The 70,887-nt window shown below is 43.4% G+C and overlaps 3 protein-coding genes and 1 long non-coding RNA gene across 8 annotated transcripts in view; 3 read left to right on the top strand and 1 right to left on the bottom strand.

Annotated features, from left to right (window-relative positions):
• Positions 1-4,302, top strand: part of lemd3 (LEM domain containing 3) — a 9,439-nt gene extending 5,137 nt beyond the window's left edge. Inside the window, exons 7-13 of one of the 2 annotated variants that reach the window (XM_027002216.3) lie at positions 1-102; positions 186-288; positions 555-733; positions 854-935; positions 1,173-1,278; positions 1,469-1,547; positions 1,658-4,302. In XM_027002216.3, coding sequence (XP_026858017.2) covers positions 1-102; positions 186-288; positions 555-733; positions 854-935; positions 1,173-1,278; positions 1,469-1,547; positions 1,658-1,821 — 815 coding nt within the window. In that variant the 3' untranslated portion in view covers positions 1,822-4,302. Of the gene's footprint in view, positions 103-185; positions 395-554; positions 734-853; positions 936-1,172; positions 1,279-1,468; positions 1,548-1,657 lie in introns of those variants that run through there. The other variant, XR_014126066.1, reaches the window with a different exon arrangement.
• Positions 4,303-5,127: 825 nt separating this feature from the next.
• On the top strand, positions 5,128-17,656 carry msrb3 (methionine sulfoxide reductase B3). 3 transcript variants are annotated; one of them, XM_027002207.3, is made up of 7 exons: positions 5,128-5,279; positions 8,715-8,879; positions 11,159-11,267; positions 12,282-12,359; positions 13,229-13,257; positions 16,614-16,711; positions 16,869-17,656. In XM_027002207.3, exons 2-7 carry the CDS (start codon positions 8,804-8,806, stop codon positions 17,037-17,039), a joined length of 561 nt encoding a protein of 186 aa, XP_026858008.1. In that variant the 5' UTR covers positions 5,128-5,279; positions 8,715-8,803; the 3' UTR covers positions 17,040-17,656. The 3 variants fall into 3 exon arrangements, with proteins under 3 accessions (XP_026858008.1, XP_026858007.2, XP_026858005.2); XM_027002204.3 differs by lacking the exon at positions 8,715-8,879 and adding an exon at positions 7,498-7,665 and having other exon boundaries at positions 5,165-5,279; XM_027002206.3 differs by lacking the exon at positions 8,715-8,879 and having other exon boundaries at positions 5,141-5,279.
• A 17,690-nt stretch (positions 17,657-35,346) lies between these two features.
• Positions 35,347-66,725, top strand: hmga2 (high mobility group AT-hook 2). 2 transcript variants are annotated; one of them, XM_081723957.1, is made up of 6 exons: positions 35,347-35,455; positions 36,975-37,212; positions 38,947-39,033; positions 43,281-43,331; positions 58,172-58,204; positions 61,379-66,725. In XM_081723957.1, the coding sequence occupies exons 2-6, from the start codon at positions 37,105-37,107 to the stop codon at positions 61,415-61,417; spliced, it is 318 nt and encodes a 105-aa protein (XP_081580083.1). In that variant the 5' UTR covers positions 35,347-35,455; positions 36,975-37,104; the 3' UTR covers positions 61,418-66,725. The 2 variants fall into 2 exon arrangements, with proteins under 2 accessions (XP_081580083.1, XP_081580084.1); XM_081723958.1 differs by lacking the exons at positions 58,172-58,204; positions 61,379-66,725 and adding an exon at positions 44,838-45,277.
• On the bottom strand, positions 35,559-37,776 carry LOC145659998 (uncharacterized). Its single transcript, XR_014126214.1, has 4 exons — positions 37,631-37,776; positions 37,426-37,504; positions 36,977-37,057; positions 35,559-35,963 (listed from the first exon to the last, which is right to left on the bottom strand). It is a non-coding gene; the product is annotated as an uncharacterized LOC145659998 (long non-coding RNA).
• Positions 66,726-70,887: the final 4,162 nt, after the last annotated feature.

Here is a 70,887-nt window from a genome sequence, read left to right as displayed (position 1 = left end):
GCATAGGTGTTGTCTGGGGCTTGATGTGTTACATGAAGTACCGCTGGAGGAGAGAGGAGGAGGAGACCAGGCAGATGTATGACATGGTGGAAAGAATCATAGGTATGGCCACCATGTAACTCACCTGTCCTGCTACAGTGCCATCGTTCCCTAGTGTGCGATGAGCCTTGTTTGTGTATGCGCAGATGTGCTGAGGAGCCACAATGAGGCGTGTCAGGACAACAAGGAGCTGCAGCCCTACCTGCCTATCCCTCACGTGCGGGACTCGCTCGTGCAGCCCCAGGAGAGGTCTGACCCCCACCTCACCACCACATGTTCTTTGTCAGCTAAGCTTCTCCTCAAAGCCTCGAAAACTAGGCTGTCTATCAGAAGGCTGCAGTGTCTGCAGGTCTTGGTATGAAAATTGCAAACTGTAATGCTAGTCAGTTGTTACTGATAAGGGGAAACGTGTTTTTATTTCTTTATTAATTAAATATGCATTTTAAGCATTGAGTGACTCTGTTACTAGTTTTTATGAGCAAATATGAATATATGTGCATGTGTGTAAATATCAGGAAGAAGATGAAGAAAGTGTGGGACAGGGCCGTAACTTTTCTGTCTGCCAATGAGTCCCGTATCCGGACAGAAACTCAGAGGATCGGGGGAGCTGATTTCCTCGTGTGGCGGTGGCTTCAGCCCTCCATGTCCTGTGACAAGATGTGCAGCATACCCTCCAAAGTGTGGCAGGGCAAAGGTAAGCCTGTGTGTGCCATATTGTAACCCTGGTGCATCAGAATCCTGCAATGGCCAGTCTGTGGATGAACGGCATCCCACTTGTTGGGCATATCCAACACCCTGTACTTGCTCTTCACAGCATTCCCTTTGGATCGAAGAAATTCGCCACCCAACAGCTTGACGCCATGTCTGAAGATCCGCAACATGTTTGACCCTGTAATGTAAGTTCTCCAAGCATTGGCTCTGGTGAAACTATCCTGAAAACAGTTTCACCAACAGTTTCAGTTTCACCAAGAAGGTTGCTGGCCAATATAGGCACTGATGTGCACAGCAGTGAACATGACCCTTCATATGTGTTAGGGATGCTTGTATACATGGACTTCAATTTGCCTGATGACAAAGCAATGAGGTTAAAAGTCCAGATGTTTCCTCACCACCGGGTGTTCTGATTTGAACAGGGAGATTGGGGAAAACTGGCACCTTGCCATTCATGAAGCCATCCTGGAGAAATGCAGTGACAATGATGGGATTGTCCACATCGCTGTTGACAAGAACTCACGAGAGGTGGGTGAGAGGTCCTCCTGTTCAGTACACCACTCTTTGTTACTGTCTGCTGGTGTGCCAGAAAAGACGAAGCTACATCATTAGTATAAGTGCAGAATGACATGACCTGGTAAAGCTACAACGCTAAAGCTAGGGAATGCAGGGCCGCATATGGGTGTTATGAAAGTTCTCAACTCCTCTGTACCCCTAGGGCTGTGTTTATGTGAAGTGCCTTTCAGCAGAGCACGCAGGTAAAGCTTTCAAGGCTCTTCACGGCTCTTGGTTTGATGGTAAGTACTTTTTTAATTATAATGGAGGGGAGGTTATAATGACCATGGGTTTATTTATGACCTGCGGTTAGGAAGTACTGAGCACTTGACCCTCATGCCTTCTGCTCCAGGAAAGCTGGTGACTGTGAAGTACCTGCGCCTGGACCGCTACCACCAACGTTTCCCACAGGCCCTGGCCTGCAGCACGCCCCTGAAACCCTCCAACTCCAGCATGAACACCATGGTCCGTCTGCACCAGCGTTCCAGCCCATCCAGCTCCCTGGCCTTCTCCTGAGGGCCTTGCGGACCACTCCTCAGCCTCCAGCGCCTCCTCTTACGCCCCCCCCTCCCCTCCCCTCCCCTCCCTCCCTTCCTTCCACATGAGGCTCCCCTCTTTTGGGTCCTTTCCAGCACAGCGGGGACTGATCCCAGGACCTCTCCCGTCACTGCGGGCTGGAGGACACCGCTGTCTCCCTTCAGCAGTGCTCAAGGACGGTTTACTACAAACCAGTGAGCTTCCTCGTCCTTGAAATTGAGCTGTAGAGGGAGGATGTGTGCACTAGGACTGGTGGTGAACATGTGGGGAGCTGTCAGAGCTTTGGTTAGGAGAGCTGCTCTGTTTTCTATATCCCTCCTCCAAGACTCTGGTGCATTGGACACAATGTATATCTTCTTTTTCCTTTATTTTTTTGTTTACAAACTGTCTTTATAGATAAAACAAGGAAACAAAATGGCTTCCAATCTATTTTAATGTTCAGAATTGAGGAAATATATGAGAGAGCTGGACCTTCTGTGATTCTGCTCTCCACCCTCTGCATTTTGTCCAGCTGACTCCCCTCCTTAGTTAAAAGGAGTTCTTTGGGGCTGTACATAGCTGCATGTGCGGGTTAAAGTATCCCTATATTTAAGCTTTGAATTGTATCATATAACGTGGATGTTTATTTCTCTGAAAATGTTTTAGCTGATGTATTCCCACTTTTTGTAGTTTTTAATCCAAAAACAATGGCATGCACACACTCAAGAAGGAGTGCTGTAAATATTTTTTGTCAAATGGTGGTGGTTGAAATTGTGTAAAACTGCAAATTGTCATAAACTCTAATGCATTTCTTGCCAACAGAATAATTATACCAATTGCATTTGAGCTCAGAGAAGTGTCAGGGGAGGTTTTGACAATGGGTCATGTTATACAGGCCACATGGCTATGAAAGATGTGTGGAGAAATTAACTGGCTTTCTCTAGTTTAATGTTCCAGTCCTCCCCTTCATGCAGCTCTGAACACTGGCCTCATTTTTACCATCTTGATTGTATTCCAATATACTTTGGTTTTTTTCTTTGTTTTGAAAGTTATGCTTTTTCTTTTGATTGGTGCAGGCTGGTTTTGACTTTTCCATTGAAAACCTATCCCTGATTAACACATTTGAAGCTAGGCCACCTCTTCATCAGCATCTTGTCTGGCTAAGTGGCGCAGTTAATATTGTTTTCTTTGTTTATTGTTTTAATTTTTACCATCTTACCTCCCTTCTCTGCCCTTTTCTTCCAAAAATTGCTGTTTTTTAGGAGGTGCTATTCTTGTGCAGTTATGCTGGTGGCAGGATTAAATCTTATCTAAAGGTTAGATATATGAGACACTCATGAACAGAAAGTATGTTAATCCTATCTTTTTGAATAATGAAACACATGCCAGCCATTTAATTAAGGTTGGCATTGATTTTTTGAGGTAATCTGAAATTTTCCTACTTAATTTGTATGATAAATTGCAAGAAATAAACATTGTCCCCAAAGTAAACATCAAGCTCCAGATTGAGTAATTCCTGTAGCATTTGCAAAGAATGTAACATGAGTGTTGGCTGAGAGTGAAGTGACAAACTTCTGTGACCAATCAGTGCCTAGATGTTGCTAGTAGGTTTGGTAAATCTGTCCCTTAATTTTCAGTGATTGCTGGTCTGTGCTTTGTATGTACTGAAAATGCAGTGCCAGTGAATACTGGGCAGAGAATTTGGAGCGGGATTTATATACAATGCACACTTGGTCAAAAACCTGGCACACTCTGCAGCAAGTAACCTAATGGTGCCTTATTTTTGTGCTGTTTTATTGGCAGGCACTGCATTTGTTGGTAATGTATTTCCGTTTATAAATTGTCCAAATGATGTAATGTTTTAAAGAGCAGATATGGTTGATCTCGCCTCTCCCATTTTGTTGAATTTTAAGAAAAAAATAACATTTAAATCCAGATCCATGGGTTTAGTTCATACAAATCACTTATCACTTAGGTTGTCATGGTAACATATTCGAGTAGGCCTCTAGGTGGGGTTGGGGTCTGCTTCTCAGAGCTCATGCATGAAAAATAAATACACTAAACATTCAAAGCCAGGACTTGTTTTTGGTGTACTTCCACACATCATTGTAATCTTCCTTTGTGACTATAGCCTGGTGTTAACTATTGACCTATTTTCACTTTTTTTACCCTCTGTATTCTAAAGAGAATGTAAAGTTGGATTGGGCTGGCATGGCTCCAAAGCAGTGCCTGACTTGCATTTGCAATGTTCTTTTTCTCTCTCTGATGTATCTGATGTAAACACTGTACATTAATAACTGTAAAATGTAATATTATGCAGCAGCTTTCTCAGTCCATATGGTTTTGACAAGTATTCTGGACCTACAAACCTGAGAGGAAAATGTATAATAATCCAGGCTTTTTGAAGCTTCATGTTTTAATGTAATTTGTCACTTGTCTTGGTAAAAATGCTCTAATTAAAAGTTTATTAGGGGTTTGTAATTTGAAGAGTGTTGGGTCATGAATTGAAATACTTTTTAACTTCTGATGTTTTAGAGTACTGGGAGAGTTTAAATTAATGGAACAGTTTCAGTGATATAGCTTGATGTGCGTTAGCTATACAACCTTTGTGCATTTAATGTGTAAAATCTGTTACCTACATGAGATGAACAATTTACAAACAATAGGCCAGTTTTAGTTAATGTACTCCATTCACAAAAATGCCTTAACCAAGTCAGAAGTAAGTGAACTTGGAAAAGGGCATACAAGCAATTATTATATACAATAAAACTTTAAAGTTTTACTATATATAATAATACAATAAAACTTGCATACAATACAATTTATTTACAATAGGAAGATGTATAGTATGTAAGTGTGGACATTATTCCAAATTATGTAACTTTTTTTTTTTTTTCAGTGAAGGTCTTTAAGAACAAGGGGAAAAAATCCCTAAACATCTTTTTTTTTTCCCCAAACGAGAGCTTTTCAATTTGGGATGGACAGAATAAAGTTAACACGATTAAAGTTAGCAGAATATAGATGAGGAGAACGTGGGTTTGTACCTATAGCGATCATATTTGGAAGGCCCAATTAGTCAAAATTATAAAATTATTTCTAGAAATACTCCAGAACACTGGAGAGTAAAGTTCAATAATCTAACGTATGTGAACATAACTCTTAACCTCCCTAACCTATATCACCGTGTCGAGGTGAGCCCAGCGGGTTAGTTCTACGTGTGCCAGCAGCCTTTGCTGTTCATATTAGGAAATTGTGCGTCCGAAGAAGGAATTTCCCATGATGCACTTGTCATTACCTAAGATGTTCAGCGGACCAGCCGCTAAGGGACTGTCAACAAATGCGCCCAAGATGTACAGCGGACAAGCCACTTAGAGACCGTCAACAAATGCGCCTCTTACGGATTTGGCAAAGTGCAGTTTTGACTTTCTGCGTGGCTTTGACTGTGTTTCTTTGTACTGGTATGTTAATCTCAATTTATTGTGATTGTACAAACCTTCCTAGTCATACGTAACGTTACTTGTATGTATTTATTTGTGGGAAGTATATTTTCTAATTTAAACTTGATTGTATATTTAACGTTACACCGTTTTTTTCTTTTGCTTGTTGGTCCACTGTGCTTTAAGATAGCAACTTTGTTAGCTAGAGTTAGCTAACCTAGCTTATACTGTTTTGTTCGTTGTAGTTGACATTATGACACTTTATGTTACTACAGTCAACCTTTACCTCACTGAAATATGGCTCTAGTTAGCTAACCTAGCTAACCCGTTGGCACCCGTTACTGACAACCAGCAGCTCGCGCGGCAGACACGGGAAGCTAACATTAGCGTATTTCAAACTCCAATATCAGACTACATATCAAGAGTGCTAACTAGCTAGCTATGTTAGCGAACTGGCTAAATGAGGGCGCAATGACTGAGCTGCTTGGTTGGTTATAGTAATTGGCTAAAGGTATGCATTAGCATGACGAAGCAACCCTTTACAGTAATTTAAGGAAAGGCTTGGAGCCATTGTCGGCTATCTACCTAGCTGTTTAAGCATTAGTTTAGCTACTTAACACTACCTAGATAGCGAAGATCCACAGTCCAATGAGTAGCATGACGCATCAACCTGACTTTATGATATGGAATACATGTCCTTTCTTAATTCATTAAGTAATGAATTACCTAATTAATTACCTGTAATGTCATCACTATTTAATGCAAAACAGTCATATACCAAAACGGAGGGCTTAACTGTTGTATTAATAATAAATGTAGTTTACGAAGGCTTGTACCAGAATCCATCCGTGTTGTGCAATTAACCTAACCTACCCCCTTTAACATCAAAATTACAAGCAGAATAAGCTCATACCAAGAAACCTGCATGTCAAATCCACTTGTCTCAATAAAAACGTTTGCTTTGTGTTTACGTAACAGTGAGGCATCACAGCCATATAAGGTCATATAAACATGTGATGAGTAGGACAAAGTTAAAAGAAATACCTCAGACATTTCCTTAAGGACGTTTTTGATATTCTGCTTGAAATGAAGCTTCATTTTGAATGACATTGAACCATTTTCCAAATCTTTTAAAGCACAGTGACCCAGAATCTGTAAAGAAAATGTATAGTTAGTAAATTCTAAAGCCTCACTGATTTAGCAGAACCTAGGTAACTAGAGACAGACTGAGCTGGGTCATTAAAAACCTTGTAAAATGGCTACATTTTTAAAAGTCAGCCTAATAATGGCATAATCTCACCGGCTGCAGATGGTCATTAATCACTGAAAAAATTAAACACAATAAATGAATACATAGGCTGTCCGTTGAATTGATGTTTGTTTGAAGTTCTGTTAGTAGGATAAATTATATTTCTTTAAATTGATCAGATCAGGGTTAGTGATTTCAAAGGAATAGTGACCGGTGCTAAATTAAAAGGGGTTACAGTTGAATGCCAGTGGTATAGACCTTGAAACAATTGAGCAATACGGTCAGGAGCTCAAGAGCTACATATCCTTGCTATTTATATCTATCCTAATGGCTGGTGCTTGCGTATTTTTAAAATATGGCCTTGCTTACACCAATCATTTGCTAGAATATTTCAAGTTGGATCAACTGGCTATTATTTTATTTCATTTATCCCAGCTGTTCAAACTTAACTAAATGATGTACTTTACTCGCTCAATCATCTGTAAAATTATAGCCAGTGTTATTTTATTTTATTAGTATGTAGATGCTACTAAATATTTGTTAAAGCTTAATGACCGTTTTGTGATCCTTTGAGACATTATCAGTTCATGCTATAATAAGATTTTGAGGTACTCGGTGGAAAATCAGGCAGAAGGTTAATTTGACTAATATTATCTGCAATGCAAATGTCATGTACCTCCTTAACAGATGTAAACAGTAGATGAAAATCGTTCATCTCAGTCCCAGTATCATGTGTAAGACCACTAGATGGAGCTCCTTTCACATAAACTTTCAGCGTGTTGGGCCCTCATGTTCCTCATTTAACTCAGTTGCAGTCTTTTGTACAATCAGCTGTAGTTCAATCCTGACCCCTGTTTAAAAAGGTCATATACTCAATATTAAGATTGCCATAACAAATTCTCATCCAAAAACAATTAAACGTCTTTGATTCAATAGCCAGCTCTATTCTGAGTGACCCTGGCCCATTCATTCCAACTCTCTTCCTCATAGCTCCACCCTACTATCTCTGCTCAAGTTTGCTATAGGCCAGGATGGCCTTCCGTCTTCTTCAGTGTCTAGTCCCTGCAACCCCCTTTGTGTCCTTGGTGGTGCGCCAGTACAGAAGGTCCACTATGCGTGTTGGACAACTGCTAAATGTCACTTCACCAGCTTCACTAGGTACTGTAATCTAAATGTGACCACAGTGACAAAGCGAAAGTAGCAGCAATATTTTTTTACTTGCATTGTGTTGGGCTTATTTAAGACAAAATCAGACGTTCTGATAATGAGACACCACATTAGGGAAATGGTGTAACCATTTTTTTCTGCCTTACTTTACAAACACAGAAAAAGCTAGTCATACTCCAAAGCGAAATGAACGTGTGCTAGTTCCAAATAGCACAAAAAATATGCACAAATGTACTCCGCTCAGATACAGAATGTGAGATCCTAAAATAGCATACATCTTACCCTTATATGACCAGTTCTTATAAGTTTGGTCACTCCCAATAATACGAGCCAGTTGATGAGTCTGTTATCCTGAGCACACTGAGGGTTTATCATGTGCTATAGCCAAAGCTGGCCACTAATGTTTTGAGGATGGCAGGGACGTTTGCATTGCTAGTCTGTTTGCTTTAAGCATGCTCCCTTCTTCCCGATTGTGCTAATATTTCTTTACTACTTCCCTTGTGTTAGAATTATTCTACACAAACCCAAAGGCAGCATCAAAAGCTCTCACTGGTATGAAGATGTGTTCATTGTGTTTATTTTATAAAGTGTATTTTTCTTGTTCTCACTTTAAGTGAGGAAAATTACCTGTTTTTTTATGGGGGTGGGTGTGTGGTGGAAACACCTACACCTAGGTCTTGATAGTCATGCACAATAATCATGATTAAGAAAAAACAAAAACTGACTTATTGTTAACCACCAGACCTTTCCCTCAATGTCTGTATCCTCTGCTTGAAATGTAACTTTTCTATCATTAAATTAAATCCCTCAGCCTGCAAGGTTTCTATTTAGAAACTGCATTTAACATCATGACATCTACCCTCCATCCCTTCTTGCTTTGCCTCATCATTTCAAGTGTCTTTCCTTGGCATGACAGACTTTGGTCATCTGGGGCTTGGCCACCCTACTGTATGTAACTGTCCGTGCCACTGACACATGTTGTTGACAGATGTGTTTTTTTTCTGTCCTTCCTGTGCCCTGCCTGTGTTTTGTTTCTCTAGCGTGAGCGGCGGACGGCCCTCTGCCGCTTACTGTCCTCCCATCAGCAGCAGCCGCCGCAGCAGGGACAGCGTCAGGGCCAGTGGCAGCCATGTCCGGCTTCAATCTGCTGCATCTGGTCACCAAAAATCAACCTGTTAAACTCAAGGCCTGCGGGCTTCCCTCAGGTCCACTGGGTGCTCTGTGCGTGCGTGCGTGCGTGCGTGCGTGCGTGCGTGCGTGCGTGCGCGCGTGCGCACGTGGACACGCAGTGTGTGTAGCGTGTTCTGCTTCCGTGAGCTCTAACACGCTTTCTTCTGTGTGCGCACGAGTGCGTGTTTGGCAAGGGGTTTAGCGATGTGATTTAGTCACTTGCAGGAAAACTCCACCTTGTGGACAGTTCAGTGCAGGTCTGGCAACATAACTTGCACAGGCTGGGAGTTGCAGTGCTGCTATACATATAGATCTGTTCCTCAAAAGAGCAAAGTATAAGGAGATCTATTCACATACATTCAAATATCTATTCTATACACACCAAACATGGTCACTGTAATTTATGAAATATAGCAGCTTGGAGAAATATAAACTAGATAGTGAAGGCCAAAAGATTATTGTACTTAAAAGGTTGTTTTTTTTCTGCACTTGACAACCCCTTGCTATGAAACGTCACTTTTTTTCCTTTGTCCTCTTTCTCAGCCTAGATTGTTCAGTTGCTCATGGATTAACACCTAACATTTTAACTTCTTTTAAGCTTGCTTGCACAGCCAAGCTTCAAATGTTGTTTGTTATTTCACCAGTCATTTTTTACATAAATACGTTGTGTATATGTGTAGGATAGTCACAGCACAAACCTTTGTGCCTTTCTTCATAGCATCTTAGTCTTAATAATGTGGAAATATAGATCCTCTCACTGGTAATTGTAATGCGTGTAAATGCAACAGTAGCACCTCTAACCCTTCATTTCTTTGGCTCCCTTACTGTGACTTGTAGTAGTGAAAAAAAACACTGTCTGTAAAATGTATTATTTTAACTCCATAGTGGCATTGAACAATTTTAAATGAGAACCAACAATCAAGACTGAATCTTTCTTTTAACTAGGAAAATGCTCTAGACTTTGATAAATAAAGCTATAACCCCCTACCTCCCACCCCTCTGCTCTCTCTCCCTAATAGGATCCAGAAGTCCTCTCTCTCATAGCAGAATATCAGGGGGTCTTGTAAAGACTGGATGCCCCTCTTTTCTTTCTGAACGCTCCTTCTCAAATTTGTGTCAGAAGTAACTATGTACTCACTGGACAGAGAGAAGCCTATCAATGGAGCCCATTCACCAATGGGACCTTGTAAAAATCCTGTTCTTTCCTCTGGTCACATGGTTTCAATCTTGCGGGGAGGAATTCTCTGCATGGCCCAAGTGACAGGAGACCCAGGCTCCCCAAGTGAAGTCTTCACCAAAGCAGAAGAGCTGAAAGTAACCCAGCAGTGTGGAGGCACCATGGGCCCACATGTACATGTTGAAGTTTGCTTATCTAGTGACTACTGTTTTTAGTTGAACACCAGAAAAATGGATGGAAAAAGCACCAGGTATCTCAGAGTCTCACACAATGTGAAAGACTCCTACAAAACATCTCAAGGCTTTTGGAAGTCAAGGTCAATGTTTCAGATCTTGTCATTTTTAAAAACTTGGTATAACTCAGGCATATATGGCAAATGAAATATAGGATTTTTATTTTTGAATGGACAAGGGTTTGCAGCAGTTTCATTATTTTTCTTTTTTCAGACAGTTGTCTCCAGATTGGAATTACATGCATCAGTCTGCACCTTCATGTCATTCTTAAATATCTGGTGCCTCAGTTTGACCTCTAGGGGTCAGCATTGTTGCAATGCTAGATACTTGGTGTGCTCTTCACGAATGCCTGTACAAATTCCCTTCTCTATGTTAACATGAATATTTACATGAAGTCTTAATTTCAGTGTAAATAATGTGCAGCGTGCAGTGAAATCCTTTGGCTGTAGCACATGTAGCTCTGACCTATTGTCTTATACCTTACTGTGATGTCACTACTATTGTTTGACTCTTCCAGGTAAGAGTCAACATGTAAACAGTTTATTCTTGGATGTCTGTCCATAAGTCCATAATGAAAATGACTAAGAATGGAGCCAGGTTTCTAAAGCAGAGCATGCATGCCTGATAAATGCACTTTGACATCCTCAGGTGTGTTCGAGTGCATGCTTGTGTACGCTTGTGTGAGAGTGTGCATAAATGTGCCCCACAAGCCCAGCACCGTAAGCCCTGACTCCCGCTTGGACTGCCGCAGGTTGTCATTCAGGCGGCTTTATGAAGGCTTGGTTTGTTTGTTTGTTTCGCGCATTCTTCTTGCAGTGCCAGTTTTTGTGCAGCCTCTTGTAGAGTTGTGCTGGTAACTGTGTGAGGGGCACTGACCTGTCCCACCCATGCTTCACTGCTCCAGGGACATGCCGCACCAAGAAGACGTGGCCCAGATGTTTCTCTCAGGAGGAGCTGAGGAAGCGCCTTACGCCCATACAGTACCATGTCACACAGGAGAAGGGCACGGAGAGGTGAGCGTGTCCACACCGTGAGATACAGGCTTCTTACCTGCTGCTCTTTCATCTTTTAGCACTACTAACAGCATCTAGTGATGGGCTTTAATGTCAGTGCCGATAAAATATACAGTGTCCTTTGGTCATATAGTGCTATAACCACCACCACCCCAATAAGGGAGTAAAAACAGAAGCCTGTATTTAAACTTTTTTTATGGTTTGTTTTTTGCTTTTTATTTGAACGCTCAGGATGATCTTTCTCAGACAGCAAAAAAAATATTCAAAACATGTGCCTCACTGATTTATAGATGTAAAATGAATCAACGATGTGTCACATGAACATCCTGTAGTGTCATATGGATGGTCGGCTCTAGACTGTTGTAGGCTTGTTGCTGTCTGTTTGGCTTGGCTGGCCTACGGGGACGAAGACGTGGTCTGACAGCAGCAGGCGTCAGGGCACGTTCACACAGAAGCCAGAACCCCCACCCCCAGCAACGGCACAGAACACGTGGCAAAAGTATTTATCGGCTCATTGGCAGGAGGAATGCGAAAAATGCCCCAGGCCCAGAGCCTGCATTGGGGGAGGCCACTCCGCTTTCTGAGGCCTGCGGCTCGCTCACCAGCGGCGGCTTGTGGTCACAGGGTGGCCTGTTCCCGACCAGACTGCACTCCTTTTAGATACGCCAACCCTACCGCCTGCCCCCCTCTGCTTGCCTGCGGTCAGACCTGGAACAGCCATGTTCAAGCACATGGGTCTCTTTTGCATAGTGGTCAGAATTAAACTGCTGATGAACCAGCCCCATCTGCATGGCAGTGCTAACCAGTTGTGGTTGTGTTGACATGAACAACAAAAGGCTGTATGTTGATCATGGAAAGTGCATGGTTGAGTGGCAGATGAAGAAAGCCTTTTTATGTTAATGAAGATGGAATTAATGAACATTGTTTCAATAAAACAACTTCAGATGTTCCACATGTTGAGTGGCCTGTATGACCACGGGTAAAGATTTTAATCCTGCCTCTTTATATTTCTAGTGCATTCAGAGGAGAGTATACAGACAACAAAGAAGAGGGCACGTATTCGTGTGTAGTCTGTGGGGCCCCTCTTTTCACGTAAGTCTTTGGGATTTGTTCCATATTTGTGATGATAATTGATCATTCTTATAAAATACTTTTACTACCTTACATTTACACCACCACTTACTCCATCTGGCACATCAGCACTCTAGTATGATGTCATTATTTTAAGAGTAGAGAAAAGTTTACAGAGCCCTCCACAGCTCTGGTGCTTGCAAAATGATCTCATTAGGCATTTCCATTAGGTACAGAGCATTGTGGGTTGTTCTGTGTGTAACCGTGGGCTTTGGAAGTGCAATAGCTCATCTTGTGCTTTTCTGGTAGTCTCTGCCTGCCTGTCTTCCTGTCTGTCAGCTTGTCTGTCAGCCTGTCTGTCTGTGCCATGTAATTGGTGGTTTCTGCAGGCTGAGTGGACTGCGAGCAGCCCGAGGTTAACTTTACCTGACAGGGTGTCCGAAGTAGGCCCGGGAGCCATTACTAGGTCACCTTTTTCCCACAGCTCACTGCAGAGCTTCAAAGGCAGCTAAATTTATGGCTGGCATTAGCTCATATCTTAGGAGCAATGTTCTCAAAGGAAGAAAGCAAAGCCCTGAAACCTCCCTCCCGTTCTCCGGACTATGCTCCCTGAGAGCACAAATTGCCTGCTTATTGCTCACTAGATATTACCCATGTTCAGGTTTTTTTTTTGTTGTTGTGTTTTTTGTGGTGATGAGAGAAATGAGAAAATGAAACACTGGGAAACAGTTGGCTTTGTAATGGAAGACTGGGCATGGTGTTTGACTGTGACCTGATATGAGAGAAATGATCCGCCATCACACATGATCCTTTAAACATGCTTCAAACCTGTTGTCAGTAAGCTCTGTACTAAATTTTTAAACTTCAATAACATCTTGAATTTTTTGCAGGTCAGATAAGAAATTTGACTCTGGCTCAGGTATGTTTCTGCAATGTTCTCTGGCTAGCACATTTTTATTATCTTAAAATTCTGGATAAAAAGATTTCAGGTTATGTATAAAATAATGCTGAAAGCATTACCAGCAGAGCATTAGAGTCCAAAGCTACTGAAAGTTCAGTGTACAAGTGCAAGTACACTTTAGGTTTTAGGACTAATACACAGTATTACTCATGCTTTTGCACACTTTGATTTGTCATGCAAATGTTACACTTTCTACGCACAAATCCTGCACTCTTTGCGTCCTCTCTTTCTCTCTCTCGCTCTCTCTCTCTCTCTCTCTCTCTCTACCATAAAGGGAGAGACTAATTTCTTCACCCTCTTTATGGTTTATTGCAAGTATGAATGTGTACTTAGTTAGCTATCTAATAGGCACTAAATGTGCCCTACAATGCCTCTCATGCTTAGTAACCTGAGTTACACCACCTACATGAAATAGAAAATTGCCTTAAGAAGCATACAAAACATCCAGACAGTTATTTTAATTAACACTATCTGCTCTTTAGAGATTAAAGCGTTGGCTGGAAACATTACATTAGTCATTTGTAATCTTTTGGAATTTCCTAACTCTCAATTTGTCCTCATGAAACACTGCGATTCCAGCTTCGTTTGTAATTAGGGAAGAGCTCTGAGGAAGCTCATATCTCCTTGGATGAAAATGAATATGTCTAGTTTATTTATGCATTTTTCCTCCCCTGGGAAGCTTGCAGTACATTTTCAAATTGAGAGCTGCAGTTTTAAGATTGGTGAAGCTTTGGCAATGTGTTAAAGGCCAGGGACATGGGTCAAATAAAAATGTCTTATTATTCTAATCAGTTGGTTGACTCATTGATATTGGGCTTTGTGTTTCCTATCAGGAAGACCCTCACTTTAAACCACATGAATGTCAACTTACACGGTCCTGTACTATGAAGACAGTTTGTTAATGCTTCACAGCTCAGTACTGAAAAACATTTACTCTTGTGGTATTATGCACATTATTATCATCCATTCTCTCTGTTCGACCTATATGCATGCATGAATTCTCCACAGAAAACAACCTGTAATAGGAACCATGTGGGCCCCCACTGAAAAATAGGATTTTTCCTCGCCCGGTCCTTTCTGTCTTCACAGCGAAGAAGAGAGCCAAACCTCCTGCATTGCATGCAGCCCGCGCTGCAGCCTGCCCTCATATAGACTCAATTTCCTGTTTTGTTAGAGTTCTGCCACACTGCTTCATTCAGTGGGCAGCTCGCCCCGCCGATAAAGCTCCATTAGATCAGTGCTGGAACGATCCGCCGGGATTCTCCTGCTCTGACTCACAGGATTCCTATATTCCCCCGAGAGCTTCCTGTGTCTGAGTGGAATTCCGTGGCTTTGTAGTTGTGGCCAAGCTCTCCCTCCCTAGCCAGCGGAGGAGGGAAGGGGTTGAAATGGGGTGGAGGGGTAATGGTGTGGGAGGCTGGAGTGTGTTGGGCCTCTGAAAGGGAAGCAGCCCAGCAGGGAGGGAGGTGAAGCACTGACTTCTGCTTTTCACCCACAGATAGCATCTCGGCAGTGGGCCACCTCCCGTGAGCTCAGATCTGTGCCCATCACATCAATAGCACTACCTGGGCCCGAAGATGGGCCTGGCGATGGGTCTGTAGGACAGCAGCATGCTCCTGTCCTCTGCTGATCAGATTAGGCCACAGCTGTGGCGAGTGCCTGTGCTCCCTGAGCCCAGCCTAAGCCCCCGGTGATGTTCCGCATATGGTCTCAACCGTCAGGGCCTCATGTCTAGAGCTGGCTGAAAGGAAAAAGCCTCTAGAATTACCAGTGTATGGTACCGCTTAGCAATTAAGACAGAACATGCTGTTGGTTATTGAACTTGGGGTGAACGACAGGATAAAGCAAAGGACGTGGAAACGTTGGGGGTGGTTATTTTCAGCACAACTCCCACCACTAGTTATGTTTTATAAATAACTTTTAGATTTCACTGTTTTGAATCAAGTTAGCTCTGAAATTATGAGAGAGAGAAGGGGGAGCCTTTTAGAGTCAAACATTTTTCATTTACAAATACGCACTGCATGCCAACATTTGACTTCATACCCATTGAATCACCGGCACTTGTGAATGACTAATTCAGAACAGGGTTGTTTCAGACTGTTCTGCGTGACTTGAGAATCTACAGCGGTCTTAAGTCATACTTCATCATACCACCCAGATATGGAGGGGTGGCTATACCATCCCTGGAGCAAGGTCATTAGCCGTTATTACCGCGTGGATTAATGTTGAGGATTGCACGGGAGGAGGGGAGAAGGGGGGTGTACTGGAGTTGGAGCGCCTGCCAGAGCAGCGAGAGCCAGCACCGTGTAGCTTCCTCTCGCCCAGACGCTGCAGCTATCCAGGGAGTAGTGAGCACAGACCACCCGGGAGCTGCCGCAGCCGCGCTTTCCTCTCTCCCTCTCCCCTGCTGCCGAGCAGACATCTTCCACATGAAAGGCGCACATCGCAGAGACAGCCCACAACCTTGCAGATTAACCTCCTATTCAATCCACCTCCAGCCCCTCCGCAACTTCCTCTGGTTTGGCCGCACCATTGCTGGCTATAGAAACATGCTACGTAGAAGGGTTCTGTAGGTGTGTATTTACACAAAATTCAGCAAAATTTCAGAAATATGGGCATGGTCTGTACGTTTGAAAACAAGCACATTACTGCTAAAGAAATTGCTGTTCTGTGAAAGTGCAGCATTTGAGCACATTATATGTGGATTGTCACATAATTTTCATATAGTACAGGTCAGATTTTTTAGGTGGTTAATATTGTAAGAGGTAAATGTAACAAGCTATAGGGGGCACTGTGCAGATTGGCTTATACGGCCCTTGACAAAAAAAAAAACAACCCACATCCTGGCAAACGTACCCTACTGCTTTACATTCTGAGCACGCTGAAATGTGCTTTATGTTTAATGAAGGCCACTGCTGTATTCTGCCCTTTAATTATGAGGCAGGCAGGGATCTCCCTGAGCAATGAAAGGGAAGGGGAGGGGGGCATGCCAAACGACTAGTCTGGAATGAGCTACAAAAATAAACGCGTAGCAGTGGCTTGGCGGCGCCGGAGAAGAAGTAACTTGTTTCACAGAGAGCGAGTGCAGAGACCGAGCAGGAAAAGCCATAAAGTAGCAGGGGGATTCCATCCAGTTAGACCTTCCAGTTTAGAGCAAACAAGGATGAATATACATTCTTTCTCTCTCTCTCACTCACACACACACACACACACACACACACACACACACACACACACACGCACGCAAGCAACAGAATTTCCTGAAGAGTGAAGTTTATTATATATACCCCAACAGTGCTCCTTTCTGTTTACAGGATGGCCATCATTTTTCGATTTGATTAAAGAGGACTCAATATCGCTGACAGATGATTTATCCTATGGCATGCACAGAATGGAGGCTAGCTGCAGTGAGGTATTTATAATTATAGCATCAACAACCCTTTAAAAAACTTTAAATACAGACACGATTAATTATTTACAGCTGGAATGAGTCATTTAATAGGAATTTCACTGTGATTAAAATATATTGAAAGTAACTTATTTCAGCTTATTTCTATGTGTATTTTCAGTGTGGCGCTCACCTGGGGCACCTGTTTGATGATGGACCCCGACCCACTGGGAAGCGTTACTGCATAAACTCTGCTTCTCTCAGCTTCCAGTCAAAAAATGCTGGTCCTGAAGGGGTAGAGCCAGGTGGAGCCACAGGCCAATCAGCATCCTCCAGCAAGAGTGATCTTTGAGGGGGACATCTATAGACCAGTCAGGTGTCGGAGCCTTAGGGTAGACCCTGTCAAATTCACTCCTTCATGGGCTACCAACTCTAGTTAGGTCCTTTGGCAGCCAGAAGGCCATTCAGTTCAGCAGTACATGAGCAGAATCATTTCATGGCCTTGGCTGACATGCCATACACATCACGGCACACAACAAACCCCAACTGCTGATCAGGAAGGCTGTTGTGTACTGTTGCTTTTACCCTCTACTAGTGGCTTTAATAGTGTAAGACTACGCACTGTGGGATTTTCTTCTAAAAGATATAATGGAATGCTGTTGTTTGGAAATTAATTATATATGTGTACCTTATCAGAGATACATGTTGTTTTTGAAGTGCTATTTGGAGGTTAGGGTTTTGAGGAAAACACTATGCAAAGTGCTCTTGTGAGCTGTAAAATAAGCACCAAGTGGAGAGTATTCTTTCAAATAAAATGTAATGGATAACAGATTATTAGTCTGAACAGAAATGCTGCCTGACTTTTTTAAGGTTGCTTTCTTGTCTCCCTGCCTGTGGTGCCTCTTTTTACTCATATTCAGATCTTTGGGGGGGCTCTTGACAAGTGTTATTAAACAGTTATTGAGTACAGTTTGGAACACTGCGTTTTGAATTCACCTCACAAATATGATGTCGCATACGCTCAAGGACCAGTGGTACAGACTAATCTTTCTGTGCATAAGGAAAATTATATTGAATGAGTTTCCTGTTTTTCAGTGCGACATCTTATTGCATCAGAGAAAGTTATGTGCCTACTGAGCATATATTATTTCAAAAGTTACTATACTCTAGTTGTATGTTTGGATTAAAAGAGACAAAAAATCTGATTAAAAACCTGATTACAAATCTTACCTGCTAAATTAAGAAGAAGCAGCAACAGGACGGTAAACAGGAACAAGACTAGTCCTGCTGAAAAGAACATCAGCCTTCAGCTGTGATGCTGCTCAGACACAATGTGCCTTCAGTGTACCCTAAATTATTTTTCAAAGCTTCTTTTTTAAAGCATTGTTAAAAAGCGTGTTTGTACCTCAAGTAGACTCATTTGCATCTGATTGTGAAATGGGTAGAGACGGGCTTGTTGGTGAAAGGTTATCCTGGATCTCTATGCTTTATGGAATGCAGCATTGCTCTACTTTAATAGCTTGATGGAGTTTTCTTGCATTCTTTCATAAATAAAATAAAATAAATAATAAATAAAAATTTGAACACAGTGAGCAATTGCAATTAAAGAAATGATTATAAAGCCTTTAAAATGTGCAAAACTCCGACAGAGCATGTAAAACTTTTCATTTGGGTGATGTAGACAAGTATGTGAGTAATTAAGGTATGTAGCATTCTAATCTTTGATCTTAATTGCAGCACTGAAATTTAATTTTCATTAAAACAATGCATTTAGCCTTAAGTTTTGATTCACAGTTTTTACACGAATGCAAAAAACTTTATATCTAGAGCGGATTTAAAACGAGAAGCTTTAGTAGTCTGTCTGTTGCCATGTTTGACCATGTTTGAATTTGTACCTGATAAGATAAATGCTACCTAACATAAGGTTAGAATTTCACAGTGACCTGGCTCCAAGTCTGTCGGAGGCCCAAACAAAGGCAATATTTATCTGTTGTTCCGCTTCCCTTTGAAGTAGTTCGACAGAGAGCTTTTAGTTTCTTGAATGAAAAGTAAATGTTTGCTTGGGGTCTGTTTAATTGTGCCACATCCTTGAAGTGCTGAAAAGATCAATGTAAAAAGCGAGCATACCAAAAGATCAAGTAGACAAAATAAATGAAACTTGAATATTGACATTGCCATTTCTAAAATCATGTATAAGGAAAAAGTTCTCAAATGTATATAGCTTTTGTGCCAATGCCACAAGCAGTCAAAATGCATCCTTCAATTACAAGACTTTCTTTTTCCTTTATGCTTTAAAATTTTGAGCTTTGTATCACTTATTTAAGGATCATGCTAACCTTTATTTGATTTTCAAGCAAGCGTATTGTCTGGTTTAGCTCTCCCATTTTGACTGTTTTGAATACAATTCAGCCATATTCTACATATTCTGAATATTTAAACAACCACAGAGATGCGGTTTCCTGTTGCCTTTGTAATCCATGGTGAGTGTCAGTGATCAGATTCTTTTAATTCCACAGAGGTACTGCACCAGTTCGAGACATACTGGTAGTGCACCACATGACAGAACCAATGTGTTCAGTTTGAATTTGCAACTATTTGTGTTATGCTACAGTATGTACTTGATAGTACTTTTATTGCTTGCAGACCAAAGCATTTCTGGTTCAATATCCTTTTTTCTTTTTATTTCGGTGCACTATTGCTTGTAGTATGTTGCTTCAAGGTGCTATTTCAGCGGAGAAATCCCAGGCACCCGTCAAGCGTGCTTTCGGATGGCTGGGTGGTGGTGGTGCTCTAGGTGGGTGGCTGGAAGTGCTCCGAGGCCCGCGGGGTGACGTCACCCTGCTAGCCAACCTCTCCACAGTGCTGTTGTTTAAAGAACAGAGTGACCAGCCTTACTCGGTGAGTGTGGGAAAAGTCGTCCAGCGGGCCTGTCGCTGAGAGTGTTTACGTTCCGAATGCAATAAAGAATATTTACAAGTCAGGTGTGTTTAGACTGTGAGACGCTGGGGGAGAGCGAGAGCTGTGGCCGTGGATGGAGGTTTTGGGGGTGGGGGGGGTTGGGCAGCTGTAGCTGCTCAAGCCAACTTTCAACACCATGTCGTTTTTGCCCCGAAGGCAAACAAGCAAGTCATTTGCAGAACAGCAGTGATAATGAAAGATGTTTTATGGATGTCACAAAAGTGGGGCAACTCTCAAAACAGCACTGCACGTCTGCCCATTATCACATCTCGACTCGCCTTTCGAAATTGTCAAAGCTAGCTCAACATTGGACAAATACTTCTCTATAATGAGTGGAACAGTGCCAGTTTTGACGGCTGTTGTCTGTTGGACAGACACTCGTATTTGACGGTCACTCTGCCACCATAGTAGGCATGTGAGAGGTCTACTCATATCACACTCTCCTGTGTTAAGACGGTAGCCACATTAGTCTTTACTGTGGAAGTGCTAGCCCAAACAAAAGAAGGCGCTTCAGCCCAAGCATACAGCCTGGGTGCCCAAGGAGCTCCAGACTGCCCACCACATAAACATCTACCTCCAGTCCTGGGACCAGCACTGGACACCCAGACCTAACACTGCAGCATTGACATTTGCTCTGCGTATGAGAGGGGGAGCCTGCTTTCTGTCTGCACTGGGGCTTGCCATTAAGCAAAGCTCTGTAATGACATTGTGGAATCTAGGGGGTTATGGGGGTTTGCACATAAAGCCATGACCCTAAAACACTAACCTGTTTGAGGTGCAGCTTTGTGCATTCATGGTGTCATTTTATCCTAACTGAATCCAAGCTTGTTGGTAGTTAAAGAGGTTTGGATGGTGTTGCTTTAGGGCATCAGCACACTTTCAAGCCTTCTTTATTTCATCTGCACTCATATATTTCTTCTGCACATACTACAGATGTCATATGTGAGCTAAGGAGTGCTTGTCTTGTAGAATCCAAACCCCACCCCACAAAGAAAAAGCAAAAAACCCCAAAAAAGAATATGTGAGAGCAGCCTCTGCTTCTGATTATAGTGCACTATTCAACAGAATTATGGATGCAGAATCTAGGATGCATGTTCCAACTTAATTGGTCTCTACTGATACTGCAGTCTGTCTGCTTGGCCAGACACACCTCCTCCCTCTTGTGTTCATTACTATCATAAAACCACAGTACCATCCAAGACTATTTTAAAGGGCCACAAAACCCCAGTCTCCGAGCTGAGGTGCTTCAGGTCCAAGGATCTGCTCAATTACAGAGACAGGAAGGGGGCAGACGAGCTACTACAATGAAAGCCAATGGCGTAGAGCGGGGGGAGCAGGACTTTGTGGAGTTGTCAGCCCCACCAGCATTATCAAGCGGCGGGGTGATGGATGCGATACAACTCCTCTCCTCTAGAAAAGTCAGTGATCTCATTTTAGCTCTGTTAACTCCTGCCAAGTATTTCCCCCCCTTTTTTGTGTTCCCCGGCGAGCCGTGCGGGGGCGGTAGGCCAGAGCCTGCCCGTGGCCTTGCTCCAAATGATGCAATTTGACAGAAACCACATAAAGGGCCAAGCGGCTGGCCACAGAGTGGCCGGGGGCCTGGAGCACAGGGGCCACAGTGCAGCACACACAATCTTTTCTTAATTGTAGACCAGATCAGACCAGCAAAGCTGCTGCTGTGTTTTGGATTTTTTTCCCCCACCTTGAGCTTGTGAGGCTTGCTATATTTTAAAGCATGCAGAGGTAATTTAGGGAACCAAATGACGCCTCAAGTGATGCACCGGCAACACTACTCAACTCTGTCGTACATATAACTTCCTAGCTGAGATTTTCTAATGTCCTCTGTTTGGGTTTTTCCAAATAATTCCCATAATATGCAAGTTGAGTCCCTCTTTACGTTCCTTAGCACATTACTGCACAGTACAGTTCTCAGTTTGTAGAAGGAACATTTTATCATTACATTCTCACACAGAGAACATTGTCACATCCTTTTGAGTATGAATGTAAAATAAAGTATTTTTGTCAGGTACATTACTAATTTCATATTTTACTCTTTTCAGGATCAACAAGCAAACAAGTGTTTCAGTCTAGTGAATCAAATGTAAAACAGGGTCTGGCTAAAATCAATATTATTCTGAGGAATTATTGTCTCTCGACTGACAGTTATTCATGCACAAAATAGTCAGCCAAAAGTAATATTTTTCCACAGATTTGTTGCATATTGTGATGTGAAATATTTAAATATAATCTTTGTATGTATTTAAATGTATTTCTTTTTGAATATTCAAACTTGTGTTGATTTCTTATTTTAGGTCATTCAATTTAATTTAAGAACATCTGACAGTATGAATTTTTTAAAATGTAAGATTTGAGTGATGAATTGACCTATTAACCAACTAGCTAAGTAAGTGGATGTGAGAAATTATGCTCCAGAATATGATTCATGTGGATTTAGAAAAATGTGTCATCTTTTCATGCTGGATTTGAAACACATACTTCATTAACCATGTGCTAAATACCTGGGTTTGGAGTTCCTTTTTAATGGTGATAAATGAGTTTCTTGTAACCAAAGCCCAGTGGATACTCTTTCTAAAATTAGGGTGCATTGCTATATTATTGTCATTCCTATATATAGGAAAAACCTTAAAAAATAATAAATAAGTAGCAGCCTAGCTTCCTGTGTCCTCTCCTTAAGTACTGCAAAAGTTACCTAGGGTGATTCTAGCAAACACTAGTCTAGCCTTAGCAATGCAACAAGTAAACAGCATGGAGAGGGTGTGAGTTATCACCAAAACAAAAACACAAAAAAGTGCAAATTTCTTAAGCTAAATGCAAATCCTCCTTAATAATAATCGCATCACCAAACAAGCTGTGTGTACACTTCAGCAGAATATGGAGACAACAGGCCAGGGTGCAAAGCGCATGGCAGCCACCCACTCCTACCCAACAAAAGCAACAAAATCTCTTATAAGCTTTCATGACAACGCTCACACAGCCAAGCAGGTACCAGCAACAGAGCTATGGCCAGTGAATGAGACCTTCCAGCACAGACCAGCAATACTGTTAATAGCCTGTTATTACACTGCAGGCTATTAAACATATATGTTACGGTTTATTTGGGGAAAGGGTCATTGTGCGTAACGCATAATTTCGTTAAAGGTTCATCTAGAAAACGGCATGGATATAATCAATTCGCAACGGTGTCTTCACTTGCGATAACGCCACTCACTTCCACCATGAACCAACAAGCTAGCAGGTTTTTTGCTTGCTAATTTGTGATTCATGTCCCTCAAGACAGGTGGAACTTGTAATAAAGATAGAAACAACAAAACCGATACATTTAGAGGGGAGGCCATTTATACTGTCATTTGACATTAGTCTCTCATTGAATTACCATTGCTGGGCCCTCCATAAATTTGTAGTTGGACCACGAATCACCAACACCAAAATTCCTTCCAGTAACTGCAGAGGTGTCAAAACTCTGATTGAGAGGCAAAGGAGCGATATGCACAAACTGAGCAGGCAGGTTTGAAGGATTTGTGTAAAACTGTTTTTGTTTATACCTTTACTGTGAAATTATGAACAGATAACAGATCACACAAACACACACACATTTAGCACCTCCCAGTCTTAGGATCCAATTTATTTGAAATTGAAATACATGAATGAAAACATTTAATTCTTCTAGCCCCACTAGTGGATTGTAAATTGTGATTTGCTAAGTGACTGGTGTTGCAAGTGGTAAATCTCAGCTTTGGAAATAACCAGGCAATCACCACACCACTCCTCTGGCATGCCAAACACAAATAAACCAGGGGATCCAGCTGGCTTGTCATTTCAAGCATTACTATCAGGAAGTGTCTGGGGGTGATCTATGCCCCTCACATAGTTCATTTGCAGCCTCAATAAGACATTCCTTTCCCAGGGCTGAGAATGAAAAACCAGCCATGTGTTTTGAAGTTGGTTGAGGGGATGAGGCGTGCCGCAGTGGTTTGTTTGGTTTAGGAGCGTGCGTGTTTTTGTGGTTGTGTGCTCGTGTGCAGTTACGTGAGGGTAATGGATGGGGTGTGTGGGAATGGAAGCCTGAGTGCACCTTTGCCTCTCTTCTGACCGCACGGCTGGAGAAAGTCGTTCCTTGCCACTTTATTTGTTTTGAATCGGCTAGATTGTTTTGACCGACTGTGTTTGCATCCAGTGCAAATGCTGAACCCAGTGACTGTGTCCCACACATGACCCCCACTGCTCGCTGTTGGGTCTGACAGAGGGCTGCTGGCACTCGCAGTAACCAAGCTGTTTGGTGACAGGTTTTGAAGGCATAACTATCGCAAAGAAACTTAAGCTTGAATGAACCCTGCTGGAAGGTGCACCTGTAGCACAGAGGGGTGCAAGGGGCGGGACTTATGGATCACAGAACAACTGGTCATGGGTGGGTAGTGATGGAGCCGAGAACTTTCCAGTCATAATGATGTTTTGGACCACAGTGAGCCAGCTCAGAGCATCAGCAGAAGATGTAGACTAGAGGAAGTCCAGGGAAGGGTGAGGTGCTGAGTGGAAACAGATTGGCAAAGAAGTGGAAGGCAGTATATTTTTTAAGCAGAATACTTTACCAATTCAAGTTCCTGCTGATTATCTGAGTGGCTGAGGATTGTGTGTGTGTGTGTGTGTGTGTGTGTGTGTGTGTGTATACATGAGTGCTTGTGTTGCATGTGTAAGACGTTGGAATGGCAGCAGTAACTATTATATTTGGAAGGGGTATGGATAGTGCAGAGTAGTAACTAGGCCTCTTATTTGTAGCCAGCATCCAGTTCTGCAAATTGCACTGAATAAATAATGATTGGCTTTTATAAAGATGCTTTTGAGAGCAGTCACAGTAAATTTAACTAGTCCCAACCTCAAATCTGGAGGAAAAGACTAGATCAAGGTTAGGAGCTGGTCTTCTCTCCCATGTCCTGGGAGGAAAGACGATATCTTTGAGCCCAAAGTTAAATATAGAATGGTTACCAAGCAATCACAATTTGCATACCTGGGAATAAAATGGTTCTGTTCTGGAACAACTTAGCAAATTGCAAAGAAAACTTTGGGATTTTTCCCTACTTCCCTGCCAAAACAGGGAAAGCTTTACAAGAATTTAATTGTACAAAACTATGGCTCTTTGACTTAAAGCCCTTAACTGAAAATGCAATGTTTAGCTACATCCCACCTTCTACTTCTACATTTTCATTTTAATTTAATTTCCTATGGAAAGTGTCTTATAGCATCCTCTGTGTGGATAAGAGGATGCCTATATATACACCTGTCTGCCACACATGCATGGCACATTACAAAATTGTTTCAGACAGAAGACGTTTCATTAGCTGTGTAAGCAAAGTCACTCCATGGAATCTGTATGTGTGACTTTATTCTCATGTTTTCATGTGCTTTCATGTCCTGGTTTCATGTTCATTGTCCTTCCTTATTTTTCTGCCACAGGGACAGAACTCTGGCCTCTGGCTCCATGGGTGGCGAGAAGCTGTAAGATGTCGCTGCTACTCAGGTGCTTCCACTTTGCCATCCAGACTTTCACCTTGGCTCCTTTTCAAAACAAATCATGGCATGTTCCCACAGAACACCCATTCTTTCAGGGTCCCTCTGCCCTGCTACTCAGCACCATGCCACTGGCAAAGGTGGGCCAGGCAGGCACACTGAGGCAGCGTTCATTTACATAATGCACATCGGAATCGCCGAATATATAGAAGTATGAGGGGAGCTGTCTCTGCTGTGTCTAATGATTATAGTACATTTTGTTAAACTTTGTTAATACACAAACACAACATGTTTGGTTCTACTAAGGCATTTCTGCTTAGCTGAAATTGTGTTAGTGATATAATAAAATGCAGGTGCATTACACTACGTCCAATAAACCTACACACTGTTAAGGCCTGCCCCTAAATAAAACCAATGGTTCTGTTTCATAATCACTGCAAGCAGTCCTCTTGCAGACTCAGCGTCTCCCATTAAGCAGTCCTCTGCTCAAGCATGTGAACCTTTTGGCTGATCTGCGGTTGCATTCACTCTCGTTCCATTGCCTTTGGCAGGTGGTTCATGGTGACCCATTATTGTTTTACTCCCAGTGTTGGCCTAGGCCCGTTGTGAATATGCTGTGGGCAAATTCTTGAGATTGCCATTTGAAAAGAGAGATATGGCAACCATTAGTATTTGATCTTCCAAACAAAGACCCTAACATGTTTTTTAGTTTCCCGGATATGCAAACATCAGGTGATGGACCAAAGATTTCTTATCTCAGAGTAAATAGCAGTGCTTACTCTAAATAGACCAAAGAATGGGATTTGAGTTTTCCTGCTAATCAGTGCTGACCTAACTTTTGGTCCGAATCTGTTTACCATCAGTAATACGTTCTAAATAATCAAATGTCCAATTGTTGGTATTAGGAGACGAGACAAATGAAAAAAAAAAACTAAAAAAAATTATCCACATTAATAAATACATAAATAAATGTAGATAAAGTTTGCTAATTAAGTCACTAGTCCAACATGGAAATCAGGGACTTCTGATTGCTCTAAAAGAAGTGTATGTGCATTTCATTTTCAAGATAAAAATAATGATGTTTTTCACCAAAGTATGTCACTAATGTTTATAAACTATAACACAAATTATCATTGTAATAAAATAATAGAATTGGTTGGCGTGGCTCATTTAATGTTTGAAACTAATTTATGAAGATTTACAGCAAACCTTAAATTACCTGCAGCATTGATGAAACTAGTGCCTGGTTTCCAGCAGAGTGTAACACATCAGAGTTCCTCACAGACAAGGAACAAAGACCAGACGTAGAACGTTTAAGTAAAGGTTGCTGAAAGGTGCCTCCGATTGGCAGGATGATTCCAAGCCAACAACATTAGTCCATATTCTGTTCCATTACACTCTTCTTAGACTCTTTGTTTCTTTTGCTTAGCTAGCTGATAGAAACGCTCTGCTGTGAATGACAGCAGGTATTGATTGTTGAGATCTGGGGTTAACGTGAGTTACGGTGGCATGCAGGTAGTGACCCCGCTGCAGCCATCCAGGCCTTCCTTTAGTTCTTTAATATGCTGTCAGATTCCAGGCATTCCCGCTGTCTGGGCCAGTGTTAACTTCAACAACACTCAGGCCTCAACTCTCCTTCTTGGCCAAGCAAAAGCACTTTGTCACAGTCTTGTCTGTATCATAAATATACAGGTATGATGAGCAAAATCCAGCATGGGCATATAAATGTCCATGCTCTCACATAAATATGTAAATACAGATATATTTAGTGTCACCCTAACTCTGGTCCTATAACTGATCAATAAATCAGGCTAATGACCTGCATGACTCTCGTCTCCATGGACACAATGGCATTCTTGTGTGAACTAGAGGGATCGGTAGACAGATTATAGACTCATTATGCTTGCATCCTAGGCATACTCGGAGCCCTAAAGCAAAGGATATTGATTTCTTAGGTATTGCCAATAATTCACAAAAAAACAGACAAGAGGGGGAAAAAGTGACAGGGAAGTGGTGAAGAAATAGGTGGCATTCTCTGAAACCTTTAGGGAATTTGCACCATTTAAAGGAAGCATTCAATTGCTACGAAGCATTTGGATGAAAATAAACATACAATGCAGCAATCAAATCAGGATGTCTATGGTGCACATATAGTGATATCCTAACCTGGGGGCTCACTGTCGTTGCTGTTAACGCCGATGTTTCTATTTGTCTCTTTTTCTCACTAGATGAGAATCTGTTACATGCGTTGCCAGTTCAAGCTCCCAGTGGCAAACTCACTTGAGATGGTTTTGGGGTGGTCAGGAATGTGCAGTGGGACATTCACTTTCTTTAGAACACTTCCTGTCTCTGAGACTGAGCTTCCATACATTTGTCAGTGAAAGTTAGTTAATTGTAGAACAGAGCAGACCTTACTAGGACCACACTAATATATGTGTGTGTGTGTGTGTGTTTGTGTGTGTGTGCATGCGTGCGTGCGTGTGTGTGTGTCTGTGTGTGTGGTATGTTAAAGAGAAACATTAAAGAGATGGGCTAGAGATAGAATGGGTACATGTATGTTTATGTTTGCATGTGTCACAGAGATGTTGTACCTTCAAAAATATTTCATCTTCTGCAAAACATTCGCCTTTGAGGAAAAACTCACAGAGCTGCGGTTTCCTGCACGCTGTTGCATTCGGCACAGCCTACAGAAGAATAGCTATTTTGTTCTAACCATAATTCGCTCCATTCATAAACTTTACATATGTCTGCACTTAGCAAATTGGGATAGCTGTCGCCATGTGATAGAACAGCATGTGGAGGAAAATAATTTCTTTATAGCAACTCTAAGAAAGAAAAATAAACACATTACCCAGAAATGTGTGCTTTGGTTTACAGCCATAGATAGTGGTCACTATAACAGTGTTCACTTCTTTCACCACTTATTCTGTATGCAGTTTTAATTTTCAAAATGGTATAAAGAACAACGATTTTGTGAGGGCTCTGTTGGTAGGAGTTACTGGTGATAACAGCACACGGGGAATTACAGGGACTATATACAGATTGCAGGACAGTCAGCAAGACACAGGATCATCTATGCCTGTAGTGAAGGCACCTGTGACATAAGACACCCCTGCATGATGATACCCTCCAGGCCTTCTGGTGGCACTGTTAACTTTGGCTGCAGTTGGAAGACACCAGGAGACATCGGGAGTCGTAGATGTTGCTACTGGTAGCACGGGCAACTTACCAAAATAGTATGGAGCATGTGATAGGCACCAATCCACCAAGGTGATGATGCCAGTTTTAGTGGAGATACAGTCCTCTGTTGGGCTCAGCAGGGATAGGGAGAGTGTTAGACATGGAGCAGGACCTTCCAGAGCACTAGGTGGCGCTGTCAGAAAAGGTGGTTTGGCTGCACTTTTCGGGATGCTTGACATCACCAAAACTGCCACCAGGCAAAGTGGGTGCTGTAGTCCATGGCCTCGGGCCCAGGTAAAGGATTTCTTGATGGATTTAGGGGAGCAATGGGTGCTCAGACAAGGCCTGAATCACAGATAGACACACACACACAGAGACAGAGACAGAGACAGAGAGAGAGAGAGAGAGAGAGAGAGAGAGAGAGAGAGAGAGAGAGAGAGAGAGAGAGAGAGAGAGAGAGAGAAGCAGAGAGGAATCAGAGCCATGAATAGCATCAAGTTCTCAAATCCAATATACAATATCAGTCAAAGTGGGACAGACAAAGTCAGTTTGGTCAGAAATTGGTTTAATCAAAGGCTTTAATGTAACTTCCACCAAAATAAAAGTTTATTTTGTTTTTTTTCCAGAAGGTCAAACAGATCCCTTGTCCAGCTATAAATAAAATCTGTTCCTATTCATATGATCCCATGCTACCATAATCATCTTTAGAAGGCTACAAGCAAAATTCAAACTAAAACCAAGGAATCACAAGCAAATAAAATGGTTGTATCACACACAGATGCGCCGGTAGTATTATAAGACACGATTGTTGTAGTTTTGAGAGAAAAAGCAATCCAAAGGGTAAATGAGTGATGGTACTGACCCCAGTGCTCTTAATGTGGATTAACGTAAATGTAAACATCCGCTGGTGCAGACGAGTGTGGGGCAGGAGAGAGAAGAGACACCTAGACTGCCCGCTTTTGAAGTCTGTGGAACATGGAGAGCAACCTGACAGCAGCTGCTGCTGTATTGCCTCCACCCAACCCCACCCCACTCCACTCCTGCTCCTTTAGCTCACAAAGCTCACAAAGTAAGCAAACGGCCCAATGTGTCAAAGCCCCCTTTTCAAGAAAGAAAGAAGGGGGAGGAAAACGAGACTTTTAAAAAAGGTAACGTGGAACTGAAGGTTTCCTTTAAAGGTTTCCTAACATGGAACTGAAGGTTTCCTTTAAAGGTTTGCTAACGTGGAACTAAAGTTTCCTTTAAAGGTTTCCTAATGTGGAACTAAAGTTTCCTTTTAAGGTTTCCTAACGTGGAACTGAAGGTTTCCTTTAAAGGTTTCCTAACGTGGAACTGAAGGTTTCCCTTAAAGGTTTCCTAACGTGGAACTGAAGGTTTCCTTTAAAGGTTTCCTAACGTGGAACTGAAGGTTTCCTTTAAAGGTTTTCTAATGTGGAACTGAAGGTTTCCTTTAAAGGTTTCCTAACATGGAGCTGAACTTTCCTTTAAAGGTTTCCTAACCTGGAACTGAAGGTTTCCTTTAAAGGTTTCCTAACGTGGAACTGAAGGTTTCCTTTAAAGGTTTTCTAACGTGGAACTGAAGGTTTCCTTTAAAGGTTTCCTAACGTGGAACTGAAGTTTCCTTTAAAGGTTTCCTAACGTGGAACTGAAGGTTTCCTTTAAAGGTTTCCTAACGTGGAACTGAAGGTTTCCTTTAAAGGTTTCCTAATGTGGAACTGAAGGTTTCCTTTAAAGATTTCCTAACATGGAATTAAAATTTCCTGTAAAGGTTTCCTAACGTGGAACTGAAGGTTTCCTTTAAAGGATTCCTAACATGGAACTGAAGGTTTCCTTTAAAGGTTTCCTAACGTGGAACTAAAGTTTCCTTTAAAGGTTTCCTAATGTGGAACTAAAGTTTCCTTTAAAGGTTTCCTAACATGGAACTGAAGGTTTCCTTTAAAGGTTTCCTAAGGTGGAACTGAAGGTTTCCTTTAAAGGTTTCCTAACGTGGAACTGAAGGTTTCCTGTAAAGGTTTCCTAACGTGGAACTGAAGGTTTCCCTTAAAGGTTTCCTAACATGGAACTGAAGGTTTCCTTTAAAGGATTCCTAACATGGAACTGAAGGTTTCCTTTAAAGGTTTCCTAACGTGGAACTAAAGTTTCCTTTAAAGGTTTCCTAACGTGGAACTGAAGGTTTCCTTTAAAGGTTTCCTAACGTGGAACTGAAGGTTTCCTTTAAAGGTTTCCTAACATGGAATTAAAATTTCCTGTAAAGGTTTCCTAACATGGAACTAAAGCTTCCTTTAAAGGTTTCCTAACGTGGAACTGAAGGTTTCCTTTAAAGGTTTCCTAATGTGGAACTGAAGTTTCCTTTAAAGGTTTCCTAACGTGGAACTGAAGGTTTCCTTTAAAGATTTCCTAACGTGGAACTAAAGTTTCCTTTAAAGGTTTCCTAACGTGGAACTAAAGGTTTCCTCAAGAGACTTTTCTGGTGTTGACTTTGAACAAAACAAAATGGAGGTTCACTACAGCTGCTCCTCATTTGTGGGGTTTAAAATATTTAAGGCGCTTTTATACATCTCTTTATCCATTTGAAAGCAGATTGTGGAGCAGTGCACTGACACACTGGCACTCCAGTTTTTAGAGTGCAAATTAATTAATTCAAACAGTGAGGCACATTGAAGCATTTAGTACAATATTTGTCCTGCTTGCAAGCTGCCACTTTCTTCATTCTCAGGTTAGGAGCAGTCCACATTCCTCACCTTATTAGTTAGGAGCTGTATGTAGATTCAAACACAGGGCAATGACTACATTGTCTCTGAAACTTTGAGAGAACCCTCAGACCTCAGGACAAAGGCAACAAGGCAAGAACCATCAGATGACGTGAGCTGTCCAGAGCTCTTCCGGAAGTGTCAGCCTCTCATTTATGCCAGTAGATGGAGCCTTTTGCCTGCCAGCTCCCACAAGAGCAAAACACATGAACCTGGTCCACGGAGGCCCAAACACGGCCACCGGATAGAAACACATACTTGATCCAGGTAGGCCCAAGTAAATTGTAGTAAAGTTCACAGAGTTTCCAGAGAAACAGAACATTTTAGACAGAGGTCCTTCAGCTGCTGTCCAAGCAAAGTGCTGATGAAGGACCTCTGTCTGAAACGATCTGTTTCTCTGGAAACTCTATGTACTTTACTACAATTTTGAATATCTCTACATCTCTTACTACAGTACACTGCAATTACTCACACACACACACACACACACACACACACACACACACACACACACACACACACACACACACACGTATAGATAGATAGATAGATAGATAGATAGATAGATAGATAGATAGATAGATAGATAGATAGATAGATAGATAGATAGATAGATAGATAGATAGATATAGTGTATATTGCCTAACAAAGCTTATTATTAATAAGTAATAAAATTCCACATCCACATCCATCTCCTGTTTACTATCAGTTATTTTACTCTGATTTAAGGAAGTGTCATCCTCAAGCCTACAGAAGACAAAAAGAAAGGGCACTCTTCTTTACCGGGTTAAACAACAGTAGTTCCCCAGTTTGCTTTGCTCTAGGAGGGAGGTAAATCCTTTGTATTACAAACACTTTTATCCCAATGGGATGTAAGACTGAATTCTAGCCCTAAGGCATCTGGCAGACCAAGGTTCAAAGGTCAGTAGGTTTTGTTGTTTTTTTTTCTGCTAGTGGTTTCCTAAATACCTCCATCACAGGGAATAAACACAGTGAGATATCCCAGATCCATGTCCCACAGAAACAGTACGAGAGAGCCCAGATCTTTATGTGCCTGCTGACCCTTAGCGTTTTGGGGAAATTGCTGTGATTAGATAAAAACAATGTGTTTTGCCCTACAACAAATGATTAAATATTAGTAAAATATATTTAGCAATTTATTAAAATCACTGTTACTTCGTTGTCATAACCATATAGTCACAGGCTATATACTGCAATTTAATGTGCATGATGTCTGTTCAGTAAGGATGTTGAAGAACTGGAAGTGAAACTGAACCATGCACTCAGTCATGACACCAGAATACAGAGAAAAGCCCTGAACACTTCAGGTGTTTTACCCCTGCATGCCAGCATGATATCTACTTCCCAGTCTGACTAGCACCCTGAAGAACGCGACCCATACAGACTTAGCTAGCACAGCGCAGCCTTACAGCTGACCTGATCTCAGGGTCAAGAACCACTGTACAATTAATCTGGCCCACTTTTGACCCATTAGACAACTGACTGATTTACCACGCTAAATTAGAAATATGCAGCACTAAATGAGGTTGGATGGTGGCAAACACAGGCAAAGTTAGTTGGAAAATGCACAGAAATTAGTGGCAGTCAATGGTGACCTCTATATGATCGTAATACCTATTCAGGGACCCATTCAGATTCAGAAAATAAATTAAAGTTAATTTGAAGAATCACTAATATTTGCCACTCACTTAGTGAATATGATGACATATAGCAAACAATATTTACTAAATGACAATTTGGACATTGAGATGTTGTTATTGATGTAGAACATAAGTATGCCAGATGAAGAAAAAAAAAAAGAAAATGTTGATTTGTCAGTTAAATTCAGCACACTTCTTCAGGCCATTCATTTGAAAGTCCAATAATTATTGACCAGTTGTGTTTCTCTACAAAGTTCTACTGGATCCCATGAGTGATCTGCTTCTATGCTCTCAAAGAAAGTTCAGCACTCCCTTACTTGAATCCCAAACCTCTGGTATAGTAAATATTGGTTAGGCTCCTCTACTCCAAACAGAGTAATCAATCAAATGACATCATGGTATGAACCTGAGGCCCCAGGCCCTCCGCCCCAACATACACAATCATATCGGAAGAGCACACACACAGTGAATGGGAGAGATTGATGGAACTGAAACGGCAGATAGCACTCTAGCTTTACCTGCAGCCTGACCCCTCACCTGACTGAAAGAGGCTGCTTCCAGCATCCCCCTGTGGGCCAGTGTGCCCTGTGTTTGTGCACAAACATGAGTCTCTGGGAGGTCTGCACTGGTCTGGATTAGATGCACTGGTCTGTGGCAGGGGTCTGCGCATGCCAGGAATTTATGAGGGGTGGTTTCACCTGTTTCCTAACTTTGGATCAATGATTCCAGACTCCCAAATGCCTGGTGAAGGAGGGAGGATCACAATTAACGGAGATATGACTGCTAACAAGTAGAACAAGTGGAGTGTCATTACCTGGTTATGGCAACTTTATGCTCCTTAACCTCACTGCAGTCCTCTCCCTTTCTATGAGCCTGGGAAGGGTGTTATTCCCACGTCTTAGTGAGAGGATGAGAAGAATCTTGACATAGAGACCTGTGTGTGTGAGTGTGAATGTGTGCGCGCCGCTCAAATGACACCTTCTGGCCGACCCTAGAATGGCTCATCGTACCCACTTCCTTTCTGGAGCTCTTCCTAAATTACAGGATGAGCTGGCGGAGGTTAATTTGCACTTCGTCCAGCTCCCTTCACCCTGCCCTTCTCCGCTCCATTAGACACATGGGAGCCTGCAGGGTGCGTACTGCACAGCCACCCGCACCGCTTGCGGACCCGAGCTGTCAGAACGGGTGGGAGTTTGCCCACGCCGCCCTCTGTCTCTCCGAGGTGGCCTGGGATTTGGTCAGATGTCCCAGAAGGGAGTGGACGGGAAAAGCAGCTCAGGATGATAATTTGTCTCGCTGGTCTTAGGTGACCTCCAACACCCCCGGATGGGCAAATGGCCCTAGATAACCCACTGACTTGTTCCTAAACAGACAGTAATGCTTTGTGGTCAGTACAGACCCAGTGCCACTTCCCTTCGTCCCCCACCCAAGGCCAGAGGGTGGCCAGCCATCTGGATGCATTTTCTATCTCCCTTCAAGCTTCTATATTTAATTTGTTAATTTCCTATGCAAAGACAGGGGATGTGTGTATTTGAATAGCCAAGAAGCACCATCTTCTCCAAGGGGCAAAGCTGCGACTCTAAATTAAGGTTAAACGCAAGCAAAACGACATGTTGTTGGACAGGAACAAATATTGCATTTCATTGTCTGTGGCAGCTCGAGAGTGTTTGATAAGCACCGTGGCCCATGTGCAGGGCTTTCTTCCGTTTCCTCTCCTTGCTTCTAGAGCTCTGAGGCTGAAACGCAGGGAAAAGGCTGTAACAGCTCGCCTCCGATGTGTGGCTATAGGACCCTGGCAGCCGCAGATCCATAAATGTATCTCATATGTGGGGCTGCCTTGACGTAGCCCAGGAGGCATGCTGGCTGGGGGTGAAACGGTTAACATTGACATCGGGTGGCGAGGGGCTGTGGTTGGTCTCAAATCTTTTTAGTGTGCCGCTGTGGAAGAGTTCTCCCACAATTTGCCCAAAGCGCTCCCCTCCTCTATCCTATGAAAAAAAGCAGAAGAAGAAGAAGAAGAAGAAGAAGAAGAAGAAGAAGAAGAAGAAGAAGAGGGCAAAATCTGTGTTCAACCCAAAGAATGTCTTTTGAGATGCACATGCTCCTTCTTTTTTACGCCCAATGAATGCTTTATCCCCCTCTTTACATTTCCACAGATCTGGGTGGCAGAAGGGGGGGGGGGGGAAGCCATTACACAAAAAATAAAAATAAAAATGCAGTAACCAGTTACAGCATTAAAAAACAAACAATTATATGCTTTTTCGGCATTTATGCTTCTGTTGGTCTGAAAATGATTGATGGAACAAAAATGGCATTGTGTGGCTATTAATGGAGTTTTTGTTTGTTTGGATTTTTTAAATTACACACTTTCGCACAATGTGTACATTTATGTCTGCCCCGATGCCTTAACAAACGCTGAGGGTCGGGCGTAATCGATCTCCGTAGTATTTTCGCCAGTAATTTGTGGCTGTGGCTATTGATTGTACTGGTTTCATACGCTCGCGGTCCTGACGCCGCTCTGTCTACGGGGGAGTGGCCTAGGGAAGAAAACGGCGAAATTCCTTTCTGGTCCACCTTCTTTGGGGGTCTGAGAGCTGTTTTTTTATGAATGAACCGAATACCAACGACAAATTAACCACTTTCTTTCACAGGAAAAGCGGAATTTCGAACGCGAAGTCAACAATATGTTTCCACCGGTAATAAAGTATTCAAATTATAAATGTGTTTAATTTTAAAGATTAGCCCATTGTTGACTAAATCGAAGAATAAAGAAAAACGATGCCCTTCTATATAAAAACACTAACTTACACAGGCAAGCGAAAATCTTTCCATTGAGTTTAGGTTTTATTTAGATTTTTCTTTGAAAAATTATTTTTAAAAGTTGTTTCCACCCTTCTTTGGTTGTCTCTTGCGCCAAGTGTTCACGGCGTAAGCAAGCTCGCGTTGGTTCTAAAGTCTATCTCTAACTGAATTGTATTGAGTGGAAAAGGGTAGGCGCGGACTTGCCATTCCGTTGTTGAGCAGGCTTGGTCAGATCGTGGGAAAGGGCCTTCACGTAAAGCAGTTTTTTCTTTGTCTCTGTTGTTCTTGTGTAATTGATCTCACTCCACGTCGATGGGCGGAACACTTCAAAGCCGAGCGACTGTTGGAGGTCGGTCTGCAAGCACGCGTTTTAGCCACAATCACACAGCTTGTGTTCTCACTCTGGAGAGGCAAAAAGGCAGATGCATAATTATTCTGTTTAATAGCAAAATTTAAATACATTTTTTGAATGGTCGGTTTTGTTAAGCCGTGATGTCTGAATGAATGTATTTTAATTTCTAAATTAATTACAGTTAATTGGTCAAAATAAAGAACTTATCTTGCAGACAGAATTATTATAACTTATTTTAACTAAGTCATATATGTTGTGAGCGCTTTGCCTTTTAACAAAACATGTTTGACATGAAGATGTCACATAAGTCACATTTATGTAAACCTGACGTAGCCTTATTTTGTGTAAAACAAATTCTGTCCTGAGCAGCTATTACTAACGACTTAAGTAATTGCCTATTATGAAATGTGCGTTTTCGCTCCCTGTCCCTTTAAACTTGTTGGATTGTTTCCAGTAACATGAATGGTGCTGGACACGTGAGTTTGTCTCAATGTGGTCTCTCCTCTTAGCGTCGCAGAATTTCTCATGTTTTCTATGGCAGCTGCCCAACCCCCCCCCCCCCCCTTGCGCTTCTCATTGCCCCCTCCCTCCCCCTGTTATCCACCCACGGGAAAAGTGATTTTCGTCTTTTTTTAATGTATATACCTCGGCCTCGTCCAGTCAGTGGACTATTTCCGTGTGGGCAGCAAGGATGCATTTAAAATACCAACATTTTTAAACCAATCCGTGTAGAAAATCTTTCCCCGCAAATTCTTGAAACTCCGCTCTGGTAGCCTACGCTGTACGCCAAACACAGCGCGTGGATTTGACAGTGCACTGTTACAGTTCCTCTGCAAATGTATCGCACTCGTTTGTACAGACAAGACTGAAATTCCTATCGATCACTGGCTTATTTTATTACTAAAGCCACCCCCACCCAGTTCTAAAGAGGAGGCATTTTTCTGTGCCAAATACTCAACCGGGCAGCACGTGCTTTTCACAATACTTCTGTGGCACACTTTGGAGATTTTATTTTGTTTCCCACTTCACAAACTCCTTTTTAATTAGTTTTTTTTTCACAGACCTCGCTGGTCCTTATTCAACCACAGCGGATCCCCTCTCGTATTCCGCAGCAGGACGTCCGGTGCGCGAGTCTGAGCCCGTGCTGCAGGAACAGAAGGTGCAGGAGATTACTGTTTGGTACAAGTCACAATGAGTGCACGCGGTGAGGAAGCCGGCGAAGCTTCAGGATCCCAAGAGCAGCCCGCCCCGGCTGATCCTCCGAAGAGAGGACCGGGAAGACCCAGGAAGCTGCCGCAAGTCAGTATGATTTTTTTTTTTTCGCAAAGCATACCATCACCGGGATGAAACTGTCTATGCAACTGTCGCGTTTTATGGTATACTGGGAAATGTAATTATTTAAATACGGAATATGCATTCACAACATTCTGCACAAAACCACTGACTCTATGCTGAAATGTATACTTTAAGATAAGGTTTGCGCGTGATGGTGGCATTTTGTGTGCAACTTACTTTGTGCGGGAAGAGGTGTACGAGTAGGGCATATTCCATAATTTACAGACGATTCGCAAACGGAGGTGATGAGCTGTAACTGACAATTATCAACACGTTTGTTGTGGAAATGTTCTGCTATGCATATCAAAATTGCTATGTGTTAACCGAATGCAAACATGCCAATGGATATCTAAATGATGTTATTAAATGGTGCATAGCCTACCAGTGATTTTCGGCTGTGTATGTTCCCTGGTGGTTGGCTGGAATAACAACTATCTGAGTTTTGCTGCTGGACGCTGGTCGTTTGTTATTATGTTTCACTGTTTACAAACCTTATGTTGTAAGTTGCCTCTTAACAGTTGGGCTATGTAGCTTTTTTGCGCCGCCTTTGACCAAGCCACGACCTCCGCTGTTATGTAGTACAGATAAAAGGGGCAGAGAGTAATCGGTGTTGGCTGGATGCTAGTTGCACTTCACGCCATTTGATTATACCTGTTGCATTTGGCACTTTGCTTTAAATTGATGCTGACGCTCGTCATTCGAACTGAAAAACTGCTCGTTGCTTCCTTTTGATGTTTTCAGATGTAATTAGGTTGAAGACGGCTCCAGCAGCTAGGTCACGACCACATTCTACACGCGGGACACTTTGGGAGTGTGTTTATGGATTAAAAGACATGATTCATTGTCATAAGGAAGTCCAGAGTGACTCAGTCCTCTAGTTACTTGTAATTACACACTGGAGAAATGAGGAGTTAAATAACAATGTGGTTCGTCGCTTAGGCTTGTGGAAGCGAGTGCGTAAAATTTGTCGCAATAAAAGCAACGTGTATTTACATTTAAGATGGTATTTTCTAAGCATTTCGAATTCCAAGCCTTATCAATCAAAACTTACTTCTCAACCGCTTCGGATTTCCTCCGTACTACACAGACATCAGCATCACGTGATTCTTTCCTTGGTATTTCCGACAATGAATAGGTTTCCGATATAGTCTACTACATATAGGGCTATATATAACACATGGTTCAAGGCCTGCATATAATTTTTAGTTTAATCTGGGCATTTAAATCAGTTCATTTAATCTGACTGGCTATATGATCTTTCTTTTAACTGGATATTGTTACACTGAGGCAAAATACAGAATTCAAAAATAGCTTTGTGCTTTGTGTGTATTCAAAGCTGCTCTGTACCAGTAGATTATTGTACGTATATTTTATGCAAGAAATAATGGCACATTATTACATAGCATTTATTCTAATTGATTCATCCATAAATTAATTTGAATTACATTCTCACACATATGCACGCGCGCGTGCGCGCACACACACACACACACACACACACAAAACCTTGTCCTTTGGTCTTGACTTATAAATGGCAGACCACCAGTAAATGCATGCATTGTTGGAAATGGCTGTGCCTTCTCTGAACAGGGGGTAGTGAGTGGGGGAGTGCAGGGTGTTTAGGAGAGGGGGGAATAGAATGGGCCTCAGCTTTGTTTCCTGTCCTCATGGCCCGCATTCACCTCCTCTCCTCTCCAGGAGCCCACGGGTGAGCCTGTCCCCAAACGACCGAGGGGTCGCCCCAAAGGAAGCAAGAACAAGGGCCCCTCCAAAGCAGCCAAGAAGGTGAGAAGCAGCCTACTACTGCACACCTCCACAGCCCCGAGCACGCACACCCACATGGGCACACGTGCACACACACACACACACACACACACACACACACACACACACACACACACACACACACACACACACACACACACACACACACACACACACACACACACACTCATTCACTGGTGGTAGAGTGTGAAAACACACATGCACACACATGCACACACTCAGAAATGTACGTCCAGACACACATGTAGGCATGCAATTTCTCCCATTCTCTCTGTCTTCATGCTAACTCTTCACCACATTCTCACATTCTGATGGTCTTAGCAATCAAAAAGTAAAGCTCAACTTTCCAAAAGAAGGGATTTGACAAATCAATAAATCAATCAGTGCTTCCCAGACAATTTAAATGCATGTAGGGAACGTTAGCAAGCTGTGTGTGTGGTAGGAAGATGTCTGCTTAGTGTCTCAGAGCTTCAGTGTGAACGGGCAGTGCACAGGGAGCAGAGCCCACCAATGCATGTCTCCTCCTACTGTCCTACACACCTGTTAAACAACCCCATACACAGACAGCACACACACGACACCTGTTTGTTTAGGCAGGGAACAACACTAACAGCACTAATCTATCTTAAGGATGCAATCGTTAACATTTCCCCCCTTTTTGTGTGTGTGGTCTGGTATGGTTTGTCATATTTGGAAAGCCCCCCCCCCCATTTAAAAGTATTGCAGTGTGATTCTCATTCCCATGCCATGGGGGAGTTTAGATGTCTCCATTTATCTGCTGGCATTGCAGGGGGAGGGAGAGATTGGGGTCGGTTAATGACTCGCTGACAGCTAAGCTTGCTCTCTTCCGCATTAAGGTATGACTGTAAACAGTCATGGGCCTGCTTTGAAAAGCCCGGGCACTTTTCTACTGCCGTAATCCTGTTTCATCTCATTTGGCCTTGTTATGATAAACAGTGGGCAGATAAATCTGCTAAGATGAAAGGAGTCTGAATCACCGAGGCGCCTGACTAGGAACACTGTTCACAAGGATCGCTCTCCCACCCCAAATCAATCATCCTCACCAGCTCCGACGACTTCACTGATTGAAATGAAGTGTTCATCCACCCTGTTTAAAAAGCTCTGCTCTTCCCTCTGACCCCCACACAGCATCCGTGCTGCCTAACCCAAACACCGGGGAAACACCCTACCTTTAGTGTGGTTCAAGGCTTGATATGGATAAAAGGGCAAAGCACAGATTCGTCTTCATGGGAGTCTGCACACAAGTGGGCTATTGGGTCTGAGAAGATTCCACTATGATCCTAAAGTGTTTCAAACTGCAAGCATAGGGAAAAATCAGAGCTTGTCTGCAGTGACTGAACTGAGTCCCTGTGAAGCAGTGGAATGCATGGTCAGTATTCAGGATTCCTGCAAACATTTTAAAACAGTGCAAAAATAGTGCTTCTTTACGACACCTTACAATGAGTCTTCTTACAGTGAGTATTTTTCAAAGTTTTCAAGGTGTTTGAAATGCAGTTAACTTCACTCATTTAAGTCTGCTTTGTGCAGCGTATACTCACCAAAATGCTGCTCCAAAATATAGAAACCTCTGTAGCTGTATCATATGAACAGGCCAGGCTAAAACTGGAAGGATGACCCCATTAGTTATTATCCACATTTAAAAGTCATCAGTTACTACGCACTCTGTTCGTCTGCTCGATTCATTGGCAATAATGAAGAGCTGGAATATTTTCCATAGTGCAGTCATTGTTGAACTTGATACAATGGGCTCGGGGGCTAATTTTAAATTCTCCTTTTGCCAAATTGGGTCTGGCAGAATGAGCCTTGCTCATCTTTCCCCCATTTGTCTCTTAAAAAAACCTTTGCCCCTTAATGAGCTGTGGCCTTGTCCACTGCCTCTCACACACACACACACACGCACACACCTGCCAGCGCACGCTCATGTCAGAGAGGAGGTCAGAGTGTGGGCTTGGGTCTGCCGCAGCTGCTGGCCGGGCGTGCCACAAGCAGGCGACACAAGAGCACAGGGAACCAAAGCGCACAAAAGCAGGCCATGATTAATTGATTAGGGTGTTGGTTTACAGACCATTAAATATCCCAATTAAAAATGCAGCACCCAAACCGAGAACTGGGTAAGAAGACACAGACTGGCTCGTGAGTCAGGCAGACCCAGAGACAGAGAGTGATCAGAGCTAAAAGAAAAGGAAAGAGACACCCAGCGATGCCTTGGTGATTCTAGGGTGCTGACACAGGCTTAGGGGCAGAGCTGAACCATATCAGCCTAGTGTTGAACACAGTGGTTATGTCTCAAAATGATGCAACCTACACTCCCACTTCAGAATGTGATATGTGTCTGAGCCATGCAAGTTGCATGAGTTGGCGAAGCAGTCGAATGTAAAGTGAAGCACTGAGGTGAGTGGTGGTTGTGGTCAGAGCGGGGCTGAGCTGGAGGAGGCCATTGCTGCAGAGGCTCCTGTGGCGCTGAGGCTAGCATTTTGCCTGTAAGCTGGTGCTTTGCTGGAGAATCGGATAAGGCGTCCTTGGGGTATTTAAAACAAACTGCACTTGTTGGGGGAGTGGTAACGCAAGCCTCGACAATAGTGCTGTTACCTATTCAGGGCAAGCGGACTGAACCGTGCAGGCCTGAAATCACCACGCATACGCACACACACACACACACACACACACACACACACACACACACACACACACACACACACACACACACAGATCCCTCTTTCTGCAGACAGGGGCAGAGAAAAAGAGAGAGGCACAGAGGCAGAAAGAGAGAGAATGAAAGAGGGAGAGAGGGAAGGAGTTAGGGAGGAAGAGAGATGCTTTGCTTATGTCTGTCTCCATGCTACCCAAAAGCATATGGGAGGAATCTCTGAAACATTGGCACCTATACAAGATTCAGTCTTTGTGAACCTTCTCTTATTGCCTGACATTCCATTCCGTCATGCTATAAGCTTCTATGAACAGTGTGTTACTGTTGTGGTCAATGAAGGGAAGTGACGTTCACCATGGTGGAACAGCTACGTGAAGGTTTGGCAGACTTTTAGACTGTACACGGTTCTCCCGTGATCCAGTGACTGTTCAAAGCGTGTGTCTTGCAGCTCCGGAATGGCGCTTGCAGGAACAGTACTGTTGCCATGTGCCCATCCATTCACAGAACCCATCGATGTTTTATGATTTAGATAAGGTTTCTTTTAGGCCTCTGCACAACAACAGCCTACAACCTAGAAAAGCACTTTATATCTTATCAATTATTGAGATGCATCTTCATTTGGCAGTTGGTTTAAGCTGCCATGACAGGGCACCTTGTTCCAGGGCACCGACCCCCAGGTCACCTTGTAGGGCAGGAGGCCTCTGCTCCCCACAGCACCTTAAATGCTTTAGTTCTGACGTCGAGTAAAGGAGACCAATACATGCACTTCATAGAAATTGCTATAGATATTGTTTAGAAATCTATAATATTATTTAAAAAAGACTGTCCTCTGCATTGTTTTTTTTCTGTACCTGTGAGCTTTTGCACTAGGTCAGTGAAGCACTAGGTCAGTATCTTGATTAAGGTGGTGATATACAGAATGTAAGTAGTTTAATTTAATCAAAATGAACATAAAACATCAATGTGAATTTCAAATTTGAATTTCAGATAACAATTGACCAATTGTGGTAGCTAATAATTTTTAACTGATGAAAAATTTTCACATGCCCAATTTGAGCATCCGTGATTTTGCAATTCCAAAAAATGATATGAGACAAATGAGACAGTTAAACTGTGTGTTTATATAAACTTTAAACTGATAAAAGAAATCTTAGAAACTCTAGATATTCCCTATGGGAAGCTGGCTGTTACCGAGCGGTCCATAGCCTGATCCAAATCCCATAACTCTTCGTCACAGCCCTTATCTGAGCCGTGAGTGTGCTGATAGTGCTCCTCTCATTTACATGTGAATGGCATAAAATTCCTCCAGTGAAATATTATGCTGTCCAGACTGGGGGCAGCCCGCATGCGCTCAGAGAAGCATAGATGACTCCTTGTCAGAGACCTGGATATACCTTACACAGCCGCGCATCAGCCGTGCCACTATGCTAAAAGACAAGTCCCCTTATTCACTGTGCTTTGGTAAAAATGACTCTGTACAGTGTAAAATGCCCTGACTATCTTGCTTTCTGACATGTTATGCAGTTTGGTGCTTGATAAAAGGTGAATGCGGCTAATTCATAATCACTGATGTTCACAGAAAGCTGAGAGCACAGGGGAGAAGCGGCCCAGAGGAAGGCCAAGGAAATGGGTAGGTCTCACCTCACTCTCACCTCTCACCTCGCTTTTCTAGTTGTAGAGCTGGCAGCAATCACAGAGTAATTATCTGTTATAATTATAGAACTGGCACAGAGTCAGTTTAGCTTTAACTCACTAACAATGAACAACATTCATTTCAGAACCAAGATTTTACTGTTCAGCAAAATGCGCTTGTTTGAGCTACTGTGGATGGTTGTTAAGTTATGTCAGGCAAAGACTATGAACATACACAGAATTGCACAGATGTTTTCTCTAGGCATACCTGTCTACACGTTTTTCATTTTGAGCAATTCATCACTTTATTCACCTGCACCCTCTCACGTCAAATACCAGTGTATGTCGGCAGATACATGGATTACGTGCTTTTACGTGCACTTTGGGCCTGTTTAGGGGCCCAGATTAGGCCTGCTCATGAACTAAATGGATGTTCTTCAGTGGCAAATCTCCATCAATCACTGCTCTTTAATCCCAAACTGGGCTTAAGGCAGCGGCTGGGGGACGGCCTCCCGTTCAGCTCTGCTGTGGCCCCCATGTTCGCCAGCACGTGCTTAACGAGATTGTGCAAATGTTTGTGTTATCAGTTAAAGAAAATGTTTAGACTTCGCACTGACCACAGCTCCACTGCAGTAATTCTGTAGGCGGCTTTAAAACCATGTGTGTTTATTGGTCCATAAGTGGCATGTTTGATTGATAGCCTGGGGCAGTGGAGGAAGCCATGGGGCAGTTAAAAATGCCACCAGGAAAGCTGCAAGGAGATAGAGGGAATATGAATGCAGCCTGCTTTCTCTCTCTTTCTCTCTCTCTCTCTCTCTCTCTCTCTCTCTCTCTCTCTCTCTCTCTCTCTCTCTGTGTGTGTGTGTGCGCATTTGTGCGCGTGCGCATGTGTGTGCGCGTGCGCGGGTGTGTGTGTGTGCGTGTGTGTGCGCGTGTGCGTGCGTGTCCTTGTGGTTTTTCTTCTCAGGCCAGCAGACCTCCAAACTGACTTGAGCAATTGAAAAGTGTGCTGAAACATGTTTGGGTGTGCTTGATGTGCTTTTGATATACTTTGGATGGTGGTTTTTGGTAGAGCTGCGACAAGAACAGCAAATTGGGTTGAGACTCAGATGTGTCAGTTAGGCTGTTCAGGTGTACGGGTGCGTTTTTGTGATTTTATAAATTTGTTTGTGCAGTAAGTGAAAATCGGGAAGAAGGTGCTGTTTTTAGTGTAATTTATGAGACTGTTGATAATGTTTTTCAATTACAACAAAGTGCACTGTTTTATGCTATGTTTTATCTGCTGGTGACTGTCATGGGATCCATTTCTGATGATTCTGAGTTAATATGGAAGCCTGTTTTCCTTTAAAAGGAGCTGTGTTTCGTATTTTTATCAGGACACAGTTAAACAACTATTAAACCATTATTAATTACAAGTACTACAGTTTTTAACACTTCTGTGGTATTTCTGTCATTAATAGTAATTTGAGCACTTTGCGTCTCTACGCATTTATATCTATTACAGAATCTTGGACTTGTTGCTGGGATGATGTATTCAGCAGAGAAATGACTGCGTTTGTATTGGATGAAAACATGACCCGGCTTACTATATCATCCAGGAATGCGATTTGGGTCATATGTGAGCTGAGCAGTTCCAAAACACCCGCTGCTCCCCCCTTCAGCTTTCTGTGTGTGTCGTAACTTTGGTATGAACTGAAAAGGTGAAGGTGCTTGGCTATGGGATCTGGAGGTCCCGCAGGGTGGTCTGCTCCGGGTGGTTCTCCTGGGTCCAGGAGCCGCAGTGGGTTGCGCGCAAGAGGAGGAGTGGGGCTGAGAGGCACACAGGGCTGTCAGAGCAGCTCTGCCTCACGCCCAGGGTTCTTTGGACTGCTCTGATAATGAAGGCCATCTTTATTGCACCATCCTTCTGCCTTGATGCCTGCACCCTCCCACTCTTTAATGCTGCCTGCATGTCGCAGGTACACACACCTACGCACATATCCCCTGTCCCCGCCCCCGTCCCCTATCCACACACACACACACACACACACACACACACACACACACACACGCACACACACACAAACAAACGCACACACACACAGACGCACACACACACAAACGCGCACACACACACACACACACACACACAAACAAACGCACACACACACACACACACACACGGACACTCTGTTTGTTCTCCCACACACTAATTCCACTGAGTACTGGAAAGGACAAAATGTAGTGAGTTATAGATGATGTTTCTCAAAACGATGTGTCAGAATTGGAATGAAAGTAATTGCTTGTCTTCATAACTAACAACAGGAAGATGGGATTCTGTTCTTGCAAGTGAAGCGTTTCTTGACCAGGCAAGTTCACCTGTGAACTGAAACATTATGAAACAAAGGTGAAGAGTTCAGCCAGGGCAAAATCTGTCAGTGTGACTGAGAGGTGAGTCGTGGTTTTCTAACACATTTAACTGCACATAAAGAGAACAACACACTTAAAGGGCATCAGCCATACAGGAAAAGAGATTAAACAATAAATATATTACTGATAACATTATCGCTTAGGTGTGTGTGTAGAGGCAGTGACTGTAGCACCATTGGTCTAAATATATCCTGTGACGCAGAGGGAGTCACAGCGCACAGGGAGTCATGCGTCAGAGGCGAGGCTGCGGCCGGCTTTATGAATGAGGGTGAGTCAGAGAGGCAGCGTGCCATCGGAGCACGAGGGTGTCCCCTCCCGGAACCCCGAAAGGTCCAAGGCTCTCTCTGCTTGCCATTTATCCAAGTAGTGTGACGCAGACCAGGGACTACATGTTAACGCAGCCAGCGTGGTCAAGGGCAGAACACCAACTTTTTCTCCCCCTTCTCCACTACCCCTAACCTCCCTGCCTATTTTTTTTTATGAATGGACCAGGCAGATGAGTGTATCCACTGGCCTGTCCCCGTGCACATGAGACTCTGAGGGGCTGTGAAAGACCAGGTTACAATCTGTTTGGTAGCTTTGTAGGGCTTTGAAAGCTCTGGTTCTGATCCGTTTGGTGGCTTTGGTTTGTCACAGATGAACTGGCAAGGCCCAGGAGCCCACTAGAGCCACATGGCTGCCTCCAGTAGTATGGAGGGCACTTGTCAAGAGCCTTGTCGTCCCTCTCCTGGATAAACAGGCCAGCTTTCTTCATTCAGCTACCGATCACCCTCCTGGAACTAATTATAGCATATCCTTTTTGGCTACAAGGGGCCACTGGAATGTTTTCCTTTGCCTCACAGCCCCTACCCCACCCCCCACTAACCATGCCACCTCACACTCCGCCCCCCCCAAATGGTTAATGGAAGAATGAGAAGGTGGCTATGGCCACCAGGAGGGAAAGACAGTAGTGTTTAACCATATCAGTCCCAGAGGGGACTGTGCCATGTAACAAGTCTCACCGGAGAGATGAAAAACGTTTGGAGATGGAAACTATCGTATGGGGGACCACCATATGTGGCACCATGTTGACCACACACTACCCACTCTATTTCCACACTAGCCACTCTATTTCCATATTAGCCACTGCCCTTTCACACTAGTCACTGTCTTTCTACTCAAACATTCTGGGAGGTTCAGATTGTCTGTATTTCCATTTATAGATTTGAAATTAAAATAAACATTTTGTTCTCTGTGCAGATTGCTAGTTTTTTGAAAAGTGACGCTGTGTGTACCAGTGTACTTGAAACAATATGCTTTACTACAACATATTGTAGAAAGTATCTGTACCAAGGCGAGTTTAGATTTTGGACAGAAAGCCACATATAAGTGATGTCTGTTGTTGTTTTCGGTCCTTGGGGAATTGACGTCATGTTCCACAGGTGGTGCGGATAATATCCTGAGATGTTTTTAGCCGCATTTGCAGTCGTCCTCCCCCAGAGTGATAAGAAAAGAGAGCTGTGTCAGGCGAAGGTCTTGGGAGGCTGATTTGGCACAGAATGTTGACACGGAGGGATTCTCTCTTCTTCAGCAATGCTTTTTTAGCCTGTGTTCCACCATGTCTTCCTCCATATGTAAATAGCATCCCTAGAAAGTGTTGCGGTGTTGAGACCCATGTTTTGCTTTATTTCTTTTTATGAACAAATGGTCCCAGGTTACACTGGTATGGCAGGTGTCCTGCTTGATTCACTTTTAATCCATAAAAACTCCTTTAATTGACGTCATAATTGGATTTTTTTTTCTCCTTCATTTATTACTTAGCACAATTAATGCTAAAAATCCATCATTTCGGGACTCATGCTATTAGTGACATGTCGTAAGTCCTGTAAACCCACTTCGGTGCTGCTCGGTTCTGTAGCAGCAGCTCCAAGATCTGATTTACAGTCGCCCTCTTCCTTTTCCCAGTGTGCACCCTGCACAGGTGCTGAGACAGACGGGGTCCACTGTGCCAAGTGGACAAGCTTCACTGTTGGCAGGGTGTGTGTGTGTGTGTGTGTGTGTGTGTGTGTGTCTGTGTGTTTGCGCGCGTGTGCGAGTGTGGGGGTATTGGAAGGGGGGATCTTTGTCCCTGAACAGCTCGCATTAATCAGTTGTGCACTGCAGTTCCCCTTTCGTGCTGCCAACTGGCTGGTGTCCACTGAGTTTTATGGTCCAAACCAAGCAAGCAGGACTATAGTGGTGAGAGAAGCTCTCTATCTGCTCCCGCTCTTTCCTGTGCAGTTTGCACCAACACCACCAACCCCCACTGCCACCCCCCTCCGGCGACATCACCGTCAAATCCGAGTTTTTTGGCACTTGGCTCCCTGGCCACCAACCCTGCCTATTTGTTGCCACGGAAATAAACTGGAATGCTGGCGAGGACGGCAGATTTATGCCTCGCTGTGCCTTCCCATAGAAGTCAGCCCATGAGAGCAGCCGAAAGAGGCTCTCCAAGTCACGAGCCAGGCCAAGGCCAGGGCCGAGAGTCCTCCACACTCTCTGGGGTCGAGAATTCCTTTCGAAGGTCTTGATGTGTGGCAGTCCCAAGCGCCATGCCCCACCTCCCCTCGGTTGGCGCCCTAGGCCATGGTCATCGTGGCCACGAACCTCCCCTGCCCCTGCTTCAGTGGAGTTCCCAAACAGCAGACCAAGTGTGTAGGCAGGAGGAGCTGAAAATTTACCCCCCCCACCCCCGCTGCCCCAAACATCTAGCCTCATCTCCTGCGTACCTTAAAATGAGTGTCTGTCAGTTCACTGTCAGTTCAGCTGTGGGGGGGATTAATCAGTGCAGGCCTAACACCTTTGAGAGGCAAGGCAACGAGTAAATGAATGAGCAGGGGAGGGGTCGTAGAGGAAGTTCTCTCATCTCACACAAGGCTGTGCTGCTCTTGGCCATGGGACAAACAATGTTGGCAGGTGGTGCAGAGCGGAATCGGCGCTCGGGGAGGCGGGAGGGAGAGTCTGGCAGGGGGGACACGGGTGGGAGGGGGAGGGGATGAGCACCGCAGTTGGGAAACATCCAGCAGTCTCAAACTGTGGTGGAGAGGCTCGGAAAAACCTCCACCTCTGCCAGTGTGAAAAGATTTTTTCCCTTTTTTCTTTTTTCCTCTTCCCTTTTTTGGTACCACGTGCATGTGTAAGGTTGGAGGAGGGTGTTGTGACGGGAGATCAAACATCAAAACCTTTTTCTAGCTTCAGCAACCCTCTCAGGCGAAATATGGAACTCGACCCCCCAGGCCTTTCTGACCAGCAGATTCTGCAGTCAGCCGAGTGCCTCTGCTGCTCTGAGACTCTGAGAGCAGGAATCGGCAGGCTTGGCTGGTGCTCGCCTCCTTCTCTCTCTCCTCTCACTCTCCCCTTTACCCCCATTTTGCTCTCCTCTCTCCCTCTCTCTCTCCCTGTCACTCTCTCCTTCCCTCTCTCCTTCTCCCTCTCCCTCTCACTCTCTCCATCTCTCTCTCCCTGCCTCCTTCCCTTTCACTCTCTCCTTCTCTCTCCGCCCCACTCTCCCTCTCTTTCACTTTGTTTCAGCTACTTTTCGTGTTTGCACTTGCATACTGAATGGAGATGTACAGACCCGCGCTCTGTGCTGTTAGCCTTATTAGAACAAACATAAACAAACACCAACGTGCAAAGGATGTTACGGCGTGTTGAGTCACATACGCTTTGTTTACTGTATCATGGTGACTGAGTTCAAACAGCCTCTTATTTTTCAGCCTTGTGTCTCATTGCTTCTTGGCCGTTTTTACCTGGCATCCAGAGAAGTGGAGGTACTTCAGCGTGTAATTAAAGCCTCCATCCAGTTTAGTCTGTGGCTGTGGATTCCTTTGGCAAAGTGCTGCTAATTATCAGTACTTAAGGGCATTTTGTGAAAAGCAGCACAGGTTCAGTACATCTCCACTCCGCTCAGTACATCTCAACCTCATACCCGGCATTCTCTCTGCCCTTCCCCCCTCCTGCTCCATCTGCCCCCCCCCCAGCTCCCCATGTTTTCTCGCCCCGCCTACTTTCTTGTCATAGCTCCGCAGCCTAAATTCCTGCTAAAAAAGGTGTGCGTCCACACCCAGGCTCCCCAGCCGTGCCAATTCCCAGGGCTCACCTTGGTGGTTTTCCAGTGCGCACCTCTGCAACCTCCCTGTCAGCCCCTGACCCTGTCCCATTACCCCCACTCCCCAACTCCACTTTCTGCGCCACTTTCTGAAAGAGCTCTAATCACCTCACTGAGCTAAATGAGAATTCCGACTACTTACTCGAGAGGATAGGATGAACAAGGCACGGCACAGGGGAGGCGGGATGTGTGCAGACCAATTGGTATTTGCGATCGCCGCCAAACCAGCCAGGCCCCACGGCTGTCGCTCTCTCTGTAATCGGACGCGACCCGTGCGGTTATTATTATCGGCAGTCGCTCACCTAATGGAAGTGCGCCAGCCCTAGTTCAGGGCAGCGTTGACATGAGAAAAAGGAAGAGAGGAAGAGCGAGAGATGGCAGGAGTGAGAAGTGTGTTTGTGGGAGTGGGGAAAGGTATGTGACGCCTGTTATTGATGGGAAGGCCTTTACGCGAGCCAAGGCCTCTATCTAGCTCCAGCCCCAAATGAGCTGCCCGCTTCCTGTGGGGGGTGGTGGCAGGGAGGACCTACACAGTGCCGCAGTTGTGAATTCCTTCACTGGTGGCTTTCAGCGAGGGGCTGGACCCATCCATGGTGTTTCCGTGCAAACATACATTGGAACAACTTACATAAATCTGGAAGAGTAACAGATGTGATGTTTAACGTCACTGGAGCCAGTTTGATATGGATTCCTGTCTTTTGGTTTTTAATTTTTTTTAGCGATATTTTTGAAGAGCATGAGGCCAGCGCAGGTCTGTAGAAGTATGGATGAATTCTGTGTTCGATTGCACGCATTCTTGTGGAGGACATTCAAAGGGTGAGACCCCTCCCGTGGCTCTCCTGTGACACGCTCGCACGAGTGCCGTCAATTTGCCACAGTTGACTAGCGTAATTAATGGGGGGAGTGATCGCATCTACGTTGGTTAGATTTCTGCATGTCTGGAGACCAGAGTGTGGTGTAATCGGACAAACAAAAAGGGAATGTGGGGGCCACAGACAGCGAGAAATGGGGCGAAGGAGGGAGGTGACAGTGTATTTGCAGCATGCTGGAGGAAAGAGCGAAATAAATAGTGAGGAGTAGAAAAGCAGCCAGTGGGCAGTGCTGTCATCGCCGCTCTGCACGCTGGGGGCATACATCTCTGTTTGGGCTGATGGGTTGGTCCGCATGTGCTCACTTTCCATTTGTTCAGGACCACGCTGCACAGAGAAAGTGAGCACATGGGCTTTCGTTACATAGTTCACCTGTCTTATTGTGGGATTTTTGGTCCACCCTTCTGCTGTTCTTCACACTGTAACTACCGTCAGGATACAGGAAGTTCCTGGCAATACAGGTTAATCCACAACATCTGCATCGCTCAGTTTACTGGGGTGGAGGAGCACTGTGCAGATTCATTCCTGTTTAGCTCTTAGACGAACAAAACCACAACTGCCCCTTGTATGGTATGTGTGCATTAAATGCCCATGAATAACTTAAGAAGCTATCAATAACAATAATGATTTTGTGGTTAACCTACAGTTTGAGAGAGAGAGAGAGAGAGAGAGAGAGGAAGAACCTATGAACTTCGGTTTTATTATCGACATGTTAGGACATTTAGTACAGCAAAACGGAACAAAAAGTCTGGGAACTATAAATGTGCATTTTTGAGTCTCTATATCATCCCGTAAGACCTACTAAAGTATTGACATAGTTCCCACAGCATATGTTACAGACCCTCAGGACTAGAAAAACTCAAACTAGAAAGTTGTGTGGAACAGAGCTAAAATCTGAATTATAGCCTTGCCCACAGTCCCTCTCCCTTCTCTTCCTCTGTCCTTTGAGAAACTCTGGGAACTGATTTCACTTCAAACAGCAGAGGCTCCTAAACGGAGCAGATCCAATTTGTCTGCGCCTTTCTTTCCTTCTACAACACCCCCCAAAAAAAGAAAAAGGAAAAGAAAAAACTCCTAACAAAAGGCTGCTTGTCCTGCCAGGAATTTTCCACATTCCTCTCTCTGGCAGACATTTTTCTGCTCTACAAAGAGCCCTTCGGCAAATCTCCCCTAATCGGAGGGTTTAGCCCAGCTCTGATAGGTGCCATTCAGAGCACAGTTTGGTAGGGGAGGGTGGAGATGATTGAGAAACTGAGAGATGAGGAGCAGGCGTATGAGGTGTGGACAGTGGGGCGGGGGAGGGGGGGTGTCTGGGGATCCTGGCTGTTGAATCTTTTCACTGGAGTAGGCATTCCAAGAGAGATCACCAAACCTGTGCCATGAACCTGCACCCTGGAGATGTCTGGTTCCTTTTCCGCACTTCCACCTCCAGTTGAACAGAGCATGTGGCCTGTATTCACGGGAGTGCTGGGGGCGGGGGAGGGGTGCAGTTGCTGGGTGGCTTGTCTGTGGGGTCTGCCCTCAGTGAGGGAGTCCTTGGATAGGTTTGCTACATCAAATCATACCGAGTGTTTTTTATTTTTCCTGTCTATGTGGAATTCATGTCAGCAGCCCTAAGGAGACTATGTTTGAGAACTTCTTTCTCTCAAACACAAACCATGTGTTCGCAGAATGCGAACGTGAGTAGTGCTCTCGTGTTTTAGACATTTTCTTCTGTTTTACTAGCAAGGTAAAAAGAAAATGGCTTGTGGGCAAAACAAAAAGGTCTGTTGGGCTTAGCCTTTTGGCAATGCCTCAGTAGTGGTGTAATATTGCTCTTATTATGCACAATTCATGCTCATTTCAAGTATGGTAGGGCATTCAAAAATCGAAAAATACAATGCCAAACAGAACTTCATGTCAAAACCCACCATCACAGTTGGGTATAGAACCAGTCTGAATCGAAGCCATGGCGTATTTACAGCTTTAGTCGTAATTTAGGAATCTTAGCCATGCTTTGCTCGGCTAGCCGTTTAAGCGGAGAAGCCCTGGCTGAAGTAGGAGGCATCTTGCTGGGTCAGGTTTAATGATTCAGGGGAGCTTTGGTCTGACAGGCTCTAGGTGCTTTACACAAATGCAGAATCGGGGTCAGAGAGCAAGGTCGCGACCCATCCCAGCAAATACGACCCTGGCCGCAGATTTATATCCCTGCTGTTAACAACACATCGGTCTCAGAATGGCTGTAAAATGAATTGTTTTTAAAAGATATCAGAAGAAAAAAAAGTAAATTAGACAGTGTTTGTAAGATGAGTCCTTTCCTACGTTCTGTGGTGCATGACGCCACACAAAGTTTGAAAAGAGAGGGGCAGAAAAAACATTTCATCCACCACCTTCCAACTTGGGGATTTCCCCTCAGCGGGCGGCTTTCAGTAAATGAAACATGGCACGCGATGAGAGCCGTGCTAGCTGTGCCCCGTTCCGAGTGCAGGAGCCTTCTCTGTGCTATGCGAGCCTTTGCATTGTCCCAGCATGCTCTGCTCTGGAGGTGCTAAGACTTGCGGGTGCATGTTTCGTGACTGTTCTCCCAGGTACCTACACCAGAAGCTGCCTTCCAACCATTACATCATCTCCGTATCACTTTTTCTCCATAGATTTACGCATCTCCAACTTCATAGTTTGTAAGACAAGAATCAGTAGTAGTGTAGCGCACGCACAAATCGCAAGGTGTCTGCAAGGAAGCAATGAATTTTAAGTTGTCACATATTCATATATGGGCAGGTGAGGGGCTGTGGAGAAATCTCACAACAGTCGTGACTTGTAAATTCTTCAAAATTCAAGAGACATGCTGCAGAAACACGCTACCTCTTAAATGGAGCAGAAGAGCTTTTGACCCTTTCAGCCCACACAGAGTAGAAAGAGCAGTTGGAGCCTGGCTCTTTTCTCACTGGTCCTGCTTTTGCACTGTGGATGCAGGACAGGGTGCCAAAGTCCGAGTCAGGGACAGGTGTTGCTTTTCTTTGCCTGCAAAGAAACACCCACACAGCTTGCAGCTGGAAAAGTTCACACCTGTCTCAAATGGTCCTGGGGGGTTTGGGTTGAGGGAAACAAAATTGATTACTCCATGTTGTCAGAACTTGAAAAGGGGCCTATGTTCCAGACAAGACTTAACTGGTTATCAAAGAGCTTGCTTATCATGTTATCTTTTGGTAAACCTAAAGTCTTGGCAGAGAACTTTGGAGGAAGTGTTGACCACATTGAAGGTTCGTATCAGTAGGTTCATTCAGCAGGGCTTGCAAAATGGGAAGAAAAAAAAAATATTAATACAAATGTTCTTAAAATAAAAATGATTGATAAAATATTAGCATTGTTATCGCCATTATTATTATTATTATTATTATTATTATTATTATTATTATTATTATTATTATTATTATTATTATTAATGTTGTTGTTATACAAAAATAAAAACACAGAATAGGTGAAAAACAAACCACCCTGTTAAAGATAGATTAAATAGACAGATATTCACCGTAGTGTGTTAATTCATATTAAGATCACCATTTGGAGCCCTTCAGCACCTGCAGCTCCATGTCCCAGACACAGTTCACACCTTTCACACATGTGTCTCAGCCTACAGTTCAGCTTAGTATAAAGTTGTCTACTGGTGGTTAGCGAGCAGAGAATAGTCCAATGTTTGCTGACATGTTGTTGCTCTTCTCTTCATTGGCCAATCGTATCTGCAAGGAAACAGATTTCACCATTAATCTACATAGTGCTGGCGTCTTCTGGGAACTTCCCGAGGTAACTGAGATGCAGTGAGAACCTGCCATCTAACAATATATGGTTTTCATTTGTGTGACACCACTTGGTGCTGTTAACAAGCTCTAGTAGGTTGCACATGTAGGTGGTCAGGGTTCTCGGAGTACTGATGATATCTGCACTATCCTCATGATTTCACATGGTAATGATAACATATCATGTCACCCAGTGGGGCTCGGAGGGCAACATCGTGGCCATGACTGTCATTTCCTTTTCCCTAACCCCCACTTTCCCCCAGGTAGCATTCTTTGATGTTTTCATTCCCGAGCACAGTGTGTATGTGTGTGTGTGTGTGTGTGTGTGTGTATGTGTGTGTGTGTGTCTTCCTCCAAGCAGTTGTTGCGAGGCATGTACAACCCTGTGGGCTGGGAATCGTTCACTGTAGTGCTTATTTCCAGGGCAGCAGGTTGTGGCAAGCCAATTGGCCCTGAGGAAGGCTGTGATGTCGCCCCAAGTGTTGCAAAACACTGGTGTAACATCCTACTACACATCGCTGGGTGAAATTTCGGTCACTGTGACTATAGGGGAGAGTCCATTAGCACTCAGTCTATAAAGCTAGCAGTGGTGCTACTGCTTATAAGATTTTGTCATTTGTTTTGGATTTTTCCATTCAGTAAGCAACATGTGCATGTCACGTGACACATCGATAAAAAGAGAGGTTGCCTGCTTAGGTCAGATTTTGTTATATTGAGCATTCATTATATTGAACACAATAAATTTATTTACAGTTGTTTTTGGGCTACCTGTGATATACCTTTTGTATAGACATGTTCATGTACTTGCAGTGTTCTCTGTTCTCGGGTTGTAACTTTAAAGCTTTTACTAGCTTTCAGATAAGCTGCTTTGCACACTTGTGGACACAAGTATTTACATGAGACAAATGACATGCTCACCTACTCATAGGCAATATTGTTCAAATTTAACAGTGTAAGTGGTTCGATTTTTTTTCAGTGGGATTTGTTTTTCTCTGCCAATTTTTTAATCACTGATAATGGGAGCTTAAGTCGAACATTACATCAGTTTGCTGATAGTTTCCTAGAGAGGCATGATTGAACTTGTAGAGCAAAGTTCTGTGTGTCCTTCCATAGGGGGGGTTAAAGGCCACCGGTCACATTAAGAGCTGACACAGATTAAGCCAGTTTAATGATAGGAGTGCATTTTCTCACAAGATAATTAGCTTTTATCTCCCTCCCATTACTCCCTCTTTGATCAGTGAGCATGGTTTCCTCTGGTTAATCGGCAGGTCCCATTATCAGTCAGTGGGGGTGTGGAGCTGTGAAAGGGAAAATGTGTTACTGTAACACTGTTGAGCATTCATTGACTAGCACTTGATAGGATACCTCTGTTGTTCTCAATTTTTAAACTGAGGTTGTGACCCATTACAGAGGAGAGTAAGGGTTCCTTATTTGTCATGATCCAAAGAGTTCCTCCAGAAATGTGTAATTAAGACCTCTGAAATCAGGTCTGGTTGTTTGGTGTACCTCTAAAAACCCATAATCACACAAGCAGGGTAGAAATAGCCTGTGAGGAAGCTTTTTTCAGGTGTCATCTGATAGGATGGAAATAGCCCAACCTGTTCTATCAAGGGTGTCACTCACCAGTACTAAAGTGGTGGGATATGTAGTGCAGCTTAGCTGGGTAGATGCCTCATGCCCTCAAGACAAGTGTGCATGCTCGAGAGCCATATTGATTTGTCCCGCATTATAATGGGCGGAAGTCGACCTGGGGGGGACTTGCAAACAGAGGTGGGTGAGCGGGTGTTGAGGGGAGGGAGGCGACAGGCTGCATTCCAGCTCGGGGGTTGGGTTTCAGCAATGGTGGGCCGGTCGCCTCCAGGGTCCTTTCTGCCCATCTCCCGCTTCCCTGGGAACATACCTCTGGCTGCTTTAGTGTTGCCCGCACACGGAGTATGGGGGTGGGGGTGAGACACGGAGGGGGTCCCGGGGTTGGCCGGCCCCACCCAGGCCCATGTCTTAACACAGCGCCCAGAAGTGATTCGGAGTGTCAGTGCCGAGTGACTTCAAAGTGGAGCCTATGCACTGTGAAGCACAATGTTGAGATTTGGCCCTTTGTGCTTCTGAGGGAGGGGGTGGGAGCGGTTAGGATCTGAGTGGAGAAGCGGGGAATGTCCTGAGCAGTAGAGAAAGGGGCCTCTCTACCTATAGAGCTCCAGTTTCAAATACTGTTTGTCCTAGGCTCCATTCCTCAGCGATGGGGAAGAGAGCTGAGGGAAGGTTGCTCCCTCACATTTAACTTTGCCATTGTAAGATCCTGGAGGTGAGAAAACATAAAACACCTGTAATGTATTCAAGACTTTTTTTTTTTTTTTTTTCTGGTCCAAAGTATTAGAATGCAAGTCATTTCATTTCAACAAGCCCTCACAGATTTTTGGATTCTGCTGCTCCAGTGAAATGTCTCTGGTCCTGTAGATAGATTTGAAAATTTAGCAGAGGGGGCCAGATTTATTATCAGGGAGAGAATTCTTTTCAGTAAAGGAAAACAGGCAGGCAAGGCCAAATAGTGGTGCAATGTTTTGGAGTCTGTGGGCTGTTTGAGTGAACGGTGAATCCACAAAAGTCTGAGAGGATGGTATAAGGTAACCCTGAAAAGAAAGTTCATCTGGGAAGGTTCGTTGTGCTCAGTGGGGCGTAGTAGCCTTGTGACGTCCTCGGCCACAGAGCTAATAAGGGCCGTCACCTTGGTTGAGAAGTGGCCTAAATGAAGACAGCGCCGGTATAATCTCACCCACAAGCCTTCATAGACAGCTAGCCTTGCATATAATTCTCACAAAGGCAGAGGCGATCGATGGCCTACATGGATGGGTTGAGTTGGGGATGGGTCAGGGATGGGTGGGGGGTGAGTCGGCGGGGGTGAGGTTCCTGCAGGGTGTCCGTGTCGCACGTCCACCGGGCCGTCGCTGGGTGTCATCGGCTGATGGTTCCCAGGGCAAGCAGATTACCTCAGCTACTGCTGAATGTGTGTGCCGTTCCTCCCTTTATCTGCACATGCAGTCTTCTCCCAGGTCCATCCGGTGCTGACATTTACTGTGTTAACAGTCTGCTAGCATTCCAGCAGGAGCTGGCACCAAAAAACACCAGCTGTTCCCAACAATCCAGCGTTGTGTGTGTGTGTGTATTCTCCTCTCAGTGGCTGGTTTTGGTTGCAAACACAGGGGACTGTCGGGGCTTATTTTCCCCCGGCCTGATTCTTGGAGGAGCAGAAGGCTCCTCAGCTGTCCGGCTGGGGTTTTAGAATCACTTCCTGTGGGGTGGCAGCGCTTAGCTGGTGTGATGTAATGCTAGGAGGGCACAATCTGGGCTTTGTTTGTCCCCCCGAGCCAACCCTCCGCCCCATGCTCCCAATCGCCCCCATCCCCACCCCCGCCAGGATGGGAAAGCAGTGCTATGTTCTGGCCCCATTCTGTCTCCATCTCTAGTGCGGGGGCTCTCTGGAAGGCCAACGAGGGCCTCGAGAGTGGCAGCTGGGGGGGAGGCAGGTATCGATCCTTGCGGCCATCACTGGGGCAATGTTCCACGCCGCGCTCCAACATGTCATGTGGCCTGAATGAAAGCGGGGCCATCAGGTGCAGGAATCCTAAAGGTCCTAACTGGCTTTCTTGTTCTTTCTTTCTTACAGCCCCAGAGGGTGGTCCAGGAAAAGCCTGCTCAGGTATGTAAGCCCAAGTCTGGCAACCCCGACACCCATGTAGCTCACGAGCTTGTGTCCATGTGTGCACATGCTCACCGATGGCCTTCACACTGTCCCCTGCTGTCAGGTCAGCAGGTGAAGGTAGAATACAGCATGGTGATTAATAGTGGACCACAAACCGTACTACTTCTGCCTTCCACAAGCAGTGGTGTTTCAAGCATTGCTGAGAGGGCAGGGGCCCGTGTGGACTTGTGTGCGCCCGGTTCTGAGACCCAGACACATGTGAGCAGCCCATATTTCAAAAAAGGAGGTGGTCGGCGTGCTTTGCTGTGATGCAAAATCCAGGTGCACACAGTCCATCAGGAAATGATGGTTGAAGTGGGAGGCAGCAGCATGCATGTGTGTCTGTGTATGCATGTCCGTGTGCGTGCGTATATGTGTGTGTGTAAGTGTGCCTGTGTTTGTCAGAGTAGATGTTCAGGAGAGGCACTCCCACTTTGAGCTGTCAAGGTTTCAAAGATCTTTGAGGAGAAAGCATAATTCTTGTCTGATGAGAGACCTGCATGGTGGATTTTAAGGCTAAAATAAATCTTGTGTACAGAATTCCTGCTTTCTGCCATCTTGTCTTCTTCACATGCCCTCACAGATGGATATGCAATTTTAAGTCTCCCTCACCCTTTTTTTCTATTGGACTACATTCCTTCAGTGCATTCACAATAGGTCTCATTCCATAGTTTCTGTGCACAGTTCATCTTGAACTCTGTTGTTAAGCCAAGAAAGTTAAAGAAATCATCGTAGGGCATCATTTGATGTGGTCATGGAGTGCCATTAAATGATCAGAATAAAACATGACTTGTTTACATTTTTAGTAATAGCATTTGTTTATTGGTGGACATTTGCTAAAATGGAAAAATCACATGCCTAAAATGCACATACCCCAGAGCTCAGCTAAGGCGTATCAAAAATTCCGACACGGACTGTACCAACAAAGGCCATCTCGATTAGTGTGGAAAGGTCCCTGTGGAAAGTAATGAATAGGTAAGGAATTCTCTTGCTCTCTCTCTGTTTGCTGGTGCAGACCAGTTTGTGGTGGGAATGCATAACTGTGGTCTGATTTGTCGCTGTGTGGGAACATGCGGGACATGGGGGCTCGGACAAATGCCAGGAGCCTGTAAAAATGTTGCAGCCACTCTCTCTTACACATGCACGTGCACGCATACATGCACAGAACACACACACATGCACACACACGCGCACACACACACACACACACACACACACACATACACGCACACACACACACATACACACACACAAATACACACATGAACACACACACACACACACATAGACATGTTTTCCATTGATATTGCTATATATAAATAATGAATGCTTAACCCCTAAGCCTAATGGTGACCTTAAACTCAGTAACCAAAAAGAAATCTTTTGGCTTTTAGATTTTTCAAGTTGCATCATTGTGAAAAAAAATTTCACATGAGAATCAGACAAATGTTAAATTTGTTTTTTAATTATATTGGAGGCATTTAAGAAATGTTCTACCATTTTCAGTCAAAAATCACAAAGGGCCATTTTTGGAGGATTTGGGTTTTGTTGGTTTTTGCTCAAATAAAATACCAGCGTTACACCCTGTCAATATTTTTGAAAAATAAATCAATGAATATAGAATAGAAGTTCAAAAATGTGCTACTTTGATGAGAAAACTGCATTATCTAGGTAGCTAGTCATCTGAAACTCTGCTGGTGTTTCTCTCTCAGACTCTCTCTGTCTCTCTCTCTCTCTTTCTGGCTCTCTCTCCTTTTCCCTCCTTTCTGTCTCTCAGGAAAATTTAACAAACTTAAAATCCTCTAAAATAGCTTAAAAAATGCATTCAATCACAGAGGAGTAGCAACAGATGACCAGTGACACTTCTCAGTATTTTGCTACTCGGCTGGAGGTAGAGGCAGAGACTAACAGTGACGGGGCTGAAGAAGGAAGGCGGAGCAGGTCAAATTTGGGTCCCACAATGAGCTAAATCCTCCCTGCACTGCTGTACTGATTGGCCTTTCCCCTCCATCTGTTCCACACATCCTGACTTACTTTAGGAAATCCTCCTCATAACCGACAGGAGGCGGAGCTAGTGTGTAAAGCACTGAACACCACGAACCAGCCACACAGCACTTGATCTGCTGCTGTGGTTTGAGTCCGGAGGTCCATCTGCATGCTGTGCTTTGAAGTTGTAGCTTGTTCGTCAACATGTTCGTGCATTTTTGGTGGCATTGTTATGGTTATGGAATATATTCCTTTACTGGCATCTATTCCTCACTCTGGTTCTCGCCTCTGCTGCTGTTGGTGGCATGGGCGGGCCGGTCCAGTAGGATTAAAGAGGTTTTCTCTCTCCTCCTCTCCCGTCTCCTCTGCATTTAGCTGCTTCTTCCCAGCTTGAGTGTGCGTTGTGCTAATGAATGAGGGCTGGCTCTTCTAATGCAGACAGCCTTTCACCGCGCCTCTCACTCTGAAAGGAAGCTGCACGCTGACTCGGGAAAGGAAGGACGTTATAAATTGTGTCAGTCGGCCTCCCCAAATAAAATGAAGCCATGTGGAAAATGAAATCCATTTCATTCTGAGAAGTGCCCAGAGTGTGCCCCCTCTTTCTCTGCTTTCTCCTTCTTCCTCTTCTTCTTTCTCTCTCTTTCTGGCTCTCCTTTTCAGTGGTAGTCATCTCAGCAGCAGCTGGGGAATGTTGAATATATGAGGGAAAAAATAGAGAGAAAAAAAAGGAAACCAAAACAGTGGAGAAGTGTATGACTGCAGGCAGACAAAAGCCTAGCAGGCTCCTTCTTCCGTGTAAAGACTCCACAGAGGGACTTGAATCCTGTGCTCTCTCTCTCTCTTTCTTTCTCTCTCTCTCTCTCTCTCTCTCTTTCTCTCTCTCTCTCTCTCTCTCTCTCTCTATATATATATATATAAAATCTCCTTCTAATTAGGAAACTTTAGAGCTTACTAGTTCCTATTTTATTATATCCCCCCCCCCCCCCTTATTTTAGAAGGTTTGTTGTGGAGTTCTAAAATTTGTTGGGTGTGTACAGTGAAGCTACCTGCATTTTTTGTGATGCCTCTAGAGCGTAGTTGGGAAATGCCCCTGGTGACTGTTTAAAATGGTAGTAACTGACAGGAAGCCGTTTTTGTGTCTTGTAGGAAGAGGAGGAGGCTGAGGGCTCGCCAGAGGAGGACTAAACAACCACAGCATTCTACCTCTACCTCATCCAGCTGTCAGCTCTTTCCAAGGGAAAAGACTGCCTTGACCACTTATTGTTGACTTTCTACTTTCGTTTATAATTTTTATTTGGTTATTTTTGTTTATTTTTGTTTGCTTGTTTTTGTTTTAGTTTCTTTCTTTTTTTTCTCTCCTTTTTTGTGATCAGTACACAGAAAACCTCAGAGCATGATCCTGGGGTGGGGGAGTGGGGGAGGAGCAAACCGCACACATTGTGCCGATGACAGTCGGAGCCACGTTGCTATTGTCCACCTCGGCGTTCCAGACTGCTGTAACACTGAGGCGCAGGGGTTAGCCGCATGGGATGTGCTGCTGCTGTTGCTCCTACTTTACACACACACACACACATACACACACACATATACACACATTGTGCCGTTGACTGATATTCCAGGCTACACTGGCAAAGAAGAAAACAAAACTGTCTGGTTTTGTCATTCAAAAAGTCAGACCATGGGGCTCTTTCTATTTTTGTGGTGGAGCCTAAAACATCAGAAGTACACACACACACACACACACACACACACACACACACACACACACAAAACACACTCACACACACACACACACACACACAAAAATACACTCACACACAGAGAAACCCTTTACTTCATGTCATCCCACCAAAGACAGGAGAAACAGATGATTCTGGGATTTTGTTCTCAGTTATATTCCCCTATAGCAAGGGTCAGGAACCTATAACACCAGGATTTATGTGGGTCTCCAATATTCAACAGCTGACAAAGGTAATGTGCTAGGACTCATTACAATAGAAGGGTTCATTCACTAGAATGAGCTGTGAACAGATATGACCTGTAGTTATCCACAGAACCTAGCATTCCTAAAAGTCAAATGACACTGAAACACTGACATTCTAATTCGACTCTATAATCCTGTTTTGACTCTCTACGTCGGCCATCATAAATATGCTTGTGGAGGAGATCAATATTGCCATCATATTTTTTTCACGTCTATTCAAATATATTAAAAGGCAAATGCATTGTGTTAGTATTTTTGGACAAGACAAAAGGAAAACCTCAGGATTGTCAACCTAATTTTTCTCTCTCACACCTGGTCAGTTACCCCAGACAGTAATTTCAATGCAATAAGTCAATATAATAAAGGAAATAACGGGAAAACCTAAGGCCAGTTGTTAACCAAGATATCAGCAGAGGACCTGAGGCTTTAAGTGTTTCAAGTCATTGGGTTTTCCCATTCCGTTCTAATGACAGGGAGATGTAATAAATGACTGTCCGTAGTAATTGACCATACACTATAAATGCAATAGATAGAGATTAGGTTAAAAACATGCTGGAGTAATCATTTAAAGTCTGAGCAGCTTAATGTAATTTTGTGGTGCTAAAAATCTTGTTTCAGTAAGAAAAGAGAAGGGGGTGGTGTGGGGGTGGTTGTGTGCTGTGCTATAGCATAAACCCTTCTTAGAAGTGGAGGTTTGAAAATGTCGTTGTGCAGAACAAAACCAGACAACGAGAAAGTGTACAGATACCTAGACTGTCTTATTATGATCAGGTGCTGCAGTGCTGTTTACTTCTAACAAGTTTTAATTCCACATACATCTGTGTGAGGCATTGCTTTGACGCTTTTGAAAAAACAAAAGTTCTCAAAGGTTCTATTTTTTCATTTTTCTTCTTTTGTTTTTCTTTTTTACAAGGTTCCTGACCCCTGTTCTACATACACTAAAATCGCCTATGAGCTCTAACGTTTATTTCTAATAATGTCCCCCATTTTGTGCCCCAAATTTTAAAAAAGGGAGAACATGAGGTCTACAACCTTGACAGAATGATCCTGTGATAGTCAAATAGTCAATAGCATTTAATGCAGATGCATAGGCATCTTCACCAAAAACACAAATGAGCTTTAATATATTTGTCCTATAATGTACCCCAGGTTTGTTCCATTATAGCCAATTATAAATAAACTGGCAGGCCACTTTTGTGTTAGGAGATTAAATGCCTGAGATGTTTTAGTATAGGTATTGTATCTTTAGTACCTTCCTATCCTCTGTGGTGAGTTGTATGAATTATAAATTCTATTTGCTCTGAGACAAATTACCCAGCAATACCATAACCCCAATATGCAGCAATCTACTGTACATATTTTACATAACCCTGACATCTTCTTAACCATCTTACATGTACATAATCATTCAATTGTGGGGTTTTTTATTGTCTATTTTTTTCTGTTTTTGTTTGTCTTTTCAGTCTCTTTTTATTTGTTTGTTTGTTTTTCTAAAACATAGCTTTAAGACATAATTTCCAACCATTTCAATTAAAGGGAAGAATACTCAACTCAAGAACTGAACCTCAAGAAGCAGCAACCCCAGGAACAAAACCACACTATACCTCAAGACACATGAGATACCTGAACCACAGTGAGGGCATGACCTTGGAGATGACCCTGGGAGTGCGAGCCCGTTGACGGCATTCTGCCAGCCCTGAGCATCCGCACTGTCACCCATGCAATACCTCCCCCCCACACCGTTTCAAAGCTACCTCTGATTTCTTCACCCAGCATACTAGCTCGTGGGACCCACGCTGCTATAAACTACTCGTTACACAAGCAGGGGATGGCAGTGAGTGCCAACGTAAAAAAAAGAACCTTTGTAATAGCCTTTGACAGTTTGTTATAGTGTCACGCAAAAGGCACGAATCTCTGTGGGAGCCGGGCGGGTGATGTCTGAGAGCCAAGGTCTGTTTGTGTTCTGTGCTGAACTCAACAAGCAGCTAAGGGAATAAGTACTGTTTTATTATTGTTTGTTTCCTTATTTTAACATTATCATTTATCTGACATTTGTAACAACACACTTCTCTTTCTCTGTGACTGGGACATCTGATTTACATTTTTAACTTGAATATGTTTTGTACTGATTTACTCAACAGTTTCTAAGGATCAAGTGCTTGTATGACACTAGATGATATTATTGCGAACAGATTTCTTTCTGCTCTTCATTTCTCTATTTTTAGACTAGATTTATTCTGAACTATGTGCTATTCAGATATGTACCTCAAAAAAAGAGATCAAAATGGACTAATAATCAATTGACAAATACCTACCTCCAGTCCTGAAAAATGAATGATTTTGCCTGGTCTGTTTCAGTATGATTTCAAATGATCTGTGCTGAAAAACAAGAGGACTGCACAAATGTGCTGTACAAATGTTAAATTTGATTCAAGTTCATTTTAATTCACCTGGGGGAGAAGACAGCCTACAAAAAAAACTTGAAACTTTTTTCAGGTTTAAAAAAAATATATATGTTTGGGTTTTGTATATTGCATACATGAATATGTTTTTTGAAAAATTAGTAGATACTGAGATATACTTGATTAGCGAGTTTTGTGTCTTTTACACAAATGTGATTTTCTGTTCTTGTAATATGGTTCAAACAGGTGTATATGTAATGCTTCTTAGTGAAATATTACGGCATTTTCAACCTATCACCTTTGGAAAGTTAACTGATATTCTCAACGGGGCCTGAGGTAGAGCCTCAAAGAAAGCAAATGGAACTGTGGACATGCTTCTTGAATTTACAAATTTACAGTGGCAGCTGCAAACCAACATTGAACCTTTTTCAAACACTGTAATGCTACACTTCTCAAACACTGTAATGCTACATAATTGGATACAAAGTACAGTTTAGTGTGCGGCAGAATTCAAAAGTTAGCCACACTTCATCAGTAGCTTTCACATCTGTGCTGGTTGAATGAACAGCTTCTGTCTGAGAGCAGGGATTGAAACATTGCTTTTTGGCATCTCGTAACCATTCACATGTTCAATGCTTTCAATGAAGTATATTTAAAAAAGCAACACTAAATTGGGCAAAGTGGCCTATACCGCTTTAAACATTGAGTTTCATTTGTGCATTTTACAGTTGAACAATCCAACATCGCACATCTCTGCAGGCAGCTAGCTGCCTGTTCACTAGCAAGGGCAACTCCCTGGAGGGGTTTTCAGGTTTGCAGTGCAACAGCAGAAGTTTACATGAATGTAACTTAGTGTGGGGCTCTTCCACGGCGTTGGGAGACATTGCACTTTGTCGCTGAATGTGGACAATTGTTGTTTCTTGTATGGTAGTTTTATTTAGGATGCGTGAAGTTGGTTATAAAAAAAGAAAAGAAAAAAAAGCCAACTGCGGTCTACGCTAACATACACTGCACAGCCAGACCAAGCACAGGGAGCACGTTTCTTGTGGAATCGATGTTCATTTATGTCATATGAACAAAATTATGTACTAATAATGTATTGTGTATGGTAGCTAGACAAACCTTATGAACAAGACAAAGCACTGATAGCAATTGGTCGAAAGGAAAAGGCCTGCACATGAGTTAACTGCTACTGGCAAACTAACCTAAAACAACACAGAAAAAAAAGGATATTTTTAGTTTTGGTCAACTTTCGCAAATGTCTATTCACTGTATAAGTATTCACATCATAAGGCTGACCTATGGTCTTCATGCTGTTTATTGTCTACTCTTTCTCTCATATTGCTCTCAAAAATGGTTCTCTCAAAAGTGCTTCAGGCTTCTTGCCATTTGGACGCATTGTGAGCTCCACACAGTAGCTAATCTTGAGATAATCGTAGTCAAAACCTCTATGGGTGTGGAGGAGGACTCATGACTTTTACTTCCTCTTTCACTTCTGGTGCTTTTATCGCCACCAAGTGGACTGGAGCACCATTCTGCTCACCCATCTACATTATAAACCAATCTGTAGAGCTCCCGCAGATCTTAATAATGGTGTAGCTGCAACTGAAACATGGCAAACGGTTTCTGATTTGTCTGCATTTGCATTTTTGTTGTTGTTGTAATACCCTTAAAACAATTTGTTGCTTGTAAACACCACATTATGTATTGGATGTTTGTTTAGGCAGTTTGTATTTAGTTTGTTTTAACTTCAGGTAATCCTGACGAACATCTGATTACAGGAAGTATGGTCACTCCTTTACAAAAGAAAAATTATTTTGAAAGGGCAATTCACTGTAATGCACATTGACTTTGTGTGTTGCTGAAGAAATGTTGTTATTTTCTTGAAACATTCAAGTACATTCATGACTTCATTTTATTGGTTTGAATGGGTATCCAAAGGAGCCACTGTTCATTCTTTCAGCTGTGGGTGTCTTAATGAAGTTCACTTTGTATTTTCATGATAACATGTTCTAGTACAATCGAATACAAATTACTACCTCTAAGAGGGCCTCTTTTTACCTCATTATTCACTTAATATCTGCTTAAATTCAGGTGGCTGAGTGTAGGGAGAACATCATATATATATATATATATATATATATATATATATATATATATATATATATATATATATATATATATATATATATAGTTTATTTTTATGCATATGAATAGTTTATTTTTGCCAGGGATACATACATTTTATAAGACTGTTCCTCTTTGCCTCTCAGACACAGTTGGACTGGACATTTGAGTAGTTTTAAAGCATTTCTCTTCTCATTATGCAATGTTGTGTAGTTCTATTAGCTGTGGGGAGGGGAGGCTGAAAAAAGGCTCTTTATATTTGCTTTCATGGCCTCTTCTACCTAATATATAACTTCAAATGTTTTCTAACATTTATGGCTTTCTGTATGTCACCTAGTATTGCTGTCTATGATTACACTTCAAATGGCTTGCCTGTTAAAACGTAAATAAAAAAAATCCCTTCATAGATATTCACCGCCTTATTCAGCACAATAAAAATGGGTGCTTGTGAATCTTGTCGTCTGAGAAGTCCTTTGTAAATTAGTCTTTTCACAGATAACCAATTGTTAATGTTCAGCCTCTGTTAGTCCATAGACTTTTCAATTTCTTCACTTGCACTGTAAAACAAAGGATCCATGGTTGACTCTGTGATCTGGATTGCTTTGATTTTACTTACTTAAACTTCATTCGTGACAGCTTGCACCATTATTTTCTTTAGTAATAATTATTCATCCTGCTTATTTCTAGTGAGACAATGGCTAGAGTGATATACAAAGCTTTTCACAGAGTAGGAATAAAAACAATATTGCATGTAATCAAGGTCAAAGTCCAAGTTTGCCATGCAAAAATCTGTTAAGTATGTTACATTCTGTTAAAGTCAACATATGTAATCTACACTATATAGGATTGTTGATACTACTTCAAATTGAAATGACATATATAGACAGTTTATGCATATTTTAAAATTAGGTAATTAATAATAGGTAATTAACTCATTGAAATCAATAATAAGCAGTTCTAACAAATAAGAGGAGCTGTTCAAATGTTACTTTGTTTTGAGACATCCTATTGTGCTTAAATGTAACTTAACAAATGACCAAATAAATAATGTTATGGCAAAGGACTATTCAGTTCAGCATTAAATACTGCCTCTTTACTACTGGATTTGCTAAGAGATGACTAATATGTCCTTGAAAAAATGTTACATTTATGTACTAATGACACATGTCTGGAAAACAAGGTCACCTTTCATGAGCACATTTCAGTGCTGACCAAAAGGAGCTCCAGGTCCACATACCCTCCACCCCCTCTAGAGGAGGTGCAGGGATGGGCAATATGTAGTGTTTTAATTGTTCCTCTACCTTGCCCCCCCCCCCCCCCCCCACTGTTTTCCACTTCTTTCCCCCCACATTCCATTTCAGAAACATCCCAAACGCCCGCTGTACGGCACCCTCATTGGGGAGATTGAGCCCACCCCTGAGCCTCTGACCTTTGCCCTGCGGTGGCCCCTCTGAATGGGAGAGCAGGCTGCACTTCAAAGCTCCACAACTCCCTACACAATGACAAGATCCGTCATTCACTCAAACCCCTGACGACCCCTCTCCCCTCGTACGCATGCAGCAACCCCCCCCACCCCCTTCATGGAGTCCCACGTCAGTGGCACCACACATCATATAGCTGCTAATTCCTCTCTCAGCGACCCATAGAGAGGGTGGGGGCAACAGAGAGATGGGGGCAAGGGAGGGGGTGTGTGGCAGAGGGAAGTGGGCTTGCCGTCTGCGCAGAGAGAGCTCCCTGCTTTGAGGTGATCTTTCCAGCTCTTCCTCTTTTCTACGAAAACAGCCTCCGGCTCTGGGCATTCAGGGAGAGGTGAAATCCAGGCTTTTTTCCTCAGCTCCAGCCGCTCAATAATAAGGGCTCCTAAAGGCAAGCACACATTTTGAATGCAGTTTGCTGTACATTAGACAGGGGCAAGAATACATGTGCTTCTGTGCTTTATTAGTGACAGAAGTGATATTTTCATCCCAACCGAAAAAGTGCTGGAGATGAAAGGATTCCTGAAGTCTATTATCATTTCCACAGTGTTTGTGGTTTTGAGGTTCAGGATGTTTGAGGCACATCCTTTTATCAGACCATCCACTTCTGTTCAGTTCTTACTCTGTTTAGGCTTACACCAATAAGAGAGGTGTCATCTGCAAACTTGAGTAATTTTACTGAGTGGGTTACTGGAAGTGCAATCATTGGTGTATAGAGTGCAGAGTATAGGTGGGCACAGCCAGACTTGTGATGCATCTGTGCTGATCGATTCCCAGGCTGAGAGGTAGATACCCACTCCAGTGTATTGGTTCTCCTTAGGTAGGAAGCTAAATGCCATAAATGTTAATATAAATGTAAATGTAGGAAGCTGCCTTTTTAGTTGCATTTTTAATGACCATTAAGACTTGTGAAAAGTATTGGGTATTTCAGACCTGACAAACACATTCTAAAAGGCTATTCCCTCAGACGCATCTTGTCAAATCTCTTCCCAGACACATTTCCCATGAGATTTAGATCACAAAGGGCTTCCAGTAATCCTGCTCATAGTAGCCCTACACCTCAGTCCTCTGCTTTATGCCTTCAACACCCTCATCAGCCTGCAACTTCACACCTTCAAGAGGCCCTACTGCCTGCCACTCTACTGCAGTTCCATACCCAGTCACCCCCAAACACTCTGAAAGACTCCACCTCTTCCACAAGCCATGACAATGCCCTTCAAATTAAGGAAATGTAAAAAAAAAACAAACAAACAAAAAAAAAACACTTTTAAATATAAATCTAGATAGATAACTAAATGCAATATTATGTGATGTGTATTCAATCTGTACTGTTTACTTGATTAAACACTGAATATTCCAATTTATATACAGTAGTTGTCAGTGCCAATCCCTACTATATACAAGGTGTTACTGCAGGCTTTTCTATAGTGGTAAATGTATGTTTGCATCAGCACGTAAACTATGCAGTCCCTCTCTTTCTCTCTCTGTGAGGTGAGCTGCTCACAGACATAATTGGCTGTTTCCTGTATCTTCCTCACTAAAGGATGTCTGTCCTCTCTGCTGAGCAAATAAAACATGCTTGCTCCTCTGCATGTCTCTGTGCTGCTGCTGGTGTCGATCGTTACTGCATGCCTGCCATACGCTCCTTATGCCCTGTCAGGTGCCCCAGTGGACCCAAAGAGTGAGTTGGCGGGGCAAGGAGGCCTTCCCCGGTGATTAGCTCCCTCCGCAGCTCCAAAGCATAGAGTGCAAAGGAAACACATCAGGGCATACCACGAATAAACAAATGTGTGTGACCAAACAATTGCAGGTCATAGTCAAAGATTTTGGCAAGGGAATATGCTGGTTTGGGTAGGAAGGCACCTCACCAGGTGTTGCAAGTGGGCCTCCGTAGACAGGGTGTATAGAGAAGAGGCTGCACAGACTATTAATCCTCATACGCTGGGAGTCTCTGTCTCACTGACAGTGATACTGACAGTAACAGTGAGCAGGGGTCTTTGCCACTTGATAAACAGTGTCTGAGGTTGGTAGTGTAAAAATAGGATCCAACCTCCTCCACTCGCACTCAGATGTACACACACACATGCACACACACACACACATGCACACACTCCTCTACAGCCACTTCCCAGCCTCTTGAGTAAATATTTAACCTCAATATCCCTCTCTGGACGTTCAGGAAGTTCTGTATCTCCTTGTGGGAGGACAGAAAAAGACAATGAGGAGTGTGGCCTGACACACTCTGCACCCTACTCCATCCTTCACACACATTTAACTTCCAGATGCATGAGATTTTGGTTGTGCACAGCTTTCCGATGTCCAAGTTTAAAATTACACGTACAGTCAAAGCACTCGATCTCTATTTAAGGCCTGGGTAGCACAGATGAAATACTAAGACCTAAAAGGGCCCAGTAGGAGCTATCAGTAGAGGGAAAGATCACTTAGGACAAAAATTCCTCCAAATGTTTTATTGTTTCCAGCTCTTTCCGGCAGAGGAGAGTGGCTTCAGTAACTCGTGGGGCCCCTGAACTGTTGCGATGATAGAGATCTTTTGGCGAGCAGTGCGAAAGTGCATTTTCCCCATCTGAGGTCTGATTAGGAATAGCGCTTTGTAGTGGCTGCTTGATAGGTCACGGGTGTCTGCTCGCTTGCTTCTGTTTTGCAAGG

The sequence above is a fragment of the Electrophorus electricus genome, chromosome 11, assembly GCF_041902795.1.
Source record: "Electrophorus electricus isolate QZ-2024a chromosome 11, ASM4190279v1, whole genome shotgun sequence".
NCBI classification, from domain to species: Eukaryota; Metazoa; Chordata; class Actinopteri; order Gymnotiformes; family Gymnotidae; genus Electrophorus; species Electrophorus electricus.
The sequence above is the reverse complement of the archived record's forward strand: the minus strand, read 5'-3'. Positions and strand labels throughout refer to the sequence as shown.

Coding starts and splice junctions, on each gene's coding strand:
- msrb3 (XM_027002204.3), top strand. CDS start 7,539: ATGGCCTTCCGTCTTCTTCAGTGTCTAGTCCCTGCAACCCCCTTTGTG. Junction 7,666..11,158: donor CACTTCACCAGCTTCACTAG/GTACTGTAATCT, acceptor TCACTGCTCCAG/GGACATGCCGCACCAAGAAG. Junction 12,360..13,228: donor TGTGGGGCCCCTCTTTTCAC/GTAAGTCTTTGG, acceptor AATTTTTTGCAG/GTCAGATAAGAAATTTGACT.
- hmga2 (XM_081723957.1), top strand. CDS start 37,105: ATGAGTGCACGCGGTGAGGAAGCCGGCGAAGCTTCAGGATCCCAAGAG. Junction 39,034..43,280: donor CCTCCAAAGCAGCCAAGAAG/GTGAGAAGCAGC, acceptor TGATGTTCACAG/AAAGCTGAGAGCACAGGGGA. Junction 43,332..58,171: donor GAGGAAGGCCAAGGAAATGG/GTAGGTCTCACC, acceptor TCTTTCTTACAG/CCCCAGAGGGTGGTCCAGGA.